Source organism: Epinephelus moara, chromosome 16 (genome assembly GCF_006386435.1).
Source record: "Epinephelus moara isolate mb chromosome 16, YSFRI_EMoa_1.0, whole genome shotgun sequence".
Classification (NCBI taxonomy): Eukaryota; Metazoa; Chordata; class Actinopteri; order Perciformes; family Serranidae; genus Epinephelus; species Epinephelus moara.
In genome coordinates, this window is record NC_065521.1 from 33,859,571 (window position 1) to 33,931,201 (window position 71,631).

At 40.8% G+C, this 71,631-nt stretch overlaps 4 protein-coding genes across 7 annotated transcripts in view; 2 read left to right on the forward strand and 2 right to left on the reverse strand.

The window, feature by feature from the left end:
* Window positions 1-1,720: 1,720 nt before the first annotated feature.
* On the reverse strand, window positions 1,721-10,682 carry aaas (achalasia, adrenocortical insufficiency, alacrimia). 2 transcript variants are annotated; one of them, XM_050065988.1, is made up of 17 exons: window positions 10,551-10,682; window positions 10,216-10,352; window positions 9,889-10,016; window positions 8,562-8,617; window positions 8,358-8,449; window positions 8,218-8,264; window positions 7,396-7,494; window positions 5,183-5,326; window positions 4,898-5,018; window positions 4,669-4,793; window positions 4,318-4,378; window positions 4,133-4,223; window positions 3,395-3,488; window positions 3,101-3,168; window positions 2,919-3,000; window positions 2,706-2,790; window positions 1,721-1,958 (listed from the first exon to the last, which is right to left on the reverse strand). In XM_050065988.1, the coding sequence occupies exons 2-17, from the start codon at window positions 10,324-10,326 to the stop codon at window positions 1,803-1,805; spliced, it is 1,560 nt and encodes a 519-aa protein (XP_049921945.1). In that variant the 5' UTR covers window positions 10,327-10,352; window positions 10,551-10,682; the 3' UTR covers window positions 1,721-1,802. The 2 variants fall into 2 exon arrangements, with proteins under 2 accessions (XP_049921945.1, XP_049921944.1); XM_050065987.1 differs by having other exon boundaries at window positions 3,395-3,491.
* A 1,737-nt stretch (window positions 10,683-12,419) lies between these two features.
* Window positions 12,420-33,044, forward strand: map3k12 (mitogen-activated protein kinase kinase kinase 12). The gene is made up of 14 exons (XM_050065035.1): window positions 12,420-12,696; window positions 15,252-15,775; window positions 21,877-22,060; window positions 22,169-22,360; window positions 22,468-22,626; window positions 24,238-24,396; window positions 24,597-24,705; window positions 24,909-25,018; window positions 26,017-26,133; window positions 26,217-26,351; window positions 26,458-27,181; window positions 27,272-27,339; window positions 27,508-27,805; window positions 29,718-33,044. Exons 2-14 carry the CDS (start codon window positions 15,313-15,315, stop codon window positions 29,871-29,873), a joined length of 2,874 nt encoding a protein of 957 aa, XP_049920992.1. The 5' UTR covers window positions 12,420-12,696; window positions 15,252-15,312; the 3' UTR covers window positions 29,874-33,044.
* A 1,869-nt stretch (window positions 33,045-34,913) lies between these two features.
* On the reverse strand, window positions 34,914-44,724 carry LOC126402656 (poly(rC)-binding protein 2-like). Of its 3 annotated transcripts, none has more exons than XM_050064805.1 (13): window positions 44,550-44,724; window positions 43,608-43,740; window positions 43,426-43,449; window positions 43,301-43,333; window positions 43,077-43,193; window positions 42,848-42,979; window positions 42,626-42,754; window positions 42,406-42,480; window positions 38,912-38,953; window positions 38,482-38,554; window positions 38,330-38,385; window positions 38,031-38,200; window positions 34,914-36,150 (listed from the first exon to the last, which is right to left on the reverse strand). In XM_050064805.1, exons 2-13 carry the CDS (start codon window positions 43,674-43,676, stop codon window positions 36,114-36,116), a joined length of 957 nt encoding a protein of 318 aa, XP_049920762.1. In that variant the 5' UTR covers window positions 43,677-43,740; window positions 44,550-44,724; the 3' UTR covers window positions 34,914-36,113. The 3 variants fall into 3 exon arrangements, with proteins under 3 accessions (XP_049920762.1, XP_049920761.1, XP_049920763.1); XM_050064804.1 differs by having other exon boundaries at window positions 38,894-38,953; XM_050064806.1 differs by lacking the exon at window positions 38,912-38,953.
* Window positions 44,725-64,998: 20,274 nt separating this feature from the next.
* Window positions 64,999-71,631, forward strand: part of dlgap4a (discs, large (Drosophila) homolog-associated protein 4a) — a 132,740-nt gene continuing 126,107 nt past the window's right edge. Inside the window, exon 1 of the mRNA XM_050065823.1 lies at window positions 64,999-65,304. The gene's annotated coding sequence lies outside the window, so the exon portion shown is untranslated. The remainder of the gene's footprint in view (window positions 65,305-71,631) is intronic.

The following is a 71,631-nucleotide window of genomic DNA, read 5'->3' on the forward strand; positions in this document are numbered from 1 at the left end:
TCCTAAGAATGAGACTGATGAGGTCACAGTGACCTTGACCTTTGACCACTAAAATCTAATCAGGTCATCCTGGAGTCCAACCAGATGTTTGTGCCAAATTGAGGAGATTCCCTCAAGGTGTTCATGAGATATCATTTTCAGAATGAGATGGACAGACTGGCGGACAACCCAAAACACAATCCCGCCAGACCACAGACTGTACATACACTTTAACTTACTTAACTTGTACTTTAACATTTATATAAACTTTATATAAAGTCTGTTTCGTTAATGACTTTTGCCGGTGCAGAGGCATAAATAATCTGGGAGTGTGGAGGTAGATAAAAATGACTTTACCAGATCTCTGTAGCCTTTCCTCATCCCTGCTTGAGGCTAACGGCTACATTAGCCGCTGCTAGCATAACGTCTGACCAAACCGTCAGCGGTCGACCGTTGACAAGGAAGAAAATTGCTAAAGTAAAAATGCTTCACTGTGTAACTAATCTATACGACATATACATTCTATACACTATGTAGAACATAGTAATTGTCATAGTATGCTGTTTTAGCAGTTAGTATACAAAAAATAGGTGATATTTGCTGGTACTAGCATAACACACCTGAATCTTTTGGACCAGTTGCATTGTGGGTAACCCGGGGCTATTAGGACTGAAATAAAATTAATCAATAAATCAGCAAAGAATATCTTTCTAGCCGTTATTAGACAAAAATAAATAAATTAGTTATTAATAATAATAATAATAATAATAATAGTAATAATTAAAAATTAGTTAACATTAGCCGCTACTGGGGCTGTAAAGACTGACTGAAATAAAATTAATACATAAACCACCAAAGTATACTGTTTAAACAGTTAGCATTTTATTACTGACAGAAAATGATAAAATATGGTTGTAAAGTGTGACTTTGGGAAGCTGCTGCCAAGTAAACTTAACACATAATGATGTTTTTCCCAAGATTTAATACTTTTTGTCTAGCAAGATTTCTTTTGGAGCCGTTTTATTTTTCCTGAAAGAAGCTCCTGCATTTCTTGCCTGCGTTGCATTAAGGAAGAATTAGCTGTATTTAATGTACATTCTGTCTGCTTTCAGTATGCTTTATTTTGTCACTTTTCTATACACACTACAGACAAAAAAAACTCTAACAGTATATAGTGTAGACTCGGATGTGGGGGATGTCTCTGACTGATGCACACATTTTGAGCTTTTTCTTAACTGCATATTGAGAGACCAGTGTTATTGAGATGTAATGGTTAAATTGGTGGATTATTCTTTTTACTTAAAGGTATATTATGCAGCATTGCAAACTTGGTCACCAGCAAAAATCAAAGTAAAATCCAACCCCAGATTCACTCTCAATTGGGGTTTTGACTTGCTATATTTGTTTTTTTGTTGTGTCTCTTGGATGCCTGCTGCTACTATCTGGCACCTGGTTGCTACCTTTTCATAAAGCCCTGAACTTACCTGAGCGCTGTGGGGGTAAATGCCCATAAACGTCCAAAAAACAAGAAAATCCAGACAGAGGGCAAAGTCTCTAGAAAAATACACCACCACACACACAGAGTGGGACATAAAGTGATGACTGCGAGGATTTACCTCTGTATGAGTGTATACATTATTTCTTATGAAAATCCTACATAGTTTGTCTTTAGTAAGAAAATGTTTCAGCTTTGGAGCACATCTTAGCTGTTTTGAGAAATGAGGGAGCTCATAAGTCTTAGTTTAGCAAGTACTTTACAGGTTTATTAACAATCCATGATGACAAATATGATTTGTGAGTGTGCGACGGTGGGTGTTGGTCGGTCAGGAGATGAGCTCTGTAAAGAGCGACTGATTAGCAAAATCTGCAGGCCTCTCCTGAGGGCGTGGCAGTGACGGACTGCCGCTGAGGCCAAAATGGGGCACGCCAGCACTCAGGAAGTAGAAAGGCACGTGGGTTATTCTTCCACTGGACCAACACTGTGAACAGAGAAAGACAGAGGTTACTTGGGATTAGGTAGAGTAGATAGAGTAACCAATATGATTCCTACTGTATCAGGGATTCTGCAGGTTCACCAACTTAAATTTGATACATTAAGTCCTTTTTAATACCTCACGCAACACACATTAATACCTGTTTCACCATCATACCAACTTAAGTATGAAAGTATGAAGGAAAACCAGCAGGGAAGACATGATCTTATATTATTTATTATCGATATATAACATTTTTCAGTACTTCCCAGCAGTTTCTAACAATAATTCCTAATAATATTAATCAAAAGAATGATACCTGGACCCAGATAGCCAGCCCAGAATAGATGAACACATTACCAAATAAAAAATTATTAATTAATTGCAAGTTTTTGCAAAAATCAACACATGCACATTATGAATCGATGAGCTTCCTATCTACTGTAGCGAGCAGCACTGACAGTATTTCGACGGGTCTGATGGTGCTGACTCCACAAAATAAAGTTTAAACAGCCTCCTGCGTGTCTTCACTGTCACAACAATCCAACTTTTAGCTTAAAAGTGTATATCATCTCCCGACAGCCCTCAAACAGTTAGTAAAAAGTTTTCTCTTGCCTTCACAGCAGGCAGGAGAAAATATTTTGAAATTTAATTTACTTCAATGCTTTTTAAGACTTTATAAAAACCCACAGAAACCACAACATTATTTACTGAAACATAATATGAGAGTAAAAAATATAGGGTAAGACTGACCACAGTGAGCAGAGCTCCATGCTGGAAGTTTGGGTGGAACTGCATCAGTCTTGGCTCTGCACCCGGATCCCCCTGAACAAAACCACTAAAAACATAAACACAAGAAAAAAATCAGTGCACTCAGAGAGGATGTGCAGTAGGGCTACACTGGGAAATGCAATATTGTTGAGCTCTACTAGGGCATGAAATGCAATCACATGTCAAAGTACAAACCAGGGCAAAAGCTCAAAAATAGGGTTGGTTCTCGTCTTGAACACGGCTATGATTGCAGGCCGACCGGCTGCTTGTGGATCACCTGAGAGAGAAGATCAGATACAGAGACTCAGATGAGTTTTTAAAAATAAAAAATAACGTAACACTGATCAGGTTCATTGTGATGAAGAGAAGAGGTGGACCTTTGAGAAGCACTGCGAGCCTCTCTCCTGTTGGGTCCCAGGCTAAAGACTGGATCTCTCCACCGACGCTGGCAGACAGAGCAGACAGTAAGTGACACTAAGCTTGACTTTTCTGTAAGTGGCTGTAACGTTACAAGCAGGCAGGAAGCCAAGCAGCGCTGAATGCTGCCTGAATACTGAATAAATGCTTCAAACAGTCTTGTTTGAGCCTTTTTGGAAACCAAACTCATCACTGTTTCTGATGTAGTTCAGCCGAAAAGAAGCTAATTAGTGAATCTAGTTTAGAGCTCTTACATGATGTCTCCATCTGCTGTGTTAAAGGTTGTCTCTGATAGGTCAGCCACCACTGCTGCTGCCTGTGGCCCTTTTGATGTGCATGTAGGTACGCCTGCTGAATAACAACATCATCATACAGGTCAATTTAAGTTATTGAGACTCTTTAAAGGGACAGTTCACCCAAACATGAAAAAAACAAACAAAAAACTATCCAGGCAAACATTTTCCTATCATTTGTCGACCACAAACATGACGTATCATCTGAATCTGAAACATTTGGCAGGTGTAGTTCGGTAGAAACTTTATACCAGTTTAAAGTAGGAACTATTTTCTTTCTACTAGACAGAGAATAGTTCCTACACGAAACTGCTCACAACAAGGTCTGTGGATTATCTTGAGTAACCAGGTCAGGATTGTAGGGAAGAAACATTGCTGTTGAGTTTTTCAGATGTATTTCTTGGCGCTTTTGAGCACCACAAACCGAGTGCAATCTTGTTCCATTATGTGCAAGAGAAGGCAGACACCTCTATGGCCAATATCTCCAACACTCTGCAACTTACACCAAAACAATCTAGATTGATGAACAGCACTGCAGGTAAGAGGAAAAATATGGGGTGAACTGTCCCTTCAAGTACTATAATCAGTTTGTTATTCAACTTTAAACAAATATAATTGAGGCTGTACATCAGTTATGAACAAGGCTGAATATTCCACAAGACAACTGGTTATTCTGTGTAAAGACTGTGGACAGATAACCTGGTGAATCAGTGAAGGTCAGAGCGTAGATGACCATCTCTTCCTGTACGGTGAAGAGCAGTCGGCTCCCATCTGGACTCCAACAACCAGACTAACAAAAACAGACAAACACACATTCATAATCATTTAATAAAACACGTTACCTAATTAAACATTAACTTTAAAACATGGTGACAAGTTTTCACCTGGCAGCGCCCTTTCAAACATGGCCAACGCTCACAGGTCCACATCCTGGTCTCCCAAACCCTGAGGAAAGAAACTTTACTTATCGATGTGTAAAAACACCACGTTCTATCCACTTATTATCTTATAACAGCTGCTGAACTCCAGACTGTGCCACTAATCCCTCACATGTTCATAAATATTCATGAAGCTTGACACTTTATTGTAATACAGCATCGACTCCGTACACACTAATCATGACAGGGACATATATTCACTGGCAGCTTGACATATCTGTTGAATAAAATGTGCTTCTGTAGCTCTAAAACAAAGGTAGATTAGAAACTTTAGCTATCTGAAGTGTTGTCTCTGACCTGAACAGTGCAGACGGTGTAGAAGCCAGGACGTGGCTGCCATCAGGGGACCAGGACAGGAAGGTGACCCCGCCTCCTCCAACACGGTGAAGAGGCACACAGTTTTCTGAAGCTACATCCCAAATCTGAAAGATACAATGAATCCAAAGATACAAAAGCCCACAATCACTTTGCGAATCACTTTCTTACGAGATGAATCAGACTTCAAGAAAAAGCTGTTGCCTCGTACCATCATTGCAGTGTCCATAGGTGAGGCCGACGCGAGGAGAGATCCGCTTGGAGACCAGGCGATGGAAGTGACGGGAGAGTGACCAGGATGAGACAAAACTTGAGCGCAACCAGATGAAGGCCTGGAGGGGTCGAGAAGAGTGCAGCACGAGAAATTCCACTGTTTAGAGATGTATGTCACGTCACAAAATTCAGCAGCCACATGCACAAAAAGTTAGAACTAATTTTTAATGTTTTTTGAGAGAACTGACTACAATCATTTTAAGACTGTTTGGAGTTTACGTACCTGGTTGACAGTGAGCAGGGGTCCACATGCCAGACCAGTAAACAGTTTTGACAGGCGACAGCGAGAGCAGAAGCACACAGCGGCTTCCACTGCACTGCTGCAACGTTCCTCTGTAGACGGTGCTTCAGTGTGGGAGTTGTGGCGCTGAGAGACACGAGAACAAAGGGAGACAGAGTAGTGAAAATACTGTCCCAGAATAAAAAAGAACAAGGCTGCACTCTGAGGCTGACGTGCACTCAGATTTTGTGTTTCTGTTTACAAACTGTCCTGGTGACATACAGCTTTATTACCTCAGCCGAAGAGATTATGTTTTCAGTTCGGTTTGTTTGTTTGTCAGCAGAATAACAGAAAAACTACTGATCAGATTTTCATGAAACTTGGTGGAAGACTGCAGCATGAGCCAAGGAAGAACCATCACAGGGTGGACACACAAATTATTTCTCACTTTTGTTAACATTGTGAGATAAGGCATGTGGCCTTGGTGGAATAAATGCCATACATCTGAAAATCCTGTCGATGGTAGTAAAGTTCAAGAGTGATAAAACAGCCAACTGTAGAAATAGAATTACTCCACAATCCACATTCATGAGTAGCCTGGGGTGGCCTTCACATGTAGCTGCTCAAACTTGACACAGAAAGCAGTCGTCAGGAAGCACTCGGGGACAGACAGTGGTTTCATGGAGGAACAAACACAACTGTAATGCCATTTTTTTCTCAAACTAAGGTGTGGCTATAGAAACATTAATACACATATATTATGCAACTAATTAAACTCACATCCGAATGTGAATTGTGTGAAATAAACTACACCACAGATATTGTTTTAAATTTGACTCCAGAAAAAATACCTTCTTGAATATAGTTTTCTGTAAAAACTGTTTTTGATAACAGCTGCTGATAACATTTGGTTTTCCAAATGTTAATTATGTAAATTATTTCCAATGTAGCGGTACATAATTAATGCACAGCTGAGATGACGAGGCTACAGCTCAGCACAGCCACATTTTGACAAATTTGGAAATATATACAAACATATTTGGTGGTTGTGTTTTCATATTTACATATCATAGAGCAGTGGTTTTCAAACACACCAAAGGGCAAGCCAAAATCTCAAAGCCAATCCGTACTTATATCTCTGCACAATAAGTTCGATAACATGTGGCTGGCAGTCAAAGCTTTTGATGTGTCACACACTAGTAATTCCCACGTGTAAACTGTCACAAAGAGGTTCCCGGTGAAGGTTTTTAAAATTAAATTCTATTTTTTAGCTACAGTTTGCCTCTTTATTAGGGAATGGGTGTGCACAACATACCGATGCAGTCAATTCAAAATTCATTCAGAACTTTTTGTAGAGGCCCAGTTGAATATTGCAATAATAATGTGTGTGTCTCACAAAATCCCACAGTGCACCTGGACTGACATCATGGCACACACAACATTTGAGAACCACTGGTATAGAAAACTGGACAATAGGAAATATTAAGTTGATATCAAGTCTTGTTAAATTGTCTTGTGAGGTACGCATCCTGTTACCTGCGCCTGCTATGGTGGTCTTGCAACAGTATCTGGACAAAGAACATAAATCCATGTGACCTGGCAGCCCAAATCTGGATTACAGACTGCAATGCTCTACCTTCACTGACGTACCTGGACTTCAGAAATCTTGTTTTTTGACTGAGAGCATTTACTTTGGTATAGAGTTGCAGCAGTATGAGCGTGAATGTATACACTACAATTACAATCTTAGAAAATATCACAATTTCATGTTATTTGGCATCACATTATTATTATTATTACAGAGCACATATCTCACCCGAATGTGCCCCCACCCCTCCTACTTTCACATCCTCTACTGGCCTTCGTGAATGAAGATCTGTGCTCTCTGAGAGCCCCTCTACTTGTTATTGAGATCAGAGGTTCACAGTTGCATCAAAGTATGTCTACAGACTAACACTGACATTCTGTTATTATGAAAAGTGAATGTCTGGACGTGCTCCAGCGCTGGACTCTGCCTCAGTATCAAAGCACATTAACATTTATATACAGTATACTACCACGCTGCTGTTTGAACTGTTCCTGCTGCATTAGTGTTTCATGTCATTGTAGCACTGTAGAGCTTTGATCAGCAGTAATCTTTTTAACTACAATTATGCAGCGTAGACTTAATTCCACAAGTTGTTCTGTCTGCCTTCTTCAGCGCTTAGTTACTGTACCTTTTGGGGTTGTAGATCTTAATGGAGTCATCCAGTAGCGCTACGGCAAATTTATCTGTATGAGGATGCCAAGCGAAGGCCCGCACCACACAGTCAGACCTGGAGAAGAAAGAGGGATGTAAGCAGAGAAAAAAAAAAATATATATATATATATATATATATATATATTTAAATATCTATTATTAAATTTCTGTTCAAAGTACTGTTTCAAGCCAATGCTTAAAAATACTGCAAATGTATAAAAAGATCCCACAGTTTTTCCAATCAAAACGATTTTTTTCTTTGTCCTTTAACCTGATGATTATTCCTTCAATCTATTGATTCATTGTTTGGTCTATAAAACAACAGTAAACCATCAAAAATATCCATCACAATGCCCTAAAAGTCATTAAGTGACTTTTTTAATTCAACCGACAGTTGAAAACTCAAAAGATATTCAGTTTACTTTAATGTAGGAAAACAAAAAAACATCAGATCCTTACATTTGAGAACCTAGAACACTGAAAAATGACTTAAACAATTACAACCACGATTCCAAAAAAGCTGAGACACTGGAAGGGAAGATTCTCCGTCCAGTTGCATTTTTTTTTTTCAATATCGTAGATAAGCAAATGTACACAGGGGGGTTGTAACTGATTGTCAAAATTGCTGCAGACTAATTTTCTAGTTGTTTCAGCTCTACAGTTATATTAATATAATAAAAACTCTCAGCTCTTCATCAGCATGTCTGCTCACCACCAGCTTATTCATAATAAATAATATATTTAATCATTTGTCCTTTAAGAGAAAAAATAAATGACAGATGACAAAGTTGGCACTCACCACTTCAACACTTGTGAAAACTCAGCGAGCATGTCCTCACTGCTCATCTATGGAGCAAATGACAAACAGGTAATACCCATTTGACAAACATCTGGTGATTAAGTGTATTGCTGTAAACAACACATTTAACAGCAACTTACTGTGAGGTGAGGAAACAGGGAGCCGTGAAAGGACGAGAACCATCTCAACAACGCCAGGGTACAACCAGAAATCACTGACATCCATTTAGGCACTACAAGAGCACAAGATACAAGAGAGTTGATGTATAAACACATCAGTGGATAAATAGTGAAGGAGCAGGTCATCACTGTATGTGTTAGAGCAAACAGAAGATTTTGGCGTACCTTCTGTATTTGAGTTGGTAATTTCATCGAGTAGTCCTGTGAAACCACCGTCTCGCCTGAGATGTACAGAGAAAAGTTGCATAAATGATCTTTGTATGTGAAAGACATTGGACAAACTTCATTCCAAGGCCTACATGAAAAGTTTATTTTTCAACTACAACATGTCCTACTTGCCAAAACGTGCCTCGGAAATCAAGTTATAGTTACAGTGAATGTACTATAACTTGTCTGTTATAGCAATGTTATTATGGTCTGACCAACACAGGATTTGATTTGATTTCCTGCCAGTTTATTAGGTACACCTGGGTAAAACACAGTCTAATGCAACAGTCCTGCAATAAATCACACCAACATGTAGGTCAGTAGCTGTCCATTAGTCATTCACTCTACAGCAGGAAATGGCACTTTGAAATAAAAGCTATACGTGAGAAATTCACTGTACCTCAAAATAAACTGTGGGTTTTACAAACTTGACACACTCTCAAGGCACTGATGTTGGTTGTAGTGTTCAGATTTTTGTTGAAAGTTGTTGATTCAGCTACGATCATTTTGTAAACTGCAGGTTGTGGTGACAGGTGTCTCTATTATTTATGTTAACAATGGTAAGCTAAATAAAAGAAATATCTCTCTCTCCTCAGTTTCTGAAAAGTTGCTTCTCCTCCATTTGCTAACATTCATGTCCTGTTACTGCATATTGCTAACTTGGCTTCACTGCACGTCACTAACTCAACTTCTTCTCTGGAGCCTTTGTGCTCCACTGTTTCGCAGGTTCTATCGTATGGCAGCTACGCCTGGATCGTGTGTCGTGGTTGTGCTGCTGCCGTGGTCCTGCCTGAGGCCTCCTACTACTGCTGTTATTATTAGTCATATTTCTACTATTATTATACACATAAGGGGTTTTGGGGGAGTTTTCCTTATTCTCTGTGAGGGTCCAAGCACAGAGGGATGTCATACACTGTAAAGCTCTCTGAGGCAAATTGTGATTTGTGATACTGAGCTTTATAAATAAAACTGAATTGAAACTCTCTGTGTGATGCAACATAGTTCAACAGCACCACAAACTACAGCCTCTAAGATGATCATGAAGTTGCATCAACAACACTGCTCTAATACAGTGAAAATAAAAACAACTTTATAACCCTCAGGAAGGGAATATTTACAGGACTGCTGTATTGGACTGCATTATTCTTAGCTAGATGTATCTAATAAAGTGGCAACTGTGTGTACATGATGTAGTCTGTGTTGTAATTCCTACACCTAATCTGTGTGTGTGTGTGTGTGTGTGTGTGTGTGTGTGTGTGTGTGTGTGTGTGTGTGTGTTACCTACCATGCTGCTGCGCTCCTCATCCACAGTGTTTCTGAGTGGTCCAGGAAGGCCGCCTTGCTGCTGCTTTCTGTGCGACTGTGGAGCTTCAGAGACTCCCGGGGGAAATATAAACTCAGAGGACTGGACTCCTGCAGGAAACACACAACACTATAATGATAACCTTTCACTGGGCACAGTACAAACACACAAGAAGACACTGTACATCTCACCACAATACATTGGCTACAAGATTTTGACCCCCTGACCATATCCACCAAACGTTTAATCAACATGTTGTGAGAGATTATCAGTTGTGTGTTAAGTGACCACAGCAGCTTTGACTCAGACCTGCTTCAGTCGGTCTTCAGTACTTGTTCCTGACAGCAGCTCGTTGTTGGACTCGCACAGAGTGGTCTGTCCGGAGGGCAGCGGAGGAGGAAACAACGCCAGAGAGCACATCTTCAACACGATGGAGCCTCTGGACCCTGAAAACACACCATGTATCAGTCAGGTAAACACAGAGGGACTTAGTGGAAGCCATGTTTACATCTATACAGCGGGCTAACAGCTGGTTAGCTAGCACCAACGGTTAAAGTTAGCTAGCTAGTTCAAGCTAACTTCTTTTATATCGACCTCGTTTTAGCGACAACAGTTTCTCTTCGTTTATAAGTCGTTAAAGTTACCTTGTAGTGTGTTATGTCCTGCGTAGTGTGGTCAGTTATCACGCGCTGTATTTCCAAACAAAATAAAAGCGCATGCTACCTCGCTGTGACACTTTGGGCTAGCTTCAGACTTCAAGTTAATCGCGCCGTGTGGGCTACGGCAAGTCAAAGGGACAAACGGTGCGGAGTCGGCTACAGAGCGCTGATGTGCTGCCCTCTTCAGGACTCAGAGCGAGATTACATTATTGAAACAGGCACCAACTGTTTGTTGTTAGAGAGTTATGATGCTTTAAATACACAAGGCATCTTATTTAATTATACAAGTCGAGTTGTTTCCACATGGATTTTCCCTGAAGTGTTTTTCCTCCACATTAGCCGTCTATCATCATGTTTTTAGTTAATTGAGCTGAGTTGAGTTTGGTATGTTTTTTTTTCCAACTTATAAAACTCATAATGCACACAACAATAAGGCATTACTTTTGAAGCTGTGACAAACCAAAGCAAATTTTGATGACCAAAAGGCCCTTTTAACACTTTATTTATAAAGATTTTCCATGAACATACAAGTCATTACCATGAGTTGTCTTCCAAGTTGCAGTAATGTGCAAAAAATAAAATTAAAATAAAGGATACTGGAGACTAACAAAAACCAAAACAAAGAGATCATATTGAGAGAGAGAAAACAAAGCAAAACAAAACAAAAAACAAGGAAATGATTAAATAAATCTATAATAACAGTCTATGATAATAAAAAAAAGGTACCTACCCTTTTAACGTTAATTGTTTTGTACTGTTCTCTTTATATTTATACATTGATAGTTAAAGAAACAAGCAAAACAAAATAAATGTATATAATGTGTAGGCCTACCAAAAAAAACTCATACACACACACACTTCCATTACTCTGTTTTATATCTGCCAATCACCTTATTTTAAAATGAGTTTTACACATTTTCGAAATATTCCACAAATTAACTCTTTTGTCACTTTTGTTTTGTCTTTGTTTGTTTGTTTGTTTATTGACCACATTATAAGCATTTAAAAAAAAAAAAAAGCATAATCAAGTATGGTTTAATGCCAAGTAGGTTTAACATAGGAGGAATTTTTTGTGTGTGTTTTGTTGCATTGACAAGAAACATAAATATAGAATAGGGGGAAACAAATAAAATAACAATATTAAAAAAATACAAATTAAAAACGTGTTTCTTTAATTCATTTATTCTATTTAATCAGGAAGTCCCATCGAGACCGAAAAAGCCAATCAAAACACAGTTAAAATGCAACAAATACAACATATAATACAACAAAAATCCACAATAAAACAACAACTATTCAAAGATAGTGGCCTCTCAAGAAAAACAAGCACATGTCTCTGTCACCACATTCTTTATGATGCCTTTAAATTCATCAGTGGATAAAAGTGTTTAAGATGCTTTTTAAAAAGTGCTCCCACTTTTTTTCCAGTGTATAACTGTTTAAAATAAAGGAGCTGGACAGAGACTGTGCAGATATAGTATGGGCTGAGCAAAGGTTCAAAGTATTCAGAGTAAAAAGATTTTTAAAAAAGCATCTGATCTGTGATTATGACTAAGATAATGATGCTGTCTCTTCATCCTCACCAGGGAAGGAAGGGCAAAGCGCATGGTCAGTTGCACAGCAGCCTCCCTGGAGCCGGCGGGGACCGGTGTGTCTTGCTCAAGGACACATCAGCAGCAGCAGGGTGGAGGACACGGGGTGGGATCCTAGTTGAAGCTTAAACATATAAACCAGTGAAAAGGGCACATTTTGGGACTGGAAATAATGGATGTGATTATAGAAAACTGATTCCCCTCTGTGTGTGTATGTGTGTGTTTGCAGAGGGTGACTGCAGCGCCCCCTTGTGGTGCAACTCGCATTTCCGTGACGTCAATTCAGCACTGGGAAGGAGACAGCTCCCTCCCCCAAAAAACCCAGCGCGCCTCACGTTGCATGGGTCCCCGGTTATTGATAACACAATTTGCCCGATGGGATCCATCCCGGTAACGTGAAAGTCGTGGATCCAGCGGCTGGAGAGACCACAGAGAGCCAGGACCGAAGGAAGAAACAAACGATCTGCTCATTATCGCCGACAAATAGCAAGCCGAGCCCACCCCTTCACTTGACAACGCGACATCAAGCAGGCAGAAAGGTATGGGAATGTCATACTATCCGGTTAAATGCTGATAAAATCAGGTACCACAGGACGGTGAGGTATGATGCTCGGTGCTTGGTGCGGTTGCGTTCACGCCACTCACACTGCACCACTCAACTGATGCTGCCAAGAAACCAATCATCGTCGATGAATGCTGGAAAAATCATATTTTTGCAGCACATTACGAAATATGTGTGTTGATGCCAACGTTGAGTAAATGTTGAGACGCTGCGGCAGTTTGACTTGGCATGGACCATAGTAGGCATCGGGCGCTTGCAATTCATGCACGTCGGTTATGATGCTGCTGAGTGTCATCATCACATCCTCGGTTATTTAAAGATTGATCTTCCTGCGTTTGTGTGTGTGTGTGCGTGTGTGTGTGCACTGCTCCTTCGCACAGGCCCGGTGCTTGTTTATTGCCCGTTTTTTCACGCTCTCATTTCGCTCAGTCGTCGTGGCTCCTCTCATGCAGTGGTGCAGTACAAGAAATGGAGCTGGTGTAAGATATGTGAATTGGGTACATGTGCTCTCTCTCCCTCTCTCTCACACACACATGCAGGCACGCACGCACGCATGCACGCACGGACGGACCGACGGACGGACGTACGTACACATCCACACCGAGGCGGTTATGCAATTCGTCATATTCTTCAGATGCACACAATGCTCCTCACTTGATGCATGACGAGCGACATATGGGAGCTGCTGAGTCGCTTTGCTGTGATGTTGTCACACGCTGATGCCCCTCAGAGGGACACTTAAAGAACAGGTGACAGCCTTGGCCGTGGACTGCACAACCTCCTCTGGTAGATTCATTCATAAAGCCCATCTCCACTCCGGGTGATGGCTCCACTGGGCAGGCTGGTTCTCCCATTCATGCTGTAGACACACAGAGAGATGAGGCTCCCCTGCATGATTCAGACAGGACCTGGTTGTGGAGATGGAGTGGTTAAACTGGGGGACTGGCTAGGTGCCCAACTCACAGCACGACTCCACTGTTGTGGTGTTTTGCATTGCTTGAGTAAAAGAAAAGTTAATGCAAACTTCAGTTATTTCTTGAAGGATCAAAAGAGACTGTAGAAGTCAGAGTTTGGAGCAAGTCTTTATTTTGCAAGTCACAATTCAAGTCAAGTCTCTGCACTCAAGTCCCATGTCAAGACAGGCAAATCCCAAAGACTAAACTTTGTTGTTGCGTCTCTGCACAAACAGATTTACCTTTCATCTAATTTTCCCCAACTGGAGTTAAGTACCATAACGTTAGTTCTTCATGGTTCTCTCCACCAACTTGCCAGGATGCTGTCAGCATGCGTAGATTTTGGGGAACATGCCCCCCTCAGTACTTACAACACATGCATTTGTCCCTTCCAGTAAAAAGAATAAAGTTGCAGAGGACTTTTCTTTCGAGCACGACTCATTGACACAGCATTGTCTCTTGTAAAGTACGTAGTGACAGTGTGCAACCTCAGAAACAATGGTTGCTATTTGCCATGAAATGGAATGAAGATGAAGCAGCTACACATGGTAGAAACAGGAAGTAGCAGGACATTTCCAACATAAATTGATGCAGAAAAGGCACGTTTAGGTGCCTAAAAATTCACAAGGAAATTTATGAAGGCAGGACCTTCAAATACCCCAGTTAATATGTGCCCCCCCATGTTGAAACAAAAGTTGTGCCCTTGGCTGTTGGATTGGTCCAAACAAAGTGAATCTGGGGAATTAAATGTCGACTTGCTGGGAATGAAAAGCGTTAATGTTAATTGATTCAAGAAGTGGAGGGAAATGATTTGATTTGTGGCACATTTTTAGAATAACATACTTTTAAATCTTTAGGCTTGGGGGACGGTATCAAGTATTTTCAAGTCAAAAGGTTGGAATTAAGTCCAAGTCTTTTTTGATTTTGTCAGGTTGAGTCTAAAGTCATCAAACTCAAGTCTGACATGAGTTCACTTCATGTGACTCAAGTCCACATCTCTGGTAGATATGCTTAAATGGGCCTACCAGGCACAGGACCAGGGTCTCCTCTGGCCTCCTCCTGCAAAATGTCACTCAAAGAGACATGTACTGACCAGGAAGATACTTAGAATAACCAAAAACAAACATAACACGACAACAAAGAGACACAAACAACTACAAAGAGATGCAAAACAGCAGCAAAGAGACAAACAGTGGCTACAAAAAGGGGCAAAACAACCAGAAATGACTGCAAACACAAGAGATGTAATATGACTGTGACACAAAATGAGTACAAAGATACACAAAACCACAGAGAGATGCATAACAACAACAACAAAAAGTCTGTGTGTCCTCTCCTATGTCAGAGAGGTGGTGGGGCCTTTTGCATGCCTGTGCCCAGAGGCCCATTGTCTTATAATCCGCCCATGCTGGTAGAGGTAAAGGGAGCAGTCGTTCCAGCATTGTGTCCTGAGCTGAAGTTAATCCACACTTGTTTGTAGCTTGAGAAGCAGTAAACATACTGTTAACACAAATATGGAATATGGCTGCTGATTATAAATCATTCTAATGCATTTCCTGTCACAAATCTTCTTCTTCAGGCGTACGTCTCATCTCTCCACCCTCCATCCACCCTGACCTGCTGTGTTGGGGAAACCCCTAATGAGTGGGACCTGTATCCATGAGCCCCGTGCCCCTTCCCCCTCCCTGTCAGGCTTCAGCACCCCCATCTCAGAGCCCCCCTATCGAAGACTCGATGGAGACACCCCTGCCTGCACCCCCGAAACGGACCTGACCCCCACACAGTGTGTCCTCCGTAACGTGCTGTCCATCGACACCGGTGGACCGGGGGCGCCGGGCGGCAGCAGCCCCACTCCCAGTGATGGACCCTCAGCCCACTTTGACAACAGCGTGCTAAAACTACATGAACATGAGGCCTGCCAGTGTGGCGGCGGGGCCGAGGCGGGGCACAGTCCAGAGGCTGGTGCCGTCAGGAGCCAGTCGGAGAACATTCGGCTACAATCAGGAAGTGGAGGTTTTTTGGAGGGACTGTTTGGCTGCCTAAAGCCAGTGTGGACCATGATTGGAAAGGCCTACTCCACTGAACACAAACATAGCCATGAAGGTATGTGACAGTAAATGTTTCACCTCTGTGCTATCTGACATGACCCTCTGCTGTGCTTTGGATAAACACCACAGAACAAAGTCAAAATCTTGTGACTCAAACATGACATCCATTCACTACATGATTTATTATGGTGCCTTCGTAACCATGGAGATGCACTATAGAAAATAAATCTAAGCTCATGGATGAAGCTTCAACTCCAGAACTGTTCAGACCCTTTATTTAAGTACCAATACAACACTCCAAAAATACACCTGCATTTAAAATCCTACCTCAGTAAAAGCACAGAGATTTTTTTTTTAAGAGATTTTTTGGGCGTTTTTGCCTTTAATTGATAGGACAGCAGAGTGTGAAGGGGGAGAGAGAGAGAGAAAGGGAATGGCATGCAGCAAAGGGCCACAGGCCGGAGTCAAACCCGGGCCGCTGTGGCAACAGCCTTGTACATGGGGCGCCTGCTCTATCCACTAAGCCACCGACGCCCCAAGCACAGAGATATTATTAGCAAAATGTACTCAAAGCGTCAAAAGTTAAACTACTTGTTCTGCAGAGAAAAATACACCTGTGACAGATATATTATTACACAGTACCTTATTAGACTGTTAGTGATGCATCAATGCATAAGAAGCTGTTAGAGAGTTTATCCACTTCATTAAAAGTGTAGTTTAGTCCAGTAGTTCCCATCCTTGGACTCAAGTGCCTCTAAAGGGTCACAAGATAAATGTGAGGGGTCATGAGATGATTACTGGCTACCATAGCGTCACCCATTGGTTTGTGGACTCCCGTTTTGAAGCTTCAAGTTTGGCATTATGGCCGTCGCCATCTTGATTTTTTTGTAGCCAGAAGTGACCGTATTTGGGTAAGAGGCTGTAGCTGTGGAGGAGTGAGGACTGGATCTGACTGAGAAGTCAAAGACACTATCGGCAGAGCTTGTCACTCAAAGCAGCCTGCCCTTAATTATGTGTAACTTTAAGCCTTAATAAAATGTAAACAGTGAGTTATATAAAAATTCACGCCCCATACAGTTGTCATGAATGTTGAAATTAGATGTAGAGGCCAAAATAATTTTTGTACCAGGCTGTAAACTTGTTTATTTCTGCTGTAAAGTTGGGCATTTTAACATGGTGGTCTATCAGGACTGACTGGTTTCTGGTGCCAGCCTCAAGTGGCCATTTGAGGAACGGTAGTTTTTAGCTCTTCGAGGTTGACTGTTGCCCTAGTTTTTGCAGCGTGCCCCGCTCTGTTGGCACTAGTCGGCCCTTGTCACCTGTTTCTCAGCTGATTCAGCGTGTTGAATCAGTGTCAGAGACAGTGGAGCCTGTCAGTTAGAGGAATCATGGCAGTTCAGCTCAGTGCACAAGAAGAGAAACGGAAGTGAGGAAAGTAAACAAATGACTAAAGAGGGTGTGAGATCGAAGCAAACTTGTTAAATTAGGTATGATTATATTTGTAGCCACTGAGCTTTCTAGCAGAAACTGTAATCATTTGTGGCATTGTTCGTTAGCGCATGGTAAATATTCTTTGATCCTTGTGTTGTTAATGTGCTAAATGGCTAAATTGCGTCTTGAATTGAACCTGTTGGTCCTCAGGTTTCCCTCTCTAAATGACAAATATAGACTACCGCTGCCTGCTGGTATGGAGAGTCATTTCCTCTGTTTTTATTTAATTGCACAATAAAGTGATTACAGGACAAGAAAAGACAGGTACAGGGACACGTGAACAGCAAAAAGTCATTATTTAAAATAAGAACAAGACAAACAATAAGAACAAACGGGACAAAAACTAAACTGTCCAGGGTGTACCCTGTCTCTCGCCCAATGACAGCTGGGATATAGGCTCCAGCCCCCCGCGACCCTCAAGAGGATAAGTGGTTACGGGAATGAATGAAAGTCCTAACTAATGGGTATACAGTTAAAACAATGAGGTGAAACAAACAAAAAAGCAAGCAGAAAAATAAACTAAGTTATCCTCTTGTACACAGGCACAGAATGTATGTGCTAGCTGGCCATTGGCTGTGGTCTTTGTGGTGTGTTCAGGTGCAACTTTTTGGCTGGGACACAGGTGACGTGAGTCAAAGCAACAGTTGGCCTTGGTTGCCACTAGTTGTTTCTAAATTTTTTTGTTGAATATTGGATGATTTTACATCTTTGGGCCTTCAGTTATTATTTAAATGAACCATGTGAGAGGTTTAGAAGGGAAATGTCTCTTTGGTGGTACTATAAGCTCAGACATCTGCAACATGACATGAGGCCACACTGCTTTATTGTGAGGGGTCACAAGCCAAAAAGGTTAGGAATCACTGGTTTAATCTTAAACATTTATTTATTCCTGATCCATAACTGCTTGTCCTGGTTCAGGGTCGCAGGTAATTTTTGACAATTCATTGTATTTCTTAAGCTTATCAAGTAACTGCAGCTAACATAGTGGAGTAAAATCTACTATATTTACTGCTGAAATGTTTGAGAGTAGTGGCATAAAGAAGTGGAAAACACAAATACTAAACTACAATCACTTCAAATTGAATTTATGTACCGCGCTTGGGTAGGTTTACTTAATTTTCCAACACTAGAACTCATTATTTTCATTGCCTCCGTGTCCTGCTGGCAGCATCACTTTGTTTATGAGTCGGTTCATTCACAGTCATCAGCACCAGTGAGTTTTCACAGCTGGCCAAGGGGAAGCATCATGTGCATCTGCCTGGGCTGCAGCAGCCCCTCAGAGATCTCGACACTTCAGTGGACCTCATGAAGAATTGATCTGCCTGTCTCTTTTATTCTGCCCAGCTCGTCTCTCTTTAGCGACCATGCTCTCACAGTCGTTTAAGTCGTGTCAGTGTGACAGATGACAGACAGATTAGACTGTGAGTGGATTGTTGTTTCCCTTCTTATCTCTGGATGGAACTGTAATGCTCTACTGGATAAGTTATCAATATACCATTTGTTTGAACATGGCAGGCACTTTGTATGACGCAATGGTGTCCTGCCAGCCCATACTAATGTGTAGCGTGGATGTAGCATTTGCTCAGCAAGCCCCCTGATTCCTCCCGGCCCAAACTGGCAAGCATGCATTTGACATTTGGAGGCTTTGCAGTGTATGATGGATATAAATTAAGTCATTACTCAAAGAATGCTGCTAAAAAAATCTGTTGCAATGCCTGTGTCAAAGTGGAAATAGGCAACTTTTCATTCCCTCCTAGCGTTTCCAGGTAGTGTTGTTTTTGGCCAGTGTTGGAAAGTAGTTAGTCTCGCACACCAGACCTTTCTCAAGAAAAGAAAGGTCTGGCTGGGCCGACTCTCACTTTAAGATTGGAGAAAAAAACGCCCCAGCTGCTTGTATTTCTTTCAACCAATCACAATCGTTCTTGGTGGTGCCACAGCAATGGTGCGCTTGCAAAAATATTGCCGGGGGGAAACAGGTTTTGGTGTAACACGCCCACAAAAATAACGCCTACAGGACGCGAACCATGGCAGAAAAATGGCTACATCCCCACAAGATCAAACACCGCAAAAGTTAGTAAAGGACGTGTTGAAAACTGCAACCGGAGGTGGTAGGGCGGGACTTCAGCGGGTGGCTCGTTCTGCCCAATGAGAGGCTGATCTATGCAGCGAACTTCCGCCCACTCAGACTAGGAAGTAGTTAACTACATATAGTTCAACTAAAAGTTTAACTACTTGGGTGTCAGTTCATTCATTCATTCATCTTCTAACCGCTTCATCCTCTTGAGGGTCGCGGGGGGGCTGGAGCCTATCCCAGCTGACATCGGGCGAGAGGCAGGGTACACCCTGGACAGGTCACCAGACAATCGCAGGGCTGACACATAGAGACAGACAACCATTCACACTCACATTTACAGCCAATTTTAGAGTCACCAGTTGACCTGCATGTCTTTGGACTGTGGGAGGAAGCCGGAGTACCCTGAGAAAACTAACACTGACACAGGGACACATGCAAACTCCGCACAGAGGGGCTCCCCCACCCTGGGGTTTGAACCAGTAACCCTCATGCTGAGAGGCAACAATGTTAACCACTGCACCAGGGTGTCAGTTTAACTACATTAATGCCATGTGCTTTGGGACATGTAGTTTATGCAGTTAATTATAAACTACATATTCATAGTATTCTCATTATGTTTTTTGCCGTAAAATATGGCACAGTGCCACAGCTCATTGGCCGCAGTTGCAGTTGTCACCTTGTAGCCAAGGTGTCTGTAATCAAATACTATAAATTTCCCAAGATTGTTAGCATTGTCCTGATTCTGACCCAACAATCGCTCCTTATCTTCTCCACAACACATCCTCAGGCTGCCGAGGTGAGGGCTGGCCCACACTTTTCTCAGCGTCAGTTCATTTGTACCTCTGTGTAACAATATGAGACTCCAGGCTAAGATTGTAATCATTTCCCATGATGTGGTTTGGATAAAGTTAAACCACTTTTTGAAGCTAGTTTCACCTTGACAAGCAATTTCTTTTTATCAAATGTCATTGTGAAGTAGCTTCAAGTTTGGTAAACATCAGTTTTAATGCAGTTTCTCTGCACTGTTGTTGGCGCTGCTGATGCAAAGACATCCAGTTCACTTTCTGTTTTCCTCAGAACCCAGCAACAGGGCTCTATTTCTTTTTCTGGGTAGTGTTTCCACAGTTAGGTCTTTGGGTGGCCAGGGCTCGGAGGTAGAGCGGGTTGTCCACTAATCGTAAGATCAGCAGTTCAACCCCCAGCTCCTCCAGACTATGTCAAAGTATCCTTGAGCAAGATACTGAACCCCAATTTGCTCCTGATGGCTGTCCCATCGGTGTGTGAGTGTGTTAAAAAACTAAGTAGCAGGTGGCACTTTGTAAGGTAGCCTCTGCCTCGAATGTGTGTGTGAATGGGTGAATGTGACTCGTAGTGTGAAAAGCGCTTTGAGTGGAAGACCAGAGAGGCGCTATACAAGTGCAGTCCATTTACTTCAGTTGTTCCATCGTACACTATTTCCGCTACGGGGGATAGTACCTGCAAAGAACTTACACTGATACTCTTTGGTAACTGGGGATAGCTACTGATAGCTACCACGGAAAACAACAGTGCTATCCTCTTCCTGTTTTGGTTGTGCACTGGCATAAGCGTCAATTGTGTATCTTCAGTTCTTTTTTTAAATAAATTGAAAATTAGGAATTATTTTCCCGGTATTGCCTCAAAATTGATCACGTGTGTTCCACAAATCTTCCCTGGGTAAACAGAGATATATTGCACATTTTGAGCATTTGCACGTGTTCTTGTGATTGTGTTACGTATTAGCAATGCGTAACACATAAAACGGGTCCACAAGATGGCCATCAGTGAATATGAGCGAGTTAACTTGTTCATTCCTCCATGATTTTTGACCACATGTTATGGAAACACTTTGCCAAGCTGCTTTAGATAAGTGTCCAACTGCCTCTACAAACGATTTCCATAATTTTAGGTGTCTTAATCTCCGGTAACGAATGAATTCAGTCATGTTATTATGACTGAAAGAACCATAGCCATGTGCTCACTTTGAAACTACAATAAATGTTCCTGTTTTGTTCCTATTTGCCTTTTGTCTTTGAAACTTCCAGCATGTGATTCAGTGCACTTCTTTATTTTCTGTGAAGTCTAAACAAATGGCTGCATGCTCTTTGTCCATGGTGCTGACATACGTGCCAAGATAGAAACAATTAAAGGTGTTTTCACTGCTCTCGTCGTGCATTACCTGCAGCATTAAGCACTGTGAATGTGAGAGAGCTGTGTCTGTTAAAACAGTTTTCAGAAGCATGGGAAGTCCTTGAGGTCATGTCACATTGCCATACCTTGACATGTGCTGAAACACAATGGTTGATGCACTTCCTTTGTGCCTTAAATCCAGCCTTCATTTTCTGGGAGATGGTACCCAGTGGCAGATAGTAAAAGCGAGGCTTATAGGGAACCAATCTAAATGCTGATGGTGTCATTATTCTATAGCCATTACATTAGGCAATCAACATTTATGTTATAATGACAAGTCTTAGCCCAAACGTTGCTATTTCCACTTAAATCCTGTGTAACGCTTCATGCTTTTACATTTATTCATTGAGTTTCTTTTTGTGGACTTGTTGGTCTGAGTTTAGAGTCCTGGGAGGTCCCTTTTGAGGAGATCTCCGACCTGCAGTGGGTGGGCAGCGGGGCACAGGGGGCCGTCTTCCTCGGCAAGTTCCACGGAGAAGACGTGGCTGTGAAGAAAGTCCGGGACATCAAAGAGACCGAGATCAAACACCTCCGCAAACTCAAGCACCCCAACATCATCACTTTCAAGTGAGGAAACTCCCAGTATCCTGCAGGGTCATCCTGCGTCTAACTGCATCACTCTCTCGTGCTTTCCCTTTCTGTGCTGTGTTATCTGACTGCCGTGCTGTCTTCCAGGGGCGTGTGCACCCAGGCTCCTTGTTACTGTATCTTGATGGAGTACTGTGCCCAAGGCCAGCTGTACGAGGTGCTGAGGGCGGGCCGTAAAATCACCCCCTCCCTCCTGGTTGACTGGTCCATGGGCATTGCAGGTGGCATGAACTACCTGCACCTCCACAAAATCATCCATCGAGACCTCAAGTCCCCAAAGTAAGTCCACGAACTCAACATGAGAGATTCATCCAACACCAAACCTGAACATTTATAATCGATTCCTTATTATTTCCATGTAACCTGATGTAATCTTGCTTTTGCAGCATGCTGATTACACATGATGACCTGGTGAAGATCTCAGACTTTGGCACTTCAAAGGAGCTCAGTGACAAGAGCACCAAGATGTCATTTGCCGGCACCGTAGCTTGGATGGCTCCTGAAGTAATTCGGAATGAGCCAGTGTCGGAAAAGGTGGACATCTGGTACGTCTGACATTTAACAATCTCACACACTGATCTTTTCTATTTTACAAATACATAAGCATGTTTTTTTCTTGACTGGTTGCAGCGATTCAGCATTTATCTCAATGTACTGTACTACAGTAGGAGAGCAGATATTGTATCAATATGGTTAGTTAACAGTTTATAGAATAAAGCTTGCCTTAAAGGGACAGTTCACCTCAAAATCACAAGTACATACTTTTCCTCTTACCTGTAGTGCTATTTATCAGTCTAGATTGTTTTGGTGTGAGTTGCCAAGTGTTGTATATACCGGCTGTAGAGATGTCTGCCTTCTCTCCAATATAATGGAACTGGATGGCACTCAGCTTGTGGTGCTCAAAGTGCCTGAAAAAATACCTTTTAAAAGCTCAATAACAATGTGTCCTTCTACAGATCAGTTTGCCAGTCTGTCGCTCATGCGGCATTTGAAGATAATTACAAGCATGGCTGTTCTTGGCTTTCAACATCCGATAGTTGACCACGAACATTTTCATCACGTCTTGTCTCGTCAACAAAAATGAAACATAGATTTCATCTTGGTTTTTATAATCAGTATCCATTTTTAGGTCATCATCGTCTCCTTTTTGTCATGGAAAAAAGGTTGTTGACAAAAGATTTTCATCATAGTTTCCGTCAAGGAAAATAAACTCTTTACAGGTCACGACCCGTTTACTCAAGATAATCCACAGACCTTGTTCTGAGCACTTTCATGTAGGAACTATTTTCTTTCTACCGAACTACACCCATCAACAGTATCAATGCTGTAGAGCGACTATCCAAAAAGCAAAAATATAGTCGCCAAGAGGCTAAGTAGGGGAAAAACTTGCCGGACGCGCTGGCATGTCAATAAATCTTCGCTCCAAAGATGTTGCGTTTTACATATTTATTGCTGATAAAACAAACAGTGAAACACCTTCCTGAAGAAACTTCCCCCCCTCACCCTCTCAGTTCATTCATAAGAACCGCCCGGTGAAGAACAGCTGATTTTACTACTACCGCTGCTGACGTACCACCAACACCACGTGACACATCCTCATAAGTGACCAAATATGGCATGCAAAGAAACTTAATACAAAATACTACAATAACAATAGCTGGCACCTACAAATGCAAAGAAGGAAGCATGCATCTACTTTGACGAGAGATGCTTGTTAGAGTGCGAGATGTAAACATTAATGGCGTCCTCCTCGGCTGAGCTCAGTGTTGCTAGGTAAGCTAGCAGTATATGCACGGTTCCTTCTATGCGGTGATACGGTTGGTGGGTGTAGTTTAAGTTTAGAGTAGTAGAAAATAGTTCCTTCATGAAACTGCTCACAACAAGGTCTGTGGATTATTTTGAGTAAACGGGTCATTATTCCTGGAAAGAGACATTGCTGGTGAGTTTTTTAGATGTATTTTTTTTTGGCACTTTGAGCACCTCAAGTCGAGTGCCATCTAGTTCCATTACAGTCAAGAGAAGGCAGACATCTCTATGGCTGATATCTCCAACACTCTGCAACTCACACCAAAACAATTTAGACTGATAGATAGCACTACAGGTTGAGGAAAAATATGTATTTCTGAATTGGGGGTGAACTGTCCCTTAACTTTAAGGTCCTTTGGAGTGGTGCTGTGGGAGATGCTAACCGGAGAGATCCCTTACAAAGACGTGGACTCGTCTGCCATTATCTGGGGTGTGGGAAACAACAGCCTCCAGCTGCCCGTACCTGAGAGCTGCCCGGACGGCTTCAAGATCCTCCTCAGACAGTGCTGGTGAGTAATGCCTGGAAATGGAGAAAAACATAATGAGCGCAGCAGAGAAGACAAGAGAGGCAGAAAATGAGCAGATTAGAGTAGAAGTGAGAGTTAAGAGTAGATGCACGGGGAGGCGTTAGTCTGTGGTTTAAGGACTTTATTGATTTTACAGTGCCTTGTAAATGTGCACAGCTGTCTTCCCTGTCTTGGACTTGCAGGAACTGTAAACCCAGGAATAGGCCCTCTTTCCGTCAGATACTTCTTCATCTGGATATAGCGTCAGCTGATGTGCTGTCCACTCCGCAAGAGACGTACTTCAAGTCACAGGTATGGTTGCTTCCTCAGAGCCCCTGTCTGACTATGGAAGATGTGTAGAAGCACCAAAAGACACACAAGTCATACATTTAAATACACAGACAAATACACAGGCACCCACATCGTCCAGACTTTAGCTGCCATGCAAAACAGAAGTGGTTTTAAAGTTAGCTCTGGCGAGACGGAGCTGGTTAACAGAAATGTGCTCTCATCAGGCTGAATGGCGAGAAGAGGTGAAACAGCACTTTGAGAAGATTAAATCTGAGGGTACTTGTCTCCACCGGCTCGATGAGGAACTGATCAATCGGCGCAGAGAGGAGCTCAGGTCTGGATTTGTTTTTTATTTTTGGATCTCACATATATGGTCAGATTAGTTGCAATCATAGACTGTATGTAAAGATGAACGACATGTCTCCAATTCCTCCTACTGTACAAAAATGAAACCTGAATACAGGCTGCTGTCTTGCGCTTTTGACATCATTTCAAGCCAGAGTATCCCTGCAATACATAGCAAGATGAAAATTGATCATTCCAGCATGATATTCCCAGGTTCTCTTCTAAATGTGTCCCAGTGCATCTGCGCGGGGAATTAAAGATGAAGAGTGAGTGACCATGTGTGGTGCCGTGCAGTATGTATAAGGTGCAGGGAATGGAGAGTCCAGTTTAACTGTTAAGCATCCTAAGAGCCTGTGGGAGTAAGCTGTTAAGCAGTCTACTAGTCCTAGACTTGACGCTGCGGTAGCATTTGCCTGATGGCAGCAGTTCAAAGTGCCTGTGGAGAGGGTGTGAAGGATCCCCGATGATGCTCAGAGCCTTGTTCCTGCATCGACTCTGAAAAAGTTCCTGGACAGAGGGTAGTGGCACTCTGTCCATTGATCCTCTCTGCCGTCCTCACTAATGTCATACCAGTGTTTCATAGCATCAAATGACTAAATGGAAATAAAGTTATAGGAAAATAAACACTTGAACAAACACCAGTGTGATAAGGACTACCTAAAATGACAGAAACATGGAGGAGGCGATGTTTATGACCGCAGCCAGCCACCAGGGGGAGATTGAGATGCTATGGCTTCGCTTTTAGACAGCTGTCATGCCGTCCATCTTTATATACAGCTTATGGTTGCAACCAGTGGATGATTGTACTTTTACTATGTTAGCTGACATGTATGAGGCCACTTTCACCGTGTCCCATTTCTCTGTGTCATTCCTTTGCCCGCCCATGTGGATGAAATAAGTGCCTTGAGTGCATGTCTATTGTGGAGGATTCGGAGTCTCTCATGCGGATGCACAATGCCGGTAATCAGAAGCCTCTTTTCTTCTCAGGCATGCTTTGGACATCCGTGAGCACTATGAGAGGAAACTGGAGAGGGCAAACAACCTTTACATGGAGCTCAGCGCTGTCATGCTGCAGCTGGAGCTCAAAGAGAAAGAGCTGCAGAGGTACATCCATGAACACACTGGGTATACGTTCTTTACGTATTAATAAGCCACAGTGCATTTACACTTTGGTGTCTTTTTTTCAGGAGAGAGCAGTCTTTGGATAAAAAGTATCCAGGTTTGTTTAAGCATCACAGCTCCAGGCAGAGCAGCTCCTCCAACTCCATGGACAAACTCATCAAGAAGAGAAACGTCCCACAGAAACTCCCCTCGGGAAAGAGGTGTGTGATCTCATTTCAGTCGTTATTTGATGAAAGATTGATGCTGAAATGAATATTCATCAGGGCTGTGGATTGTAGTTGTTGACTAATCCTTCCTACTCCTCAGGCCAGACATCCTCAAGTCTGAGGTAATCATTCCCAAAATGGACTCCTCAGTGATGCAAGTCACAATCCCAGCCTGCCCCAACAGAAGCTCCACTTCTCCCAGCCGGTCTCGGAGGGTAAAGACCCGCCATCGCAAGCCTGGGAAGGGCAGTAGTGGGGACCTGGCTGGACTTAAGGCGAATCAATCCTCCCCTAATAGGGACACAAATGCCCAGGCTAACAGCTCCACCACTAACACCTCCAAGCAGCTCCTGGAGCCCTCTGCAGCCCTGCGAGGCCTCAGCCATGAGCAGCAGCAGAGGCAGCTATCCTCCTCCAGCCCTGACCTCATCTGCACCACGCTGGAGGCGGAGGGGCAGGGGAAAGGGGAGCCCTCTGTGGGCGGGCTGGAGAGAGGGGGGAGCCTCAGTGCCTCTGCAGGGTTAGGGGGATCAGAGGCGGGGGCAGCTGGTCTAGATGATCTCACAGAAACCCCTCCGCGCAGTGACACGCCGAGTGAGGATGCTGCGTCGTTCCCGTTCTCCAGCAGCCCAGACTCGCCGTGTGGGAGGGGGGCGGCAGCAGGGCGAGGGTCTCTTGGATCGCCACGTCTGCCTCATGATGGGGAGGATAAAGAGGAGGGAGCTGGAGCTGTCAGGTTGCCCCGTGGGGCATCAGGGGGGATTGGGAGTCAGCACCTCACTCCGTCAGCCATTCTGTACAGGGCAGCTATCACACGCAAACAGGTACAGAGATATTTGTACGCACTCATCAGTGTTCCTCTGGTAATGCTTTGATCATTCTCACTCGTGCATCTTTCCTGTTTCTGACTACAGAGGCGTGGAGTGTCATCAGAAGAGGAGGAGGGTGAAGTTGACAGTGAGGTTGAGTTACCACGGAGACGGTGAGTAACTTGCTGTCCTTCGTCATTGGAAAATTCCCTCAAGCCATCTTCCCTCTCTGACAGATTCACTGATTTATTCAGAGAACAAAGAATCATTTTGATTTGCATCATAGCTTTACAACATTAATTCACTGAATTTAAACCCAGTTCTGTTTTTAATCTCTCCAGACGTCCGACGAGCATCACCAAGTGCCAGTCGGTGTCCACCTTCAGCTCAGAGAACCTCTCGGTGTCGGACGGTGAGGAGGGCCACACTACTGACCACTCCCACAGCGGCACCCCCGACGTGGTCAGCACCAACACAGACGACAGGTTGGACGACCGCAGCGACGACCTCCTCTCTCAGGGGTCGGAGATCCCGGCGGACAACACTGATCCTGCGCAGGCTTCCGACGGCCTGTCAGAGAGAGACGGAGCACTGGGACAGGCCAAAGCTCAGCTGGACGCTGGGCAGAATCCCAATGAGGTAAAGCAGCTCCTCCACAGAGGATCACATGTGTCAGGTTGAGTCATCTGAGACTGAGGTAAAACAACAACCTAATACATGGCTCACAAGTTGACAAAATATAATACAAACAAAGACAATAATGAATTAAATTAAATGAGGAGAGAGGGAGAGAGACAAAAAAGGAGGAGTTAAAAGGCAGCATTCACTAAGTCAGCTTCATAGGGTCCTAAATCCTTGAGAACAGGTCAGTTTTGCCCTTAAGTAAGTATCTGATCTTCTCTAAGCTCAAAGACATCAATAGGTCTCTAACCCAGTGTCTTAATGGTAGAGTGTCAGGGGATTTCCAGTTAAGCAGAATAACCCTAGCTAGGCTACTGCCCTACACTGGGATCCAGACAGTGGTGACCTCACTGGTAAGACTCCAAATAGAGCAATACATGGAGAGGGTTGGATATTTGGTTTGTATATCACAGAGACATTTAGATATTTTATCCCACAGTTTAGCTACTCAGGGGCATCTGATGCAGGTGGCGTCAAAATTAGGTGCAAGAAACACTGATTTGTAATGTGAAACTGCTTTATTTGGTGTTCTTACTGGTTTTAATCACCTGCTGTGTTTGTTTAGAAGAGAAGGAGACCTCTGCGGATAATTCGGCTCCTGGTAAAAACCTCCTGAACAATTGAAGGAATTCTAACGCGTAGAAGTTTCAGCTGGTTGCAGTCTGCAAACATCACTACTAGATGCCACTAAATCCCCCCAAATCTTACACATTGGACATTAAAAAACACACTTACAACCAAAGAGATACAATTATACATTATTTCATATAATAGCAATGATCTGAGGGAATTCTTCTACATTCTACATTTTTGTCTTGGTGCTTTTACTCAAGAAAAGGATCTGAATTCTGCCGAAAGCACTTAAAGGCACCAGGGATGCACAACATTGGATTTTTGCAGATATCCGATATGCCGATATATAACAGCTCGACAATAACCGATCCCGATATCGATATTTCCATATATTATGAAAAATTATGCAACTCTATTGCTCAAATCCTCTGACTGAATATACCTCATTTTTCTGGATGCTTGTGCACCAGTTTATCTATCTACTTTATGGTGGTTTAAGAAATTTGTAACAGACGTAAAAACCTTTAAAACTCTGACAAAGACCTGCAGTGGTCGAAACATCTTGTTTCTTTTAATGAATTAGCCGCTACAATAAAGACTTTTTAATATTTCCTTCCTCATTTTCTATATTTTTGGAGTGCCTGGGTTGCCTTTCTGTGTATCCTGTCATTTCCCGTTCTCCACGCAAGGTTTTGATCGCTTCTGATATTTCATTATAAAGCCATTATCAGTTGATATGGATGGCGTGCCGATATAATCGTGCATCCCTACGAGGGACAGTTCAGCCCAAGATCAAAAATAGATATTTTTTTCTGTTACCTGTGGTGCTGTTTATCAGTCTAGTTTGTTTTGGTGTGAGTTGCCCAGTGCTGGAGATACCGGTCATAGAGATGTCTGTCTTCTCTTGAAAGTTATGGAACTAGATGGCACTCAGCTTGTGGTGCTCAAAGTGCCAAAACATTTTTTTAAAAATTAGACAGCAATGTCTCTTTACAGAAATCATGACCCACTTACTTAAGATAATCCACAGACCTTGTTGTGAGCAGTTTCATGTAGGAACTATTTTCTTTCTACCAAACTACACCTGCCAGCTGCATCACTGCACAGAAGGAAGCCTGTGTATTGGATTTTGGGATGAACTCTCCCTTTAAACAGGATTTTGAAAGCAGAATCTTTACTGTACTGAGTATTTCTACATTGTTGTATTGGTACTGGATCTGATTTCACACTGATGTCACACTGACTGTCTGCTGCAGATCATGTATGACATCATTTTTCCGTGTCCCTCCCTCTTTAGAGTCGGGCCCTGTGCGATGACTCCGACTGCGACAGTGCTGAGCTGGATCAGTCAGGAAGTGGAGAGCCCAGTCGTCCTCCCAGTGCTGGAGCGTGGGTGTCGCCGTCTCAACCCTATCAGGGGTCTCCACAGGCGCCCCACACGGGACCTCCATAGATCACTGGACGCTCGTAAAGCCCTCCAGCTACCATCACAGGCGTACACCAATCTGTCAGTGCAGTACATTACTGTTGTCATGAAGGATCACACCTACTACACTCAGACTATGACAAGTTGACTTATGGTGTCTCATAAGTTTGTTGGCTGGCAAACCTACATCAGATGACATAGGACATTTGTCATAACCTGACATCAGATATTTTGGCAGCTTGTGACATCAGATAAATGTCATTTAAGTTCAGTAGGGTTTTTGTTTTAGGCAAAACTGTTACCAAGGTAACCTTAGGCCACTGCTCCAGTTCAGCAAAAACCCTTCCACAGACGCACACGCACGCACAAGATACCACACTCGTTGTCCTTTAAACACTCTAATCCTCACTCTGGGAGCATCCTCCATGATACTCCACACACTAATGCATCAAATACTAATGAATAATAATGTAAATATCCATTACATACCACATGAGAAATATCTAACTTTATTTTATTTGTAAGATAAAAATGTAAGACTAAACGGTATGCAGCCCTGTGAACAAATGCATGACTACATGTTTATAATTTATGGTTCGAATGTGTCAGTTTTATATTTTGTGAAAGTTTACACTTTTTTAATCCTGAAAGTATTACTTCAGTTATTTTGTTTTGGTTCTTTTGTTAATAAATGTCAGCACTCAAGAAAAAAAAAAAAAAGGAATGAAAATCTCACCAAGACATCGATCATGATGCATAATTAGGATTCTCAGTAGGTGATATATTATTTTTTTTAACCCTCCTACTACTGAGTTTCAAATACACATAAGACACAGCTGAGGTTTTTTATCAAGCTTATCAAATTTGTGACAGGACGGGAGACCTGCGGGTTCACTCAAATGATTGACTTTTAATGTCTTCTATTAGTCGGATGTACATTTGAAAGGGAGTGTGTTCATACAAACGACCTCTGACATGCACTAGCACTGATAACCACGGTATTATCTGAGCATAAAACACCACTGAAGGTGCTTCAGTAAAAGAGTACTCCACCTGTTTAGCATTACACTCCTTTACAGTGAGCAGTTTAAGAAACAAAAATGCAGCAGAACCAGAGATATCATCTGTTGTATTCCACACACTCTTCCTCATTTTAAATAACAGGTGCCTACATTACCCACAATGCAACCCAACCGACAATAGTTGTGTCGGAGATGCAGTTTGTGTTATGCTAGTGGCAGCTAATATGTAGCCAGAGACGAGCAGCGGGCTACAGAGGTCAAGTGAATTCACTTCTTTTTAACTCCACACCTCCTTCAGACCAAATCAAGGCTGACTCAAATTACATCACATGAGGCAGTTTATTTGTATAAAAACCACAAAAGGATTTATACAACTTTTTAAAGGGTGGGTCCATTATTTTTAGATTTTAGTCTTAAAATGGTTCTGTAGCTCCCCAGTGTGGTTCCTCATGAATTCAAATCCGAATATTCAAATTTTGGTCGATGTAAGTATGTTATAGCGTCAAAATGTTATTTTCCTGAGCCCTTTTTGAAACGTTTTCCCGTGTGACTTGACGTCAAAGACCTGCACCGTTCCAGTTTTGCAAACCATCACCCCCAAACCTCGGTATTGTAACTTACCCGTCCAAACCAGATCTGCCCTCATCCGTTAATACAAGTCCCGCGACCTGACACATGATTAAACAAACCGTTTTGCCGTTAGGACATGGTCACATGAGCGAATGCAGGGGAATGTCCATCACTTGCTGAGGAGGTATTCACTCTGAATGTAGGCGGTGCCAGGTGTGCAACCGCAGAGAGCTAGCTTGCTAATAAATACAGTGAAATATGATGTTATCAGTCCAGTTTCCATTGTCTTAGGCTTTGCCACGGAATGTTTTATATAGCCTTTGAATAGAAGTGAACGCAAGGCAAACATTCACCAATGTTAATTGCGTGCATGTGTGATCATGTCTATACTCCGTTTTGCAAAATGTACTGTGCCATGCAGATGTGCACTCGCTCAGTCAGCTCCCACTTGTTGTAATGTAAAGTGACACAAAGATGGCCGATTTTGAGGTTATCATCCGTCCACATAGCTAAAGTAACTGTCCTGTTGCTGTCAGTCAGCTGCAGCCTCAGCTCTGGAATGTTGTGTCGAACATCCTCTGCATATTTAATCAGTCTGCCAGGAGATACAGTTGTTGGATCAGGCAGAAGCTGCTGAGCTCAGGCACCTATGGTTATTTTTGTTCTCACCATATGCCCACCACATTTCCATGCCCCACAACTATTTTGCAGGTTACCCAGCGGGTACCAGGTGAAGTATTATAACTCTGCCTGATGGGTTTCTGCATGATGACGTAGCCCGCCTAATGTGCCTCTTTGTGACTGAGCCAAGCCTACTTTGAGAATTGTGTGTCATTGATCTTCCAAATTAGCTCTTCTAACCCCCTAACCAGTGCAGAAACAAAAAAATGTACTGCTGTGGACGCCACGTTAGTTTAGATCTTAGAGTCACATAATCACACAAACTAACTTCACAGTCGAGGCAACGGTAGACCAGCAACTCCCGTGTTCTGCCAGGTAAAAGCATAGATACCAGCTTCAGTTCCCCGTCGGGAAGGACTATCTGACGGCAAGGAAAAGCAGTCAAGACATCGCACTAACAATGGATAAGTACCTCAAACCTCACCTCAAGAAATCCAAACTAACCCTTTCAGTGCTCTCTGCTCTACATCCCTGCTTTTTGCTAACGCCTGATTGGGTGTTTCCATTTGAAAGATCTAGAAAAGAGCAGATGGACCCGCCCTTTACATCTGGATGTGTAAAATCAGCGTTGTTTTCCTTTAAGTAACGAACCAAAAGGACTCCTGTAGTTCACGATGTTGACGAGCTTGATAAAAAACCTCAGCTGTCCCTTTTACCCTTTAAGATAACTACAGAAGTAGCCAGATAAGGAATAGAGCACTTCTCTGTGGTGGTTACTAGTAGAACAGTAAGTATCCTTTGGGTTTGAATAGAAATGTTTTGTTTTTATACAGCATTGCACATTGTACCTGTAACATAGGAATTATATCGAAAGCAAAATATTATGAGCAACAATAAATAATGTATTGGTTAAAAAAAAAAGAAAGTGTGATGTTTGTTTAAAGAGATGGGTCGTGTCATAGCTACAGTTTGTTGCTGCATCACATCGTAAGACAGCTGAACGAGAAATAAATGACTATTTTCAATGACTTTAAGCATGTCCGAACTGCTCCAGTGTCGTTTATTAACTCACAACTTTCATACGGCTACGTTTAAATAAAAGATTCCCCACAATAACACAAACTAACCAACCGACTGAGGCAGCGGTACGCCAGCAACTCCAGTGTTATGCAAGGTAAAATTTCTGTGTATCAATGGAGTCTGGTGGCTTTGAAGAGAGCAATATCAGGGCTACAGTTCCCCAACACAAAGGGCCATCTGACGGGAAGGAAAAGTGGTAAGAATATTACATTGACTGTGGTTGAGTACCTCATGTGACCCCAATTCAAAAAATCTGAACTTAGCCTTTCACTTAATGTACTGCAGCTCTGACCTCGGTCACTGCTTTCTGCTCATGGCCAAGTGGGCATTTCCTTTTGAAAAGCTTGGAATAAAATGCAGGTACATATACATAATATACAAAATGCAACTACAAAACACAAACACATAAATAATATATTGTGTAAAAAAAACCTGTATGTTAAAAAAGAGATGGGGCTATGTTTTGGGTTATTAAAAAAAATCTGAGTTTGACAACAGGGTTCCTCCACATTTCCCTAGACAAAATTTCAAAACTTTTCAAGTACCCATAATAAAATTTTCATTGCCATTCACAGTGTATAAAACCAACTTTTAAAAGTAGTAATGGGGCAAAGCAGAGCAAGATTTATGGCTCTACATGTTAAATCACACTGTCACATTATTTCTTTTATTCAAACATAATTCCAGTTCACCGGCATACAAGGAGGGAGAGAAAATGAAGGCGCACAAGTGATGGTAAACAAAGTGTCACACACTGATGCATATTAGAGCTATGCTATGTCAATAACTAGCTCACAGAAAATAAATTTCCTGTTAAGTTCCATTATGTGGAAGGCTATCCACGGAAGATTACTGTAACAATTCCTTTCAATACACACAACAAAATTCCAAGACTTCCCCAAGCCTGGAACATAGGTTAGCAAATTCCATGACTTTTCCAGATTTTCCATGACCATGGGAACTTGGGGTGGGGGTGGGGGGAAATCGATACAGCGTAATGTTGTGATATTTTGCATGGCGTGGCGATATGGTATCGATTCATGGACGCCAAGTATCGATCTTTGTATAATTTTTGCAAATACACGTTTTAATACAACTTTTGGTACTGGAATAATAAATAATTGCCTTTTAGTCCACTAGATGGTGCTGATGCTTCTGTATTCCTGGTGAGGTCAGCAGAGGTCTGAGTCAGCAGCATTTGCGTTATCACATTACCTCACAGAGGACTGGAGACTGCTGTCTCACATTATTCAAAATCCAGCAGTACACCAAAGACCTTCGGCAAAATGCAGCACCAGAATGTCACAGGCATTCAGTTAGCGGGATACCTGCATGTTAAGTGTTTAACTTGCGCTTAATCTGGCCTCAGAAGGCATTAAATCTGCCAACAGTTTAGTTTGGCAGCTTTTATGATAGCATTGGTCGGTGTGACTTCTTTGCATCATATTTTGCCGCAATAAAAATGATTGAAGTCATATGAACAGACTGAAAACTTTATCTTCTGAGGTAAAACTGACGTTGACGAAGTTTTCCTTTGGGGAAATAATAAGCAGTTGGGAAAAAGGTAATAATTCGCAATATATTGTATCATAATACTCAGCATATCACAGTATCACAATAATATTGATCGTGACCTAAGTATTGTGATAAAATCATATTGCTAGTCCTTTGGCGATTCCCACCCCTAGAGGGAGCCCTGATAACAGCGTAGTCCAGTGAGCTGCCTTTGTCAATTAACGTTAACAATACAACATTAAGAACGAACAAACAACTGTTTAAGCATTTCACATCTTTTTTATTTCTGCATTTCATTTCTTCAACAATTTAATTGCACCCAGATCTACAATAGTTTGAAAACGTGCACAAAAACGTGAGTTTCTTCATCCTGCAAAGAATAATAAAAAATAAAATCTGACCCAGGCAAAAAAGGATAGCAGGAAACTAGTGTTAATTCTATAATTCTCCTTCTAGTTAATCATAATTTAATACCTCAGCATAATATACTTATAAAGACCAATATGTCTTCTTGTAGTTTTGCCCCTTGCAGCATTCCCCAGCCCTGCAGTTAAAAAAAATATTTTCTCTATTTAAAACAAACATTTCAATGTTATTTTCATCATCATCGTCATTACTATGGTCTTAGTAATTTCAGAGAAAAGAAAATATTTTCCTCTCATTCAGGCCCACACCTGGTGACCAAGGCCCACCCACCCTTATCAGAATCCAATACACAACAATGCTCAAAAGTCCTGATCGAGAAATAAAACGGATGGAAACACAGGAATGACACAAAACAATTACTCAGCAAATTAGAGGTGAGACAAAAACGTAGCTTAAAATTCTCCTTTGAACCCGCACTCGACAAGGGATAAATTACCTCCTGACTAAAAAGGGTTTTTCCTGCATACATCTTCACCTGGAGATCATTTACACCCACTGAACCCGTTAAACCCACAATGCCTCATTCAGGAAGTACAGCTTCAAATAGAAGATGGCAAATATCAATGACTTCTACTCTTACAAGGAGCTGTGTATTAAATAAAAATAAATAGATATTTAAAAGGGAAAGAACAGTCCATCTATAATGTTATTGTGTTTCTTTTTTTCTTCATTTTTTTACATTTTCTAAGAAAAATCTGACATAAGAAAAACATTATTTATGCCTTTTCAGATTTTTCCAAAACTTTTTACCTATATCAAGAAGTTCATACAGATATACAGTAAAATAAGAGGAAAAATACAACAGAAGGAAGTCTTTAAAAACTATATGCAATGGGAATTTAAAAACATAATAAATAAATAAAATACCAATATCATGACGATGGTGTAATTACAACCGAGTAGGTGTCTAACCAAAGCAGAGGAGAAAACAGTGAGTTTATAGTACTTGGTTTTTGCATTAAGTTCAATAAGGGACCTCTTGGTAAAAAGTAGGGGGAGGGGTTACGTTAGGTGCTGATGAAGATCCTCCATGTCAGTTGGCTGCGAGTCCAGTAGCTTCAGAAGAGAGCCTGAAGAGCACGACACAAAAATAGGAAAACTTTAATACCTTAATATCTAAATAAAGAGATGATACAGCACAATTAAATCTTTAGACATAGACATATTGCTCGCTGTGGTGTCTCGCATAGTCATAGGCAATTTGAGTTTTGTGGCACATGATTTCACAGCAGAATGACCTTGACAATTACAAAGTACCTTCTGCATTTAGTAATAACGAAAATGCTGCCCCCAAAACGATGATAAGTCAGATAATTCAGGAGCATGACAAATATTCTATCATCCACTTCCTCCTGATATTTTTATCCTGTCTGAGTGGGACTTCCCGTCTCTAAAAACTGACCTGTCCAATGCTCTGGTAATAATAAATACATTACCCTCATCCCACTCTAATGCCTCAGTAAAATCAATCACATTTTATTTTCACAGCACCTTTCATACAGGCTAGTGCCACTGAGAGTGCTTTACAAGCAGATCATAAGATAGTAAAAATGTAAACAGTTAAAAAAAATTAGACTAATGCAACAAGAAATATAAATTTGAATGAAATCGATTTCAAACTAAAGAAAGCAAAGTAGATAGTAGAAAGACAATAAGAAATATAAAAGATAAGAGGGAATAAAAACATTTTAAAATATGAATGAATTACTTTCTAATGGGCATAAAACATATAATCTAAAGGCCAGGCTGAACAGGAAGGGTTTATGTTTACTTTATGTGTACTTACAACCTACATACTTATCCGTACAGGGCTTAACATTATTTTCAGAAACATTTCACATTTTACAGTTGGCTGATGTAATAAATAAGTACCGGAAAGGTCCGTTTTTAGAGTGGTTGACTTTGAGCACCAGTCAAGATTCTGCTGTCTTTCACGTTCATCACAGTGACCAATAAAATCTGCCTCAAGTAACAGTAGTCCGGTGAAAACAAAGCCTTAGTGAACACTGACCAATTTCATTTCCCAGTCTTATCTCTTATTATTATTAATTAGCATGAAGGCTTGATAGTGTCTTTAGCCCCTTTTCAACAGCCTGTTCAACGCGGGAAATGTAGGACTGTTATTCAGCCTTGCCATCTTTATAAGAGATACAATCGTGTAATGGGGGACAGAGTTGCCTCGCCTTTAAGCAATGGAGGTAGAGCGCCACAATTTACGTCTGTGTAAAAGGGACAGCTGACAGGATTGGACCATGGACAGGACAAGTGTGATGTTTTGAGGATGCGTTATGTGTGCAGCCCACTGGCCAGAGATCTTAAAAGCAGCCAGCAGCATTTGGCTATTAATGCGAAGAGGAACAGCAGCCGGAAATGTCTGCAAACTGGGGAGACAATGAGGTCAGGGAGGTCCTTAACATTTGGACTGTGCCAAAGTAACTAATGCTAGTGATACTTGCTACATACATATAACCATAAGCAGCTGTAGAAAACACCAAATTAAAGCATGTATTCAAACTGCCTGAGCCCCACTACAATGTTCCATCACATGTGCATTTTAATCTGTCCATTGTACCTGCTCTGTATAAAGGACTGAAAGCTGCCGTAAAGGACAGCACAGGTCGGAGCCTTATGATGGAGCTTTACTGACCTTTGTTTTAAGTATTTTTCCGTATTCACAATGTGTCAGTATTTGAGTGCCTTCACTGTTACAGTAAGAATTATGGCCAATAAGCAAGTGGTGAATATTTACATTTTTCAAAATAAATATAAAAAATTAAATTGTGTGTATCGTTGCATCCATAGTGAATGTTGATTGAACCTTTGTAAACTGCACTACAGAGAGTTTTAGAACTACAGATACCAAGTGAACAGTCAGGCCTAAAACACCACTGTGCTCCTGTCGATTGGCTGCTCTGTGATGGATGTGTTGCGGCTGCATAAAGCCTCTTACCGGGCATTGATCAGGTACTCAGCCAGGCTGATACTGGCATGGGTGCCAGTGATGGTGACCGTTCTGTCAGTGGAACCCTCCACCGGGTTGGCAATCTTGATCTGAGCCCCTGACATCTGACGGATCTCATTGATCTTTGCACCCTGACGGCCAATGATGCAGCCAATGAGCTGAGGTAGAGGGGGAAAAAAGAGCACATCAGCACTGTGAATCTCACAAACAGCAAGAAAACAAGCTGCTTAAAAATTGCATCACATTTCTCTGCAAAGAACAATAAATGGGAGATAAATGCGACTTACATCGTTTGGAATGGTCAGCTCATGGGAGGCAGTTTGTGCAGAGGCGTCCATCCCAGCTGAAGAAATGCAAAGAAAGCCCATGAGACTGTTGACGAGGTGGATTATTACAAATCTACAGTAATCACATTCCCTCGTTCAATCTGTCCACCTACCCTGGAAGCCCTGGTTGCTATGTGCAATGGGGAAGGGGCTCTGCTGCATGGCCAGCTGGTGAAGTTTGGTGAGCTGTTGAAACAATGGAGGAAAGGACGCGGAGAGCAAACAAACGAAAAGCATGAATGAGGAAAAATCAAGAAGACATTTCAAAGCTGAAATTTTGTAATTATTTCCCTTTTGTAAGTGGTGACGGTGATGATGGCAGGAAAATGTGAAATGCAACATGGAGCTGGTGATTTAGTCTAGAGGGGTAAAAAGAAATAGTCGTTAAGATGTTAAATAAGTTTAATGTTTGGAGTTGTTACATGGATATCAGGCAGTGGGAGGAAAATTAAGAGTCAGTGGGATGAAATAAGAAGGTGGCATGACTTCCCAGGACCGAAGTTGCAAATATATTGGATCACTTACAGAGGGCCCTTCACTTACATCAGGCTGTGGAATGGCGTGCTGCCCTTGGACAGCGTATGCCTGCAAGGAGAGAACAGCACTTAGGAGGGTGTGGCAGTGTCACACACAGTGTACTCCAATATCCATCAGTCCCCTGTCCTTGGTTTGCTACAAGAACAAAGCCAGGCATGCTACAGACAGCACAGACGCAACCAGAATGACATCGAGTGTAATTAAATTCTTTTGACCAGAAGTGCTTCAGAACAAAACAGTGGACACTGCTGGGACTGGGGATGTAGCAATCCCATAGTAAGTACTGGTACTGGCCTGATATTGGCCACAATCTCTAGGGATGCAGCATTGGCATCAGCCAATATTCTCCTCGTTGGCTGCCATCAGCCTATCGGCCAATTAAACAACATTATCCAATGGCAGTGGCCAATGTTTTTTCCTTTGTGTCACATCTATTTTGCGCGGGTTAAAAAGCAGGGCTCGAGACTACAGCATCCTGTCATCCAGGGAACAATAGAAAACATGTTGGGGAAGAACAGAGATCTTCCCAGGGACGCCATCGGTATGAAAGATGCAGTAAACTCACTATCGACACGACAGGAGATGCTTATTTTCCCCTGATAATGCTACGCTATGAACGACAAATCCATGTGAAATCGGCAGCAGAAGAGCTAGTCGATCTTAGCGGTTAGCAGCCGTAACTAACTGCTGACTGAGGTTGCAATGAGTTGCATATACTGGGGAAAGATAAATAATAATATTCTCATGATGTGTTCAATGTACCTTGTAAAATGTAGCTTTTAGCTAGAAAGTTGTACAGTTGTTTGAAGGAGAAATTTGTTGATTTCATGGCAACATAAAATTGACATTAAAGAGGGAATTACGATATAATATGTATAGTGAAAAGGCTTTTGAAGCAATTATGAAGAAATGCTTGTCATGTGAAAGGTTATTTTAAATATCATTGCAAAGATATGTATGATTTTTCTTGTGCTTCTTAACAGAGTTTTGTGCGACATGCCTTAAAAGAACATGCCAGATGTAGAGTTACTTTAGAGCTTGCACTGTCTACCCTTTTTTAATGCCGCTAACTTGGTATCATGTATAATCATACCCTAGAGTTTCAGCTGTAAGTGCCTTAAAGGACCAGTATGTAAGATTAAGTGGCATCTTGCATTGAGTATGCACAACTTAACCTCTCCTGTGTGTCTAACATGCAGGAGAACTACGGCTGCACTGTGAAAATGCTAATGGCCCCATCTAGAGCCAGTGTTTGGTTTGTCTGTTCTGGGCTACTGTAGAAACAACATGGCAGCCTCCATGGAAGAAGAACCACTCCATATGTAGACATAAATGGCTCATTCAAAGGTAATGAAAACACAACTTTTTTTTCAGTGGTGATTATAAACTAATGAAAAGTTATTAACATTATATTCCATTCCTGCCAACAGATGCCCGTAAATTCAAACCACTGGACCTTTAAGATGCCACGTCTACTGTACTGTGTCCTACTGTACATTTTATACTGGAGATGTTATTATTTTTATGTTAAGTTATTGATGTTTAAGTTATGGTACACTACAGTCCCTCTAATGCAAAAATTAACGCAAATTCAGCCAATTCCAGTGAATTCGGTACGAACTTGCATCTTTGTCCAATCACTGCAACTTGCAAATCTGACTGTTTAAAACAGGTAAAATCTCATTTTATTGTAGAGCTGTGCGCAGCGTATTGAATAGCTCAGCCCCTTTTTCCTCTCTGTTTATCATGAGATTACTGCTGCAGGAGCAGAGCTCTCTGCATGGGACAAAGTCTCAAACACACAGTGACAGGGCTTACTGTTAGCATAACATGAGGCCCGTTTCCACTGAAGAAGTTCCTGGTACTATTTAAGGGGCAGGAACTACTACAGGAACATCCTCTCGCTCGGCCCTCTCAACCGCCGTGTCTCCACTGAGAGAGCGGAGTAGGAGGAAGGTTCCTGTAAAGTTACCGGGCTCTGGATGTGACGTAATTGTTGTGCGACCATTTTGACCGGGGCGACGTAGGGACGCCGTTAGCTGTTAGCCGATAGCGGTGTCTGTAATAACTCACGAAGTGGCCCGGGGAAAAATATTTTTTCCAGCGGATGTCTTAGTTACAACATGATTGAGCTAACTGGAGTAGTTTCATGTCGTATCCGACAACGGGAGGCTTTTAACAGATGACGTCCTGATGTTAGCTTTGCTGCTGCTGTTAGCTGTCCCTGTCAGCTGCAGCCACTGATGCTTTCTAGACATCGTGATTTCCCAAAACTGAATAAATACCACACACAGCAACACAAAACTGCTTTGCTAGCTCAATCATGTTGTAACTAAGATATCCGCTGGAAAAAATATTTTTTTCACTGACCGGTTATTGAGTTTGTTTACATGGCGGTGGAAGCTATGAACGAGCTAACTCTCGTCTGCTGAGTTTTAAAAATGCCGGCTATTTTGTTGCTTTCTGTTGACGTCACATCCCCCTTGAGTATATCCAATCAGCACCAAGTAACCCCCAAGGCCCAGCCAGGAGTTTTTCGGGGCCATTCTGAGTACCTACTCCAAGGCAGGGACTTGTTTAGCCCCTGTGGTGGAGACACGCACCAACAGCCCCGGCCCCGTAAAATTACCCCGAAGTTCCTGCGGTGGAAACGGGCCTATGGCTAACACTACCCAGCAGTTGTTAATAGGTTTAGCGAGAAAGTCGGGCTGTTTCGGTGTCAGTATAAGATCAGCATCTCAGTATCATATGTTAACTGCTATTGCAGTGCTTCGGCTCAAGCGGCAAAATATGATGAGTAGGGATTAGATTACGTTGTTAGCTCCGGAAAACAGCTAATCATCTACTAGCTGTTGCTGCCCCCGTCCCCCTACAATCACCAATAGATTCTAATTCTGGGGGAAACACTGAATGCTCATAATAAACACGCTCTGAATGCGTGACAACACCACACTATTTCATTGCAAAAAAACATCTATAAACACTGCAACAAGCATTGCAATTTTTTTAGAAAGGCTGCCATGAAATCAGGCTGCAACAACTCCAAAAACAGCTAGTGAAATTCGAAGGGACTGACATAGCAACTTCTGTTCTGCTGTGTTACTGAGGTTACATTATATGTTGTGATATATAAGGCTGAGTGTTTCAATGGTGCTGACCATTCAAAAATGCTGCTAAAAGTTCTGTGTATGGAAAAAGGTTTAAATAAAAAGAAGCAGTAGAATTGCCTAACTGAGTCCTGCTGTGTGCTATTTATTTCTTCCTCTAAGGGACTTAAATATTTTTTCGGTTTGAGCTTGATGTTTTTTAGATAGCTATGTTAGACGAAGTGCATCCATACAATGTATTAACAGATTTGTTGTTTAAGAGAGGGAGAAAGACGGGCAGATACTCAAGGTTACTGTATCAATATTGGTATTGAACAAGAAACAGTGGTTGCGAGCCATCCCGAGGTGGGACAAATATTGTAAATGACAATCTAGAGAACAAACATTGTTTACCTGACCACCTGCAAAGATGACAGGAGAGCCTGAGGGTTTGGGTCTGTACGGGATGGTCACTCCCTTTGGTGGAGACTAAGAAAGCAGAAATATCCACCATTGGCTATTGAAGAAACATCAACAGTAACACAGAAAATAACAAACCATCAGGAGTATCAATAACAGACATCACAAATTCCCAAAAAAGTCAAAGCAGCATTACAAAAGCCAGCGTCTGTACCTCAAGCATGACGACGCAGATCTGCTTGACACACTCGATTATGGACTGTGGGGTCCCTGCAACGGTGATGGCACGCTCTGTTGAGTTGGGCAACATGTCCCCTGCTACTTGTACCTGAGCTCCTGCTGACTGCAAAGACACAAACAAACAAATAACAAGTGTTAGGACACATCAATTAACAGACACAAACTTAACAAATGATAAAGAAATATGATGACGCACCTCTCTGATTTCCTTGATCTTGCAGCCACCCTTGCCAATGAGTGAGCCACACTGGCTGGCAGGCACAACGAGGCGCATGGTGACCGGTGGTTTGCTGGTGGCTGTACTGTTAGTCATTGAGGTGCTAATGTCCTGGAGGGAAGGTGACGCGACAAGAAGAGTTAGACGTTTCAAAAACTGTGAATTCTGTTGTTGTAACATGATGCAGGATGCAGTGAGCAGATCTAACCTCCTCCAGTTTCTCAATGATCATGGAGAAGGCTTTAAAAATGGAGGTGGTGGGTCCCGCGAGGGTTATGATCCTCTCCGGACAGTTCCCCTCTGAGATGTTTATGCGAGCTCCACTCTGCATGGACGGGGGAACAAAACAGGAAATATCCAATCAGTCACAGCGTTGTCATGTGATGCGATATGATGAGCGTGTCCTTCCTTTTTTTTTTTACAGCATCTTACCTCCTCTCTCATCTTCTTAACCGACTCTCCTTTCTGTGAGGGAAACACAAATACACAAATGTTTACTAAACACACCGAGGGGCAAGATGCAGATAGCAATCACTCTGGCAGAATAAACAACTCACCTTGCCAATGATGCTTCCAACCTCCTACAGAAGAACGAAAATGCACGTTAAAGCAATAAAATCAGTGAAACAGATGTTTGTGTTCATCGAGCGTGCTCTAATTAAACTCAGGAGTGAATACAGACTTAAAGTGAGGCTCACATTTGAACTTGTCACCAAACAAAGCATGCAGACACACTCACCTTCCCATGCATGAGTAGCCTGATGGTTAAGGTGACATTAAGTCCTCCTTCAACCAGACTTGAGTCCATTGCTGCAGTGGAATCCAGAGTTAAGCCGGCCAACAAAGTGGGTCTTTGGTCACTGGTTGAATGTCTGCAATAGAGTGGAAAATGTGACCATCAGGGACAAATATAGTAGCTGGAAACTATGAGGACATCTCAACAGAAAGCCTTGTTTACTAAGAAGCTGCTGTCAGTGCAGATCAATGGAGCAGTGCATGCAGCTAACACGGTGCTGTACTTTAATAACGTGAACCAGCCACGTTAAAAGAATGAGGCGTTTCAGTTCAGTAATTCACGTTTGACTGGCCCGGGTCCACTCATTCACATTAGCACAATGACCCACTGTCTCCCTGGGCCAATGTCTATTTCCTGGCATTAAACAGCTGTGGCGACATAGCTTTTAGATTTATATTAAACACCAAAATGCAAGCTACCAAACGTCCTCTTTATGTTAAAGTAAAAGTGTGTCGAGTGTACATTCATAGTAGCAACACAGGGCTCACAGTATAACATTAACATCGCAGATCCTGCTTCAGAATGAGCATCACAGCTAGTCACGCAAGCAAGATTTGGAGGCTAAGTTAGCATCTTTACATTCCCACCGTAACTTCCTAAATTAATACCTACAGGAAACACTAGGCAGCGGGAGTATTTAACCGCAACATCCGTAAAACACGCGTGGAAAACCAGCGGCTAGCAACTAACTCCTGGTCGGCTATAAAGTTAAATACAGTTCTGTAATTTTCCATCCAGGTCGCTAGCGTTAGCATCGCCTGATCCAGGAAATAGCCTGATCCCGCGGCCTACGGAGCGCACTGAGGCACGCCGAGTTATCCCTGTCCTTCACTCCGGCGGGGGGGGAGGCAAAGAGAAACAAAGCCGTATTTCTGGACGTCTTACCCGAACCGTCCCTTGAAGAGTGTTCAGGGGGTGGGTAGGGTGGCAAGGGTAGAAGGGGAGAGGTTCGGGAGGGAGTTTTAAAAGGATCCGGGGAAGAGGGAAGAGACGCCGCTGTTCGATCGGACTCCACTCTTCTGCTTGGCACAAAAGACAAAATGAAATCAACTTTGACCTCTCAACTGCCCCGCCCCTCTGCCCGGGTCAACCCCGCCTCCCCCGGAGCGCTGCCCCCATGGATGTATTCAAAGAGCGGCCCCTCCACCATCATGTTTTTATTTATTAGAAAATAGATTTGAAATTCAGATAAGGAAACATTTTTTCTGTGTTTAAATTATTTTTTATTTTCGACATATGTATATATTTTTTTAATCAATGAGTACAATGAATATGCTGATTGATTTATTTAATGTGATGTATTTTGTGATAATCAGAAATACTTAATTGATGCCAGAGGGGAAACTGTGAATCACTTCATTTGCTCCAATGTAAAAAAAATAAATTAATTAATAAAAAAAAAATGAGGAAGTGACTTAACAGTATTAAATAAGAAGTAAATATACTGTAAAAAATAAAAGAGTAAAAAAATAAAATAAAATAATAATTAGAATGAGCATTATACTACAATGTTTAACATTAGTGCTATACTATACTATACTATACTATTACACTAGTATTATACTATAATATATGATTATAATAATCTAACATTTTACTTTCTGTATAATGTTAGTTAAGTTCTTTTGTCTACTTTTCTCCCTTTTTTGTCATTGTCTTTGTTGTTATTTTATTTATCTTTTTTTTACTGTTTGGATTCTATGCAGTTTTATGTCAGTGTATATAAAGAAATAAATATGTAAAATATTAAGAATATAAATATGCAGTCTGTAAAGTGTATAAAAATCTACAAATATGTGCATTGTGCTACATTACACTGTATAAACCAGTATGTTACTTTTCATAAATATAGAATATGTAGTATTATGTATATGTAGGCTATTATTATTAGATATATATCATTATTAAATATTATCAGTAGTAACTGGAAGTGAGCATTTCCTACATGATTAAGTTAATGATCATTCTGGGTTAATGTCACATCAAAAACTCAAAATGGACTGGAGTCAAATCCCAGTTTCATTATTTCATTATTTGCTTTTAAATTGGCATTACTATACTCAGAATGACTTCAAACCCCAATTTCACTATTTTATTGTCAAAAGGGTAGTATGGGATCATACTTAAAGATGTGAGGAACTAAAAACAAAAAGCCAATCTATTATTATTTACTGTATTTTGCTGTGTTGTATATTTATGCACTAATATAGCATCTGTATAATGACATAATTATCTGGAAAGGACTTTTCTACATAAAGTCAGTTTGGCTATGTTGTGTTGGGATCAAGCTTTTGGTTCTTTAGTGCTTGGTTGACCCGTTGACTAACTTTTGTCTAACCATGTGTTGTATTAGAATTCATTCACTTCTTCCTCCTGTGCTCATCTAAATTTAATCCAGTTTAAAGTACTGCATCAAATGTATCTTTGTAAAGTTAAACTTTCAAAATTTTATACTGAAATAAATGATAAATGTGATTGATGTGTGCAATCTCCAGCTGATCTAAACCATATGTTCTGGTCATGCCCTGCATTGTTAAATTTCTGGTCCTTTTATTTTAAAATGATCTCTGAGATTATTGGGGTGGAGGTTCAGCCGGGTGCAGAAACCGCTATCTTTGGAGTTCCTGATACGAGTAATAATTTTACATCAAAACAATTAAACATTATTTCATTTAGCTCCCTCCTTGCTTGCAGAAGGATATTATTACTTTGGAAGTCCTCTGCCCCTCTTTCATCCTCATCACTGTTGGAGGACCTGATGACATTTCTTAAACTAGAAAAAATCAAATTTGTCATTCGAGGGTTGGCCCAGAAATTCTATTCTACATGGCAGCCTCTCTTATCTTATTTTGATCAATTAGTTGTCCTTCCATAAGGTCATTTGTATGTATGTGTATATGTAGCCTGTGTGTATATAGATGTATGTATGTATGTATGTATGTATGTATGTATGTATGTGTGTACATGCATGTATATGTAGGTATGTGTGTGTATATATGTATGTATGTATGTATGTATATATATGTGTATGTATGTATGTGTATGTGTATATGTATGTATATATATATATATATATATATATATATATATAGTGTAAGCATAAGCTTAATTCTACTTGGGTGCTGTGTCTCAAAAATATGTAGGCCTACCTGTGTATATAAAAGGGCAGTACTTATGTGTACATGCAGGTACATGCATTTAAATGTGTGCATGGTGCACATGTATTTAGGGAATTTTATTTTTATTTTATTTATTTATTTTTGCATCAGCAGTGGGTGCATTGGGTGGGTGGGATCAAAATCAACAAATGGAGGAATACTCTGAAACAAATCTATGTATGTATTTATCTGTACATTTATTCCTGCATATAAAAAAAGTTTAAAAAAAAAAGAAAAAAAAAAAGAATTCATTCACTTGTGTCATTTGTTATCAAAGTTTGCAAGTTTATAAAAGCAAACTTATTTTTTAACCAAAGAAAAATTACCGAGTGCTCACAGGTGAGAGGTAGTAGACTCCAGATGAGTGCCAGGTGCTCTTGAAGTTGAAAATAGTCAATTGTAGAAAAAAGCACAAAGCTTGCTTCAGGCACACCGACAGAGCCAAGGATATTATAAAATGCCTTCACTGATTAGGGCATGTCAATATAAAATAACTACGAAACGCCGACCGGTTTCTTTTTTAACCCCTTTGTTCTTTGGTCTTTTTGCTTGGTCCCTGACAATTTTCAACTGTTTCAACTTTAATTTTAATCTGTTTTTAAGTCATATTGTGTATTTCTTATGGTTTCACTGTTTGTTTTGTATTTTTTAATTTATTGTAGTACTGTGTCCTTGAGTGTGAGAAAGGCGCCTTTAAATAAAATGTATCATTATTATTATTATTGGTTTACTTTTGGTACTGTAAGATTTTACTTATAATACTTCTCTCTGCTTCAACCTTTAGTTTTACATTGAGGTATTTCCACTATCACGCAAGTAAAAGATGTTAAAACCTTTCCTACAGTTGTACAGTCCTCAGTGAATAGTTTGATAACCTCAACACTTTTTGACCTCTAACATATGTCAGGCTGCCAAACCTATCGTAAATATTGTAATACAGTGTTGAGTTGTGTTGCTTTTAACTTGGCATTACTATACTCCGAATGACTTTCCACTAAATTTTGCAACTCAGAAACATGACTATGACTGAAGCATCTGCAGCTGCAGCCTTTAATGATCATGCTTAAACTGCACCCTGAGAGCAAACAAGTCTAAAAGAAAGCAAACAAAAAGTACATTTGATGTCGGTGCCTGTGACTGGGTTAAATTTGTTCTGCGTAAATATAGTGAATCTTTTACTGGAGCTGACTCGCTCTGCTGTAGTTACCATAATTAAGATGCCAGTTTAAAGCATACTTTGTCCAAAATTATTGTGACATTGGTTATCAATGCAAAAAGTAACTGGATGAACCGTGGAAGCAAAAAACAGACAAACATCAGAACAATAAAACAAACAAAAAATGTAATTTATAACTATATAGAATCTCAGAAACCCATGTAAATCAAATTATTATTACTGACATTTTGTCATCAAAATACAGTATAATTCATTATTTCCATTAATTAGTGGGCCTCATAATCCAGAATAGCACTCTAACATCTTTAATAATAAGAGCATCAGACATTTATCAACTCACTGGTGGCAGTTCTTTTAATGAACATGTCAGGTACAAATCATTCATGCTTTTTAAGAAAGACAATGTTGTTGGATGTGTCTCCACTAAAAACACAGTGCTGTAGTTATCTGTAAATCCAACAGATGGCACAATGACTCTGTGAGTGTCAGGAATCCGAACTCAGCTGCTGTCCTCTCTTACAGCATCCTCTCTGGGATTTAAAGAATAATTAGCATTAACCATTAAAAAAACCAAGCATTTCACTCAGTTAAAGATAAAAATCTAAATGTATTAATGACGGTAAAAAGTCCTCACTCACAGGAACATTATGTTTAATGAGTCAGCACTCGAATTTTACATTTTACAGAGCAGGACAGATATAATAACTCTATTAATTATCTTTCTGTCATTAATCTCTCAGTGTAGACTCAGGCCACAGAGGCTCCTGTGGGCTCCAGTGTCTCTATAAATGTCTGATGATGAGGAGCAGACAGTTGGTCAGTAATTGGATCATATGGTCAAGCGGGAGCAGAGCTGGTCAACATGGCCGTAAAATTGGCTGAAAATGTTACGCTGATTTCACTCAAATCCAGGGACATATCCACTGGAGTATTTAAAATATACAGTAAGTCAAGGTCTGATGTTTGCACCTGCAGGTTTTTACCCCTGATGATATCTGAAAGTGCTGATACAGTATCAGCGTGGCCTAAAGGAAGACCTCAGGAATTCACCTCCTGACCTGAACATAATGAGCTTCAGCTTTATTATTTGTTTATTTTTTCTTAAACAAAGAATATGATTGATGACTTTCCGCCTCATGATGGATTGCCTTGTTTTCTGCGAGGGTTGTTGTTTTGTTGTGTTGTCACATGATTGATGGGATAAATGAGGATCTTAATTGTGGACTATAGTGTTTATTTTGAATTAGAGGAGTGGAATCGAAGCGCAGTTAAATCCTCAGACTCACAGTGTTATATTTGAGTGCTGTATAAGCCAGGAGAGCAGCAGAGACAGATAAGAGAGTGTAGCCCTATAGCCATGTGTTCATGGTCTGGTTGACAGCGTATTCTGCCTGAACTCACTCAGCACATGTTCATTAATCTGGTGCACATCAGAGCATCCACAATACAATTAGTCAATGGTCAGAATAGCTCGCTATTGTCTGTAACTAATCTTCTGTCTCCCTGAATCGTTAATCTTATGAATCCAATTCTCCATCAGAGCTGATGTCCTCCACAGCGAGCTTTACACACTCTTGTTTACATGCGTGGCTCATGAATCATGTCAGGCTCTGTTTCATTGGTTCAAAATCACTCTGCGTTCCATAGATTGCCTCCACGCTGGAAGAAATTGAGCTCAGCTATTCTGAAAGCAGTTTGTCTCAGCACTTCCTGTTTTTAATTTTATCTCAAACATGAATCCAGGCAGTAGATGTTGGAGCTTGTCTTACAAAGCCATCTGCAGTGCTGCCTGAATGGTGCCAGGCTCACAAGGCTGCTGGTGTGTTTCTTAAAAATAGAAGCATAGCTGACCAGATTTGCCCCAATGAGAGGCCGTCACGCTTCTCGTAACAGGTAAAACATTTACTATAACTAACTACTCCTCCTGCGTACTACGCATGGGTGGATTATGAGACAGTGGGCCCCTGGGGCACAGATATGCAAAGGCCCCCACCACCTCTCCTATGTAGGAGCAAGACACTCAGACTTTGCAGTGGTTATGCATCTCTTTGTCGTTATTATTCATCTTTTTCTGATTTTGAGTTGCTTTATGAAGCAATTTTATATCTCCTTGTGGTTGTTTTGTGTCTTTTTGTAGTTGTTTGGGGCTCTTTGAGGTCATTATGTGTCTCTTTAAAGTGATATTTTGTCGTTTTTGTCATTTTATATTGTTTTGCAGTCATTTTGTGTCTCCTTGTAGTTGTTTTGCTTCTCTTTATAATCGTTATGCATCTTTTTTGTGGCATTGCTTCTTTCTTTCTCTCATTTTGTGTTTCCTTGTGGTTGTTTTGTCTCCTTATGTAGTCATTGGAGTCTCTTTAATGTAGTTTTGTGTCTTTTTTTTGGTCAATTTGTGTCACTTGGTTGTCATTTTGTTTCTCCTTGTAGTTGTTTTGCTTCTCTTCGCAGTTGTTATGAATCCTTTTTGTGGTTTTGCTTCTTTTTTTTCTCTCATTTTGTGTCTCCTTGTGGTTGTTTTGTCTTTTTATGTAGTCATTGCAGTCTCTGTAATGTAATTTTGTGTCTTTTTTTAGTCATTTTGTGTCCTCCTTGTGGTTGTTATGCCTCTCCTTATAGTCATTAGGCATCTTTTTGTGGTTTTGTGTCTTTATGAAGCAATTTTGTGTCTCCTTGTGGTTGTTTTGTGTCTTTTTGTAGTCATTTGGATCTTTTTGTTGTTTTTTGGGTCTCTTTGACATACTGTTCTGTGTTTTTAAGGTAATGATGTGTCTTTTTTGTCATTTTGTTTCACTTTCCTTGTGATTGTTTTGTGTCTTTTTGTAGTTGTTTGTATCCCTTTGAGATACTATTGTGTGGGTTTTGTGCTTGTTTTGCATCTCGTTGTAGTCATTATGCATCTTTTTTTGTGGTTTTGTGTCTTTATGGAGTCATTTTGTGTCTCTTTGTGGTTATTTTGTGTGTCTCTGTAGTCGTTTGAGTTTCCATGTGCTTGTTTTGTGTCCTTATTATGTGTCTATTTTGTCAGTTTGTTTCATTTTGTAGGGTTTTTTGTATCCCTTTTAGATGGTTTTACATTTGTTTGTTTTTTGTGTCCTTGTTGTTATTTATCTTTTTGTGGTTTTGTGTCTTTATGAAGTCATTTTGTGTCTCTTTGTGTCTCTCTTTTATGTCTTTTTGTAGTCCTTTGTATCTCTTTGAGATAATTTGTGGGAGTTTTTTTGGTCTCTTTGGCCTCTTGTGTCTCTGTAGTTATTTTATGTCTCCTTGTGCTTGTTTTGCATCTCTCTGAAGTCCTTATGCATCTTTTCACGGTTTTGTGTCTTTTAGTAGTCAGTTTGAGTCTTTTTGAGGTAATTTTGTGGGGGTTTTAGGTAATTGCAGGTCTTTTTTGGCAATTTTGTGATGCTTAGAGGTCATTGTGTATCTCCTTGTGGTAGTTTTGACAATTTTTGTAGTTATTTTGTGTCCCATAGCAGTTCCTTTGCATCTCTTTGTGGTAATTTTGAGTCTCTTCTTGGTCACTACATGTTAATTCAAGTGATATTTTGCAGGTGAAGGCCAGGGGAGCCTCTGACACTTCTGGATCCCGTGCCTGTGCCTGGTAGACTCGTTAATTGATCCATCCACAATACTACATGAACCATGTTGGTTTTATTTTTTCCTATAAGAACACTGACAGGTAAATAAATGAAAATCAAAGACGGAGAACAAGTGTTCTTTTCTGTTATAACAGAAGACGTTTAATTAGAGTAAAAAAAGTGCCTGTTCTTTGATGTGAAGAGCGATCACTGAGAGATGGATTATACAGAAGAGAAGAGGTGCAAGCTCTTCAGCTTTTTCAATCAGCACAGTTTCCCTGGCCTTTCATGTGTGTCTCCCCCTGTCAAGTAATTGCTTACATAATCATCTGCTTACTTTAATCTCTGAATCTTTCCCACAGTTTGTGCTCTTTTACACATCCCCACTTTTCTCTGTCATACCCCCCTCACCAATTTCAATGCAGCCTCCTCCTGTTCCCTGTTGTTCTCCTTCAGTGCTTTTATCTGACATGCCCACTGGCACTCTCACTCTCTCCGGTCCCTCTTCCCTCCACCGGTGAGTGGTCATTGATTACCGTGCATGAATTGTATGATGAAATGCCACTCGCCCACCTAACATCCTCTTGTCAGCTGCCCCTGACATCCCACCGCCTCTGTGCATTGCAGACTGTCTTTGCAAGCCTGTTTAATGCTCACAATGTTGCATTACCTTTCTATGATAAGGCTTCACATCTGGGATCACTTTTGTGTTTTGGGAGGGCAAAGTGTTGCGTTGCTGAGCCTTTAGCTACGGTAATAAGCACATATTTGCTGCACATGTGCAGTTTGATACGGTGGAAAACACTATTGTTTACAATGATAAAAAAGGGAGCCTAAATCCAATTTATTCTCTTCAGCTGTAAATTGTCTGCGCATATTAAAGTAAATGATCTGGATTACAGTGTGAAAACTGATGACACACTCAAAGCCAGTGAGAGGGGTATCCAGTTAGTCACCTAATTAGCAAGTGAATGTTGTTTTAAAATTTAAAGGTCTTGAAAAGTGAAGCAAAGCAAATGCAAAGCATGTATCCCTAAAAAAGAGCATGCACATCTAGTATTGCGTGTTTTAAATTTGGTATCATGATGCCATGACAGTAGTTGTCTTCCCATTTGTGATTTGTGACATCCAAAACAGAAAAAAAACAGACTGTGTGTGTTTGTGGCAGAAGAAAAGGTTGGGATTCATGTTTGACAGAGCCATGGGCAAGTTGTTCAGATCTGTTAACTCACTAAAATGGAGATGCAGAGCTGCACAGTGGGACTGAATTCTCTCTGCAGGGGTGTGAACAGAACCAAAAGCCTGTGCTTGTATGGCGACTGCAACGTCACTACCTTTCCACAGCCGTGGTTAGATGGGCCTGCGGGGTCGCAGTGAGAGCTGACACGTGCCCACGTAAACTGTCCAGTCAGGAACCAGAGAGGATGTAGAGCGGCTGTGACTCCCCACTCTAATTTTAAGAAGATCCTCCGCAAATAGGTTGCTCCCACAGAGACAAATAATTGGCGTGATATCTTGGGGGCACGAGCATGATGAGCAGTCTGCATTTCAATGCCAATCCTCCACAGGAAGAACCCAGTTATGCATGCCAGTGGGCACATTCTCTGGACTCTGTGTGTTTAGGGAAACACATGCCATTGGAACAGAGCTTTAAAGGGACCTGTTATGCTCATTCTCAGGTTCATACTTGTATTTTAGGTTTGTACTAAAACACGTTTACATGCTTTAATGTAAAACCCCACTTTATTTCCCTCATACTGTCTGTGCTGGAACACCTGTATTCATCCTCCGTTTGAAACGCTCAGTGTTAGTGCCTGTTTCTTTAATTCCCTCTACCAAAAAATCCCAGTCTGCTCTGACTGGTCAGTGTTTCCTTGTCTTCTGCATTTTGGCATCTCTGCATCCTCATTGCAGCCAGGAGATGACTGTAACAGACTATAACGGCCCTTTCTGTGGTGAAAAAAGACCAATACAAGCTGCTAATTCAAAATCTTTATAACCTGACATGTTCTAGCAGAAATATGATCTGAAATTGTGGAGAAATTAACAACACCAGCAACCAAAATAACATGTGTCCCTGATGTACCATGTAGCTACATGTAGCATTGTACTGTCAGCCAGGAAATGACTGTAATGGACTATAGCTGCCATTTCTGTAGTGGAAAAAATGCCAGTACAAGCTTCTAAACCAAAATCTTCATCAACAGGACATGTTCCAGCCGTTCCAGCAAGAATATGATCCAAAAATAGGGAGAAATCAACGGCATCAGAAACCAAAATGACATGTTTCCCTGCCGTGAGCATGTAGCTACATGTAGTAGTGTACTTTCAGCCAGAGAATGACTGTAGTAGAGTGGAGCCCAGCTGCATTTTCTGCGGTGAAAAACACCAATACAAGCTTCTAAACTAAAATCCTTATAACCGCACATGTTCCAGCAGGAATATGATCCAAAACTGGGGTGAAATAAACAACATTAGCAACCATCATAACATGTTTCCCTGATGTTAACATGTAGCTACATGTAGCAGTGTACTTTCAGCAGGAAATGACTGTAATGGACAATGGTGGTTCTTTCTGTGGTGAAAAATCACCAATACACGCTTCTAACTTGATCCAAATCTGGGGAGAAATCAGCAACATTAGCGACCAAGATAACATGTTTCTCTGAGGCTAGCATGTAGCTACATGTAGCAGTAATGTAAACACTTACAGTAGCGTGCCTGTGGTGGATGACCACGTAAAGAGATCTGTCACTATCTGACGTCATCTGGTAGCCAAAGTAGAACCACGTTATCTGAAACTTTAGCCACTTTTAATGTGAACTTCTGACATTGTAAAAATGTATGTATGAAGCAAAATAAGTAAGTATAGAAGGTCCCCTTTAATACAGAATATGGAGTTTAAAGATATATCACATATGGTGATTAAAACTAATTATAGCATTTTATATTAATCTTTGTAGAGTAAAACTGTGGAACAACTTTAGAAATGGGGCACTACCAAATATCAGCCGCCTGAATTTACATTAAAAAATAGAATATGTCAGTCAATTGTATTTAATTATATTTATTTATGATCAACTCAGTTCTTCGTTATTTTTTTTCTGATAACCAGTTAACAACAGACTACCTTACATTAGTGACTCTACGGAGGTCAATGTTCAAGGTTCACCATTTTGGTTCAGACTGAAATATCTCAAAAACAACTGGATGGATTGCCATAACATTTTGTGCAGAGATTCTTGGTTCACAGAAGACAAAGCCAACTGACTCTGATGATCCCCTGACCTTTCAACACCATCATTATCTTAAATATATCATATATTATATTTGTTTTTAAGTGAAATCTCTCAACAACTATTGGATAGATTATCTTGAAATTTGGTACAGACATTCCTATTGGCCTCTGCTGGATTCACTGCTAAATAGCAAATGTTAGCATGCTACACACAAAACTGAGACATGGTAACCATAATATCTGTTAAACACATGATAGCATTGTCACTGTGAGCATGTTAATATGATGACATTACCATTTTGCTCAAGGCACCACTGTGCCTGGGTAGGTCCTCACAGAGCTGCAAACATGGCTGTAAAATCTGGCTGTCATACCGTCTGTCTCCACCTTTATTCTCTGCCTGTGTAACTGAATACAACAAAAATATATATCATGAATTAAATCTAAAAATGAATCACAGGTTCTTAAGCAGCTGTAAGCGTCAGAAATATGGAGAGTGAAAGCAACACACAAACACCTGGCAGTAATGCTTTCTGAGTAATCTGAGAAACAGTTTGTTAGTCCTGGAACGAGCACTGAATATGGGGATTGTTACATGAAACAGATTGTGAATGACGGAACGGAGCGATCTGATCGAGCTCACAACAGAGCTTGGCAGTTGATGGTGGAACAGCTTTCTCCCTCCTCCAAAACACTCACTATACATCATACACTAGTCACAGGGAGGCCAGAGACAAAGCAAGAACTATCCCACTATTTTCACTCCCTCTGCCAACAATGTGTCACGATTCTGTGCGGGTTACTACGCTGAAAAGGAACGCTTACAAACCTCATTTTGTTCCATGTTTAATTTAAAAGGAGAATAAAAATGCTTTGCTTTCATTTGATATTCTCACACGTGGACCCAATGAACCACTCAAAGCACACTAACAATGATGGATGGATTGTGAAAGCAATACCTATTTTAATCTGGAATACAGAAGAGGAAGCTGACCAAACAGCTGAATCTTTAAATAATTAAACAAAAGGCTGAACTGAGACTGTAAAAATGGTCTGTTTTGCATCTACCTGACTAGATCTATGTTGACTTATACAGGCTGTCGGTGCTAAGCTGATTAGACATGGTCTGTTTATCTCATAAGCATTTATTGAAGAAGAAAATAATGTACCACATTAAAGCTGTAAAACGGTATTTAACTCTTTGCTCTTTTAGTGTTTTACTACTAGTTAGTATTCTAATGCAGCAGAGCAAATGCTGGATCTTCATTACCATAGGATGCCACTGGATACTATGGCAGTTTATTTGGCTTTAAAGGAGCAGTGTGTAGGATCTAGCAGCGAGAACTGCAGATTGCAGCCACTTGAAACCTCTCCCATGTGCCAAGCGTGAACTCTCGGCTAAGATACCTTCAGTGAGCAGGTTTTTAGCAGCAGCAAAATCATCCTCTCCAAAACAAATGAACCAGGTGATTAAAACCAGCAAAAATTCTGATAAAGCAGTTTCGTGTCACAAATCAGTGTTTCTCCTACGTTGTTTGGCACGTCATCTGCTAGCCCAGTGTGCTCACCTATTTTCTCTGATGACTTTAAGATCCAGACATTCAGGAGGTTTTTTACCATGAGCTGAAATATCCACAGAGGTACATTGCTCTCCAAAACAAACAGACCTGGTTATTTAAACTGGTAAAAACACTAAATAAAGCAACTTTAATTTAAAAACCAGTGTTTTCCAACACTGCTCGTCATAGAGGGGATTCTAACTACAATGTTTGGATTGTCCTTTCTGGACTACAGTAGAAACATGGAGGTGCAACATGGCAGACTCCGTGGACGAGGACCTGCTTCCTGTGTAGCTGTAAAGAGCTCATTCTAAGGTGACAAAAACACAACTCTTATTTTCAGGAGGTTGTACACCAAAGAAAACACACTTATCATATCACATTCCTTTTCTGCTTGAGATCTCCCCCTAAATCCTACACACTGGACCTTTAATGTTGGTTTAAAACCACAACAAAGAATATATTTTGACAGAATAAAACACACTGGAGAGGACCAGACAAACAGCACACAGCTTTGAACTTCTGTTCAAGCCTTTGTTTGTTTTCCCCTTGAGTCATTTTTACTGTCTATAAAAAAACTCAACACATTTGAGCTCCCCCATCTTATTTTACAACATGTGTTACTCCCAAACTAAGATAAGATAAGATTGTGTAGTGCAGGTGTATTGTTGTAAAGTGGGATGTACATCATTCAGCCAAATACTGGTGCATAGGTAATGTTCGCCTCTCTGTCCCTCCCTTCATTCGCAACCAATTTTGTCCATGCTTATCCATTACTTAGGAACTATCCAGACTTGCCACGCTTGCTGTTCCGTACCTGTCCACCAGATGCCCTCAGACTCGTACACCTGTCACCTGCTCATCTGTTTCCACTTTCCCCAGTCACCCCTGCAGTGTATAAAAGGCCCATTTCGTCTCATTTCCAGTCAGATTGTCATGGGGCTCTTCTCATTTCTCTTTTGTGCCTCTTTGTCTCCTCTATCCTCTGCCCTCCTGCCTGGGACTCAGGAATTGATCTCAGCATGCAGTCTTAAAGGATGTCTCAAAAATGCATTTCGAGTTAGAGAAGAAGCTTGCTGGAGCTGTGAGCGAGAATGCATAAATGTTTCCTCTCTGTAAGTCTTTTCAGCACACATGAGTGACCAAAACGCAACCTCTGCTCAAGGCAGCTAGAAAATAGAGCCAATATTTAAGTGCCAAAAAATGCAGTTCCTCTAATGGCCACTTGAGGCTGGCTCCAGAACGAGTCAATCCACATAGACCCCCATGTTAAAATGTCCATCTTTAAAGCACAAAATAAACATGTTTACAGCATGGTACAAAAAACAGTATTGGTCTCTATAGCTAATTTCTTCTTCATGACAACTGTACAGGGCGTGAATTTTTCTATAACTCACCACTTACATTTTTATCAAGGCTTAAACCCATAGTTAAGGGCTGCTTTGGGTGAAAGGCCGTCTGTGGAGATTGTCCTCCGCTTCTCAATCAGATCCACCCTCTTTTCCAAAACCTCTGGCTGCAAAAAAACAATATGGCGATTGCAGTCCACCAACTAATTGCTGCAGTCACAGTAGCTACATCCATTATTTTATACACTCTATGCCTGTGACTTTTTAAAGAGGTGTGACACACAGCTGATGATGCAGCCATGCCACATGTTGCATTTAATTGACGTCACTTTAAAATGACGGCCCTGAATCACTGATGTCTCATTTTGTTTAATGCCTGTTGCCTCAACTCCTCTTTTCCTTATGCGTCTCCCTTGCCTCCTGTACTCACATCCCAGGAGGAGGGGACCAGAAGAGGGGGTGAGGAAAGGAATCAAGGAAGACCAAACTGAGGAATGAGAGGAGGAGATTGTTGCTTTCCACTTTCATATTCAAGCCTCTGAAACCTGAACACTGTACCTGTACCTGCTGACTATATTCTGAAACCTGTATCAGGATCTGTACCTGCCTGCTTGCTCTTTTACCCTGCCCCATTCCTGATACCCTGTGGATTCAATATTTCCTTTGTTTGGACTTGTTAGCGGGTGTATGTATCTTTACCACTCTCAAACATAGGGAGGGGAGAGTCTTAATGTCTCATCACATACATCCTCGTCCTTTTAAAGTCATTGATTGTGTGGCACACAGTCAGGAATGCAGCCAACTGATCCACTGGCTATTTAGATGGGCTTCAGCCTAAAGCCTGTTGGTTCATGTCACATGACTCACATCCCATCAGGCTTTGCAGGATGCTGAAAGACACTTAACGTCATTAAATAACTGCTCAATCACCTGGACCAAAGGCTGTTAATGTAACAGCCAGCTAAATGAAGACAAGTGGAACTTCACCATCCATGCAGGTAGAGTAACAGTCCTGGGAGGCTGAACTAATTGTGTGTCTTGTTGGGAGACAATATGCAAGGAGATTACTGTCAGATAACTTAGCTCAGCCCTTTGGAAATGGACAAGCTCAACAACAACAATAACAAAAAAAGGTATTCAGCTTACAACACAACAACTGGCTGCCTTGGTGCCCCTTTGGATATCCACCCTTGGATCAGATGCAGAGTTATTAGTCATGGTCTTATCCAATCAGCCATCCTTAATGCTTGTGCTACTGGGCATTACTGTGGAGAGGACAGATTGTCTTTTATTGTCAGTTTGATTTCAAACTGGAGATTAGTCATACTCACGCAGTAGCTGGTGGCACAGTCCTCTCATTGTGTGTGCGTGCGATATAATGTTTGCATTTGTGACTTGGAACATCTATGTGGCCGTTATTCACTTCAGCAGACGTTCATGAGTAGACATAGATTCAGAGATTAAAGGGAAAATCCACCTTTAATTGACTGTCACATATTGTGCCTATGTTATTAAGACTAACAGCTCATAGATAGAGTGTAGCAGTGATGTCACCCATCCATAACAGCGTCATGGGCTTCATGAGAAAATATGATCTTCATCATGTCCTCTGTATTTTTTTCTCTCAAGGAGTAAGGTGGGTTAACAATTATAAAGACACACTTTCAGATTTAATATATTTGAATTTTACTACTTTAGTAAAGTATTTAACATTTACCCACCAGAGTTTGCAAAGAGAGGACTTTAAAACAGGCTTTGAGAAATAAATTTACAGAAAATGTAATTGAACAGTCGACTGAATAAATAAAATATGACAAATAATTAGAGGAGCAAAATTAACTTAGACAAGTAATGGAAAAACTTTATATTTAAACACCCCATTTAGTATTTAAAGGAAGTATATAAACATATACAGTATATCAGAATCAGGTTATTGCCAGGTAGGTTTTCATGTGTAGGAATTTGCCTTGGGGTTTTGGTGTATAATAATAAAAAACACATTTAGAGAAAATAAAATAAAAATTGAGTGAAAATGAAAATAAAAGTAAAAAATAAAAATAAAATGAAATTAAAAAAATGAAAATGAAAAAAATAAAATAAATAAAAAATAGAAGTACTGCAAAGCCAATAAACATAAATATAGAATAGAAAAAAATATATAATTAAAACATGAAAAAACAGTACCGAAAAGAATATGTACAGTGGGCTATATCTGTTTTTAAAATGAGAAAGCTGTACTGTTTTGTGCAGGGATGAACTAAATATTGTCCAGGGAATCTCCAAATGTTCACAGTATGAAGAATAAAGAATATGCACAGAGATAAAATTTCCAAAATTTCCAGTATTTGTATAAACATATACACCAGTTTATTAGGTACATCTTTCTAGAAATAACACAGTCTAATGCAACAGCCCTGCAATAAACCATCTTCATGAGGGTTATAATATAGCCTTTGTTTGTTAGTGTATTGAAATTGCTGTTGGTTGCACTGTATGGTCATTTTGGAGGATGCTTGTGGTGTTGTTGAACTGTGTTGCATTATTTTGTTATTTAGCCTACACTCATAACTATAAATGAGGTGGACAAAATAATAGAAACACCTGTTCAACAAACCACAACCTCCAAAGAGATCATATATTTGAATCAACATCTCTGTGGAACAGTTTCAACAAAGCCGGGATAATATGACCAGAGGGAGGGATTTATCACAGTTCTGTTGTATAATCCATTCAGATCCTCCGTCCATTCCAACAGACATATCTGGGATGTGTAGATGTATGATTACTGTCCTCTGACTCCACCCAAGTAAACAGATTTATTTGATGGGATGTGTATAAACCAATCACAGTGTTCACATCATCTAAAGTGGACTACAGTAGAGCCACACCCCTATTTTAACAAGCATAGAGGGACCATGAGTCTATTACTTATACATGTCAAAAAATCATATGAAGGATTTGTTCTCAGGATTAAAAAAATCAGCATATCTGAGTGTCATTGGAAAATTTAAATTTGATTTTCTAATGAAACAATCAGCCTATAATGCATTTTATTGATTATGAACACACAATATTCATCTCAGGAGGTTTTCAACATACTGTTTTCTGGAGATATTCCGGAAACTGAGGATATTTTGACTCGTGATGATGAACACAATGTAAAATATATTTGCAATGTGTTTTAAAGCATCACTTTATTCATATAAAATATATGATATGCATTACCCATTCATGAAAAATAAAATAATCTCATGATTTTTGTTCACAAAAAGGTCTTTATCTTTAAGAATCTTTATCAATTGGAATGGGAAAAAACCCCAACACATTTAAGTATCCTAATAAAACGTGTTATTTATGAGCACATTTAGAGTAGAAATCCACCATTACATTTTTTTTCTGTGTTTGGAACATATTGGGTTCTTAACTGGATAAAACTGTGTTAGTTTTAGCTTTAGTTTGGTGTATTTAACATACTGTATGCATATTTCAATTGTTTAAAACGTATTATACTGTAGCTGTGAGTTGATACAAGGACATTGTAAACCATGTAATATTATTTGGCCACTTAGGGGCAGTGTGAACATGCAGTAAACACTATGTCGACCTATTACGTTGACATGGCTAACTCGTTAGCAAACAGTTAATTGTTGACACATTCCGCGGTGATGGAGCAACATTATCATTTTGGAGTCGCGTTTCTGGACAACAGATGAATGTAAGTTCAGTATTTACTCTATTTTAAGTCTTTTTTCCTCTCCACCAACTGCTGAGGGACATGGGCGGTATGTCTCTTTAACTGCTAGCTTAAATGCTACACTAGCTAGCTGCTAACTGCTAACTTGCTGTTTGGTGCTGAGCAGGTTATGTGCGTTTTTTTGGCTTATTTAATAAAAACAGCTGCCTGTTGAAAACAACCATATTGACAGCAGTGAGGTAAAACTGAAACAGTAAAGTTGCGAAAACAATGAGCTAAAAGATGCTAACGTTAAAACACTAGAGCTGAAGGTAACTGCTGAGTGGAGGAGTCATAAGCTATTAGCTACACTTGTCCACTGGTGCAAAGTAGGGTAACCATCCAAGTAAGCTACATTAACTCAAGTAATTTATTAAAGTACAATTATTTATACAAACATTTGTACTTTCTTGAGTATTTTAATATCCTGCTATTTCATTCGTCTCCTTGACTACATTTCAGAGGCAAATATTGTACTTTTCACTCTAACACATTTATTTGACAACATTAGTTACTCAGCATGTCCAGATGAACTATACAACCTACACTACACATACATTATAATGCAATATAATAGATTAACATTTTAAAAACTTTATTGATTCCTGGGTGAAGCTACCCAGCAGATTAAGTATACCGACTATTTAAAATTAAGTAGTTCAACATTGAAATGATGTAGATACCCATTAAAGCATCAATAAACATAAGTCAGTATATATATATTTGAATTGACATTTCTGCAGGCTTTTTTGGTATTATAAGTATGCTGATACTTTTGTACTTTTACTAGTAGAAATTTTAATGCACGATTTATTGTAGCAAAGAATTTATGCACTTAATATACTTTAACTTATGTTAATGGCCCAAACACTTCTTCAACCTCTACCTCTTTCACATTAGACATAGTCTAAAAAAAAAGTTATTATAGCCACTTAATTATTGTTTGTTACTGTATTTTTCGACAACTTACTACTCATCCATGAAGCATCTATAACTGGTGTATAAACATATAATAAATGATAAACAGTGCAGTATAACACAATTGTAATGAGACTTCAATCTCTATGACCAGTGAGTTAACTCCATCTGCTGATGAAGGCCACAAGATGCGGCTGAGAGCCCCAGAACAAATCTAGTAAGTGCACTTTTTTTTTTTTCAAACTCTCTCCTGTGAGCCTGCCATTTGTACATGTGTGGAAATAAATGATTTACAACACTTTGTAAGAACTTGCTCATGCAGGTGATCATATTAATAAATATCATTACAGCTAGTTTTATGTTATAAAGCATCCATTTAAGTATTTACAGTAGTTACAGATGATTCATAAGAGATGACAAATACATGAGTCACCACTTATAATTTCCTTTTATCTGCGTACAACTACACTAGAGTATGTTGTCAAGTTAACTATTCTTTAAGTGCTTATATAGGCCTACAGTTTATAAATGTTAATATAAAGTGTTACCACTGAAACATTTTAGAGATTTGTGGGCCTAGATTTTGTGAGTGTTTGAGTCTTGACGTCAGTATTTCTAAAAATCCTGTCTGCATCCCTGTGGGACTTTTTTCTGACTCACATTCACATAAAACTCATTTAAAAGGAACATCTCACCAAAACTCCCTGAGTCCATGAGTCAATCACTCAGACAGTGTTGAGTTGAAAGTACTGGTGGATGAATTGATTAGTTGGTTGGCAGAAATGATGGATATATAACTGAGCTTCTCACACCGTACCACCCAAACAGGCCCCTCAGGTCTGCTAATCTGGGTCCTCTAACCGTTCCAGAGTCCAGGTCAAAGACAAAGGGTGATTGAGCCTTTTCAGTTTTCATATCATCATATCATCATTGTAAAATTTTAACTAATTATGATTTTTTAAATTAGGAACATATGCTCAAATTGTATATAAAATTCTCCATGGCCTGGCCTGCCTCCACTCAATGAATTCATTAAACAAAATCAGAACTCATCTACCAGATCTACCTCCAGGGTGTAAAGTACCACACAGAAAGAGCAGTTTTGGACAGTCAGCCTTTTCCAATCAAGCAGCACACACCTGGACACTGTACCTACAGAGTTATGTCATTCTCCAGATCAATGAAACCTAGGTTACTGGTCAATCAAACATGCTGTCATGATCTGAATTAGTGGTTATGTCCTCATTTCATTACTGTATGTTGGGGCTAATGTGCTTTTGTATAGTGCGTTTTCCTTAATGTGCTTTGGTTTTTTGGCTGTTGTCCTTGCTTACAGTATGTGCTTTGTTTTGTGCTCTTGTGTGTTTGTTTGTGGCTATGTGCTTTGGTCTATGTTGTGTTTTTCATTGTACTTTTGTATGGTATGTTCTTAATGTTTTTGGTTATATGGTTATGTCATTTTTTTATTAATAGTGCTTATGTCTTGTTTTTGCCTATGTGCCTTGTTATGTGCTTTGTCTATGGTTCTGTGCTCATGTGCCCTTCTATGGACATGCCATCAATCCGTTTTTATCTGTGCTCATGTCTTTCTGTGCTTTTGTATGTTATTTTGTCTTTTTCTTAAATATATTTACACCAGGGGTGTCCAGACTTTTTTGAATGGGGGCCAGATAAAACAACGTGAAAACACCTGGGGGCCAACTGATTCTTGCATCAAATGGGTTTAAAAAAAAAAAAAACTTCAATGAACTATTACTACTTGATGCCTGTCTACAAACTGTATGATAGTCCTGTTATTGTGAGGTGAAGGGTAAAAATGCAAAGTGATCTTGCTCAATTAACCATTATTGTGGAAAAAGCCACATTTGGTATATTTTGAAAGTCAAGCCGAGGGCTGATTAAAATTGGTCTGTGGGCCACAATTGGCCTGACTTACACCATCAACCTACCAGGGACTGCAACTGAAAATTAACCTGTGTGGCTAAATCTGGCAAATTTACGTGATGTAAGTGATCATGTTCATTAATGTGCACTGTCCCTTTCTGAAAAAAATAAGCATAAACGTGTTTTATTAGTATCACTTTTGTATTTTTATCTTCTTGGAAAGGTTTCCTGCTTTCAGCTCCTAAATTGCTCTACAAATAAAGTTATTATTATTACTTTTTTGTCATGGCCTATACAACAGTGAACTGAATAGGATTGTTTGGACACAATAAGCAATTTGAATATGGAGGATATTGGATTAAAATATAAATTAATCAGCAGGTTAATCGATGACAGTTTTCTGACCTTATTGTCTAACATCCAGAAATATAAGACAACAATGTTAGATGTGTTTTTGAATGAATTTTCCCTTTAAAGTCTCCCCTTGAATCATCAAAGAGCATCACTCCACAGTCACAGTCTACGGAATTGGAAAAAAAAAAAAAAACACGCGCGCATGTTGCCTCTCTGTGCGCATAATGATTCATCAACCACCGTTTGCTCACGAGACAGTGATTTCGGGTCCGACTAGTTCATTTTACAGAGCTGAGTGTTTTGTCGTGGGCCCTCGGATGCCCCCACCCCCACCTCTCTCATCCCGCGTCTCGACGGACCAAACGCTGCTGCTGCAGCATCACCGGCAGCCTCCAAACTGCGTTTTCCCTGCCGTGATGGATCCCTCTGTAAACCGGTGAGCTGCTACCAGAAGACCGGCTCAACTGTGGGCAACAACCGACGAGCAATAACCGCGGCGACAATGTGCCATATATCCAAGGGATAAAAAAGAAAGATATATATTTCTAGCAATGTTATAGGAGCGTCTTGTTTACCTTCCCGACAGATAAACAGCCGGGTGACAGTGATATTACGGCCGACATGTAAGAGCTGGATAACTATTCCCGTGTGACCGACACCCATCTGCAGCTGCTCACAATAAAATGAAAAAGGTAAGCTTGTTGACACGTTCAGGATTTACATCGGGCGTTGCGGGGTTTCAGTCAAAAAACCTGACGGCTCGATCGGAGCTCATCATCAGGCTGCATTGTTGCATCGTCAGTCCCCCCTCTTGAGTTCAAATTGACGATTTGCCTGTTTTTAAATAGGTCGCTCTTCACCTGTCGACTCATGAGTGTGCCTGTAGCTGCAAGATGCCGCTGTATGACTTGTGAAATGTCACGTCAACAGCCTGGTTTTTACCCATGGATTTGACTCTGGACTTGAGCTGCCTCCAGACAGCCAAAGTCAGTTTACTGAGGCAAGTGTAATAGGCTATATTTAAATCCCCAGTGATAATATGTATGTGTCTAATCTGTGTTTGATAAAGTTACCAAATCCTTGCTTTCATGATTTCTTCAGGGGGAAAACAGCGAGTGTATTTAGAGTTGTGAAGGGGGGAGAAACACGTCTCTTTTGAGAACAATTAGGCACATCTCTGTTAGCTTTTAACTCGGTGCAGATTTTGAATTAATCAGCACTAAATTACCATTTACTCGTACTTGGTTGCGTGGCTTTTTTCCTCTGGCTTTTGATGAGTACAAAATCAAAACCACAGCAGCATACTCTTAACAGCACATCTTCCCTTTGAAGTTTCATCACTCTTGCTGCTTGAATCATTAGAAGACGTTAGTGTCTTTGGTATCTTAAATGTAAGTAATATGTGAGAAACATGTTTTAGGCCCCCCTGTGTGGATGCTCTCTTCCGATGCCGAGGATGAGGCTGCGTTTGTGGGGGGGGGGGTTGATCGATAGCCAGTTTGTATCGAGGCCTGTGTTTCAGTTGTTGTCGAACAGGAGTCCCTACAATTAAAAGCCCATTTTGTTAGTGGAAGGCTGATTAATAATTCATCCGCAGCTCAATGGGACCACAAATCTGTGGATGGCACATTGAAGGATGTCAGTGTAGCGGTGTACCAGCCTCTGCTGCCGGCAGAGGAGTGCTCGGGCAGCCTGATGGGTTTACTCATCACAATAGAAAGCTGAATGGTAAATACCCCCCTTTTTTCCTGTTTTCCGAACCTGTTCACGCTTTTAACTGTGTGCTGGATTGTTTGCTCTGGTGATAAACAGCTGGAGAATACAGGCACACAAACTCAGCACACAGTGCTGGAAAAGCTCTGGTTATCCTGTATATAAAACAGCTCTGTTGGTGGTGGACTGTAGGCTCTCACTAGGTGTCAATGTCATATCTGCTGCCAAGGAGCCAACAGCCGTGATGATACTGTACCAGAGAGTTTGAAGAAAACCCAGCTGGCTCCGATCCAGGATGGTGGGTGTTTTTTTTTTAAACTGGCTTAGTCAGGACTACTGCAGGGAGTGATTAGACAAGATGCTGTACTGTATCACACACACCAGTATGACGTCAAAGGGCACTGAGCTTTAAAAGTCCTTCATACCAACACCCTGTGGAGTCCTGCAATAACTTGAGGACTGCGCAAACAGTCATACTGAATATTAAGTTGACATTTAGATTACTGTCATGCAAATTGTCTGCATGGACATTTGAAAAACCTCTGAAGAGGTTGTGTTGGTGGATTGTGTCTTCGGAAAGCTCGTCATAGTTTCGAATAACCAGTGGAGGAAGTTCACTTGCTCAAGTACTGTCCTTGAGTACAGTTCTGAGATACTTATATGTAACTTAAACTTTAAATAGACCGTATATTTTTGCTTTAAGGTGCATACTATTAGCATTGAGAGTGATTCCCTGTAAGCCTCGCTTTCACTATTTAATTCTGTCGGCCACTGGGTATGATCTGCTGCAAAATGAAGTCTGACTGGTGATCCAGTCAGGCTGACAGTCTTGTGCTGTTTCTACCTGCTTTCATGTCTCCATTATAGACTAAATTAATGAATTAACTTGTGCTTTTGTCCTGCGTTGTTGGTAGATGAGACTCTGAGGAAAACCAAAAGCAATTCGGTTGTTTTTGCCAACGATAATACCACTTGGAAACACTAGAGGGGAGATTATCTTGTCCATTTTAAAAGCTTTAATTTTATGTTACTTTGTACTTCAATTCCACTACATTTCAGAGGGAAATATTTTAGGCCAGTGGTTCCCAACTGGTGAGTTGCAGTCCAAAGGTGGGTCATAGATCCATTCTGAATGGACCGCAAGTGACTGTGAAATATGTGAAGTTTATTAAAAACACAATTTTTTTAAGTACACTGAATTTATGGCTCTGAGCTTTTATTTTAAAGTGCTGTTTCCTGCTGTAGAGTGGGTGACAATTGGACAGCTACTTAACAGAGACAGCAAACTCGCTAGAGAACATGGCCAAACGCAAGTATAATGCTGAATGTATTAAACTGTGTGGACCTTGAACTGATGACTAAAGAGAAATGTGGACCCTGTGGCCGGACCAGTTGGAAACCACTATGTTAGGCCTATGTGTTACTGCAACACACAGTCGTTCACTTAAGTAAAAGCAGTGGTATCACAGTGTCGAAATACTCCAGCAGCCAAAAGGTTATGCAAGTAAAAGTATAAAAAGTATTAGCATCAAAATATACTTAAACTAACAAAAGTAAAAGTACTGATTATGGAGAATGGTTCATTTCATAATAATGTAGATTATATTGTGGGATTATAATTATTGATGCAGTGATGTGTTCATTACTTAAATTTTGCAGCCAGTAAAGTTTAGGCTATTTTAACTACGTTATATTCTGCTTTTTTAATTTATAATTGTAAGTAACAGAGCTGAATCAATGTCTGTGTAAAATGGGGAAGCTGTAACATTAGATGCCCGGTATTGTAGTGGAGGGCATATGCAAGTATGCGGGACACCCTCCACTTTTTCTGGCTGTTTAAGTTATACCCACCTATCAGCCAAAAAGCCATTGCAATATAGTGTGCCCACTTCCTCCTTGGTAACCTTCCCATCTACTCATGATGATGTAATCACACATCATCAGCTACCATTACATCAGTGGTCATGCTTCTTTTTCTTCTGGAAAGTTGGCATGCTAGCTAAACTCACGCACTGGGGCAGCATTGTGCTAGTGTTGTTTGGTTCCGTGTAAAAAAGCAAACATGGCGTCATTACAGATCTTCTTTACAGCAGTATTGTACAATCTCTGTATAAATAGGGCCTATAATTCAGTGTTAGGGGCCGGATAGCCTACAAACAGTTTTCAACATTGAGGTGGCTGAGCTGTCGGCTAACGCTAACAATGGCAGCAGTGCTGACAGAGTTAACATAACTGCTCCGGGGGAAGGCCAGAGGGTGGACACTATGCTTCTGCCACAACACTATCTCTATAGCAGTACTAACTTCTGTACTAGTGTATGAGCGCTAGGACTGGCTATACCAACACCAATACAAGTATGCTTAAAGTGTTACTGACACCAGCAGAGTACTTTGGTACCTTTTTTTTTTTTACTTCATGTTATTTCAACCATTTAGATGCGTAAAATGCTACTGGATGCCACAGGCGTGTAGTATAGCCATACTTTTGAATGTTTCCGTGGCATTTCAGCTCACTGAACTGCCAACTCTGTCAAATTAACTATGCTCTGTTCTACCACATCAGACTGTATGGGTTGTAGCTGCTGTGGTAGTGGGCCAATAACAAAGAATGCCTGCAGTGTTTGGCTGCAAGCAAAACCATGCAAATAGTTATTTTTTTCTGAATCTGGTTACAAAACGGATCGAATACAGGTAACATTTGACTGGAAAAGTTTCCATACTACTTGGTACTGACTTATTTTAGTCAATATCTTGAAGGTATCGAGTACTTATACCCAGCCCTGATGAGGCAGTGCAGAGCAGAGGCAAAAAGCTAGCTAGTGGGACACACTCACAGACTCACATGCACTATAAGTGCTTTCAGTACCTAGAGTTGTCTTGTTTGGGTCTGAATCAGGGACTAATTTTGTTACAAACTTGCATAATTGCCTAGAGAAAGCTGCTCTTGAGTACAGTTGCAAGATAAATGTGACACTTTCTAATGTCACAATGGAGGGACAACTACGCAGGTTGATTTTAGCGCTGGTCATGGTGGACTATATTGCTGTCATTGTTCATTTTAGTCAAACCATACAGTTTGAAAATGAGGTGCGGCTCCAACTAGAAAACAATGTTTTGATGCATTGTGTGTGCTGAATGTGCATATTAAGGCAGCACAGGAGGAGTTGGTTCAGATCGAGGTCAGAACACGTTCTCACCGCAAATGAACCGCCCCAGAGTTTGTTTGTAACCAGACCGAGACCACCTCTTTAAGAAGGTCTCGGTCTGGTTGTTTTGGTGTGCACCTGAGTGTGACACCTGCCCAAACCAACTGCACTTAGGGGGCAAATGAACTTGAGTTTGATTAAACCAAACCAAACAGGGCAGGTGTGAAAGCACCCTAAAATGTACGTGCAGCCGGACCATCTACCACAAAAAGGAACAGAGAAGCTAAGATTACAACACACACAGATAAAGCATGACTTCATACTCTGCTCAGGACGCCATTACTCCACTATATCTTTACACAGCAAATAGTTGTTTGCTAATACATTAATGCTCTGAATGTCGCACACAGCCCCTTTAAAATCCTGTGTGTCTGACTTACTTTGTTAGAGCCTCTGCATTATAAGGCTTCCTGAAGTATGACTGCCCATGCTGGGGCGCATTAGCTGTATCATGAGAAGAGAAAGAGCAGAAATGTCACAAGGTATCGGCCTAATTGGCATTTCAATGAACACAGACTCCAAAGCCCAGTCTCTTCTTCTCTCTTCTCATTCTGTTTTATTAGCTCGCCGGCTTCCCTCTGTCAGTCTCCCTACTATATTTGCTGTATAGTATGTGGTGGGTGTAAGGTCAGTTGACAAACACAACAAGGTAATTACAATATAGCAGATTCACCAGCCTTTCATGTCAATCATCGCGCTGGGCGATATTGAATAATGTAGTGCTATAACTGAGTCAGTATGGATTATTTTAGCTTGCTATGTTATTATGTCAGCAGCGGTATGAAACTCATGTTATCAGTATGGATGATTGGAAAGGCAAAAAGACAATGCTAATGTGTTTTACCGCCTGTGTGACTAAGTTTGACTCAGATGAAACAGTCTAAATACAGTAGATATACAATATCAAGCTGTTGTTTCTCTATATTTACCATAGCAACAAGCCATCAGTGTAACTTCAGTTCAGGCAGGAGAATGGCGCTCTGAGCCCAGCCATGTGTACACTTCCTCCTTACCATTGCTGAAGTGTCTTAGTGCTCCATCTGATCAGCTATTGTCTCACCGTCGCCTTCTCAGATTTGTGGATAAAGAGGACTCAAATGGAGAGCAAAATGGTGTGATTTCGTCCCTGAGGAGAGCGGCTCATCTCGCTCTGTTTTACTTCAACAGAGAGAAAGATTTTATGACCTTGGTGATGCAGCTCTCAGTCCATCACATGCAGGAGCTGATGAAGTGTTTGGAGGTGATTAAAGTCTGCCTCCTCTGGAGCTGCTCTGTGCTGCTGAGTCAATGACCTTTCCTGCCATTAGGTCACCGTGCTCAACAATCCCCTCCTCTCCTCTCCTCTCCTCTCCTCTCCTCTCCTCTCCTCTCCTCTCCTCTCCTCTCCTCTTGCCCCTGTTTTCCTCTCNTGTTTTCCTCTCCTATCTTCTTTCCTTCTTTCTCTCCTCCTCTCCCCTTTTCCTCCTCTCTTTTCCTTCTCTCCCCTACTCTCCCCTTTTCTCCGCTCTTTCCCCCTCCTTTCTCCTCTTCTCTCTTCTCTCTTTTCTTCGGGTGTCATTTCTTATCCTTTTTCCTTTCCTTTCCTTTCTTTTCCTTTGCCTTCCTTTCCTCTTCTCCTTTATCTTTTTGATTTTCCTCTCCTCTCTCCATTCTTCTTCTTTACCCTTTCCTCTCCTCTTTCTCCTTCTCCTGTCCTTTCTCCTCTCTTCTGATCTCCCTTGTTCTCCTCTTATATCCTTTCCTGTCATTTTTCTCCTCTACTCTCCTCTTCCTCCCATCACCTTCACCTCTACTTTTCCTCCTCTCCTTTTCTCCCCTCTCCTATTTTATCCTCCTCTTTTTCTCTGCTCTTCTCCCTCTTTTCCTCTCCTTCCTGTAACTTTTCATTACATCTTTTCTCCTCTCCTCTTTCCCTCCTTCTTTCCTCACCTTTTTTTTTGTCTCTTCCTCTCTCCTGTCTCCTCACTTCTCTTCTCTTTTCCTTGAGTCTCCTCCCCCCTCCCTCTTCTCGTCTCCTCTCTCCTCCTGCTCAGCTGTATTTTAATGCAGTATGAAAATCAAGGACAAAGCAAATCAAATGATAAACAGTGCGCCACGTCAA

Coding starts and splice junctions, on each gene's coding strand:
- aaas (XM_050065987.1), bottom strand. CDS start 10,326: ATGTGCTCTCTGGCGTTGTTTCCTCCTCCGCTGCCCTCCGGACAGACC. Junction 4,794..4,897: donor CTATGGACACTGCAATGATG/GTACGAGGCAAC, acceptor TGTATCTTTCAG/ATTTGGGATGTAGCTTCAGA. Junction 4,224..4,317: donor GTTTGAAAGGGCGCTGCCAG/GTGAAAACTTGT, acceptor TGTTTTTGTTAG/TCTGGTTGTTGGAGTCCAGA.
- map3k12 (XM_050065035.1), top strand. CDS start 15,313: ATGAGTGGGACCTGTATCCATGAGCCCCGTGCCCCTTCCCCCTCCCTG. Junction 27,340..27,507: donor GTTGAGTTACCACGGAGACG/GTGAGTAACTTG, acceptor TAATCTCTCCAG/ACGTCCGACGAGCATCACCA. Junction 27,806..29,717: donor CTGGGCAGAATCCCAATGAG/GTAAAGCAGCTC, acceptor CTCCCTCTTTAG/AGTCGGGCCCTGTGCGATGA.
- LOC126402656 (XM_050064804.1), bottom strand. CDS start 43,676: ATGGACTCAAGTCTGGTTGAAGGAGGACTTAATGTCACCTTAACCATC. Junction 43,334..43,425: donor TTGGAAGCATCATTGGCAAG/GTGAGTTGTTTA, acceptor TTTCCCTCACAG/AAAGGAGAGTCGGTTAAGAA. Junction 36,151..38,030: donor GAGTACCTGATCAATGCCCG/GTAAGAGGCTTT, acceptor CGTGCTCTTCAG/GCTCTCTTCTGAAGCTACTG.